Below are 60,948 nucleotides of genomic sequence, written 5' to 3' on the forward strand. Positions count from 1 at the left end.
TACCACATCACATACGTACTCCAGAGTTTGAATATTTGCGCGCTTGATTTCCGCATTTAACCATGCGGCATAATATCTACGTTCGTGAAGGTCATTATTTTAGCAGAGGGAGCCAATGAGAAGAGCCGGGCAGTATGTTGAAAGATTTACAGCTTGTATCGATGTTAAAAAAGCTTTTAGAAGTGGGTTCGTTGATTTTCTCGTAAAATTTACTTGATGCAAATTTTACGGTATATTCGGCGGAAAGCCCGCATTTTTCGACAAAATCTACCTTCAAATCAATTTTTAAGCCTCTATCAGACCCCAAAAGAGACTGAAAATGACCGATGGGCCTGTTACAAACTTTTGCTGGAGGAAAAATAAGGGTTGTATTATAAAGAAAATAGCTCGGAATCACGATGAGCGCATCAACAAAGTCTGAAATACACTCCTATAACTTCACAATATGCGTGAGATATTCACGCCTTTTTGAGCTTCCCGCTTCAAAAACGATACTACAGAACAGGTGAACATTTCGTCAGAGGAGTCGTCCCTTCCAACCTCTGTGCAGTAGAATACTGCACAATATTCAACATCCCTGGTAAAAATTGGCGATAAGAGCTGCGTCTCAAAATACCATGGGAATTCTTATAGCCGGCTAAAGAAGGCTACAGAAAATCATTAAGCTGGCTGTAGAATGCGGAGCAAATCATACGGCCGGGCTATACGAAGCGATAAAAAATTATGCAGCCGGGCTATAGTTCCTATCGCCGGGCTTTACCCTTAATCACCTGGCTGTTGCTTTTTCGCCATGGGCCATGAAAGGCTATAAGAAATTGTGTAGAAATTCTTGTGCTTTGGAAATCATTAAGTTTGATACGGAACCACCTTAATATTTACAAAACACACGTTATATTTTCCTTTGATACATATTTTTTTTTTCATCAATTAAAATGAGAATAATCCATATAGGATGTGCAAACATTTCAAAATCATGAGTTGAATAACGCTGACTCCGCCAGATTAAGTATTAGAGCCTAACACAAAGCGGAGCGGCGACGCACTGGCGCCTACAAACCTAACAGGGATACTTCACGCATTGCGCAACGCGTGAAGTATCCCAGTTAGGTTTGTAGGCGCGTTTCGCGCTGGCTGCCCGCCTGCCGCGCCGCAGCGTGCCACGGCGCTTGAAGCAACTATTTCACACCAGAGGTATTGCACAGTATCATACGAAACTGAAGGCGCTCTAATATATTAGTAATGGCAGGCATCCATCAAAAGTACGGAGCTTTCCTCGCAAATTAAATCAAGATACTGCGGCCCAAAAAGAGAGCGGTTGTCCAAAAACCCACTAAGTCCTAGCATCCGTAATTAGTAACGTTTAGCATACACTTTATCGCCAGGCTGTTGCTAAATCGCCATCGGCTACAAAAGGCTATAAGAAATTGTGTTGCCGGCTATAGAAACTATTGGAAATCTTACAGCCGGCTGTAGGTCTAGGGTATTTTGGAACACAGATTCTACTGCCAATTTTTACCAGGGATGGCCGACGCCAATCCGCCAAAACTGGCCAAAACTTATGTGCCGGGACAAAATCCTAACCATTTGTTAACAACCTGGCGTGTTTACATTCACGTTTTCCGCCTCGCGTTGATAAATATCCGTCTTGACAGCGTCGGTTATGTTGAGTGTTGCAAAACATTTTAGTACGCAAGGGTTGAATGGAACGACTCCTCGGACGATGATTTTTACCTGTGCTGAGGTATCGTCTTTGAGGCGAGAAGCTGAAACAAGCAGAAAAATCCAACATGAATATGTTGGAAAAGCGTGCCGAATAACTAAAATGTTGGACACATACCTAATATTTTCACGTCTTTGTTATTTGCATCAATTGGTACTTTTTGCTAAATTTGGGAGAAAATATTGATTCATGAACGTTGAATGTAAATTGATTTTAAAGATTCCGTCCAATTATCTTGATTTTAAGCTGATATGCGGCATTTCGCACGACCGTCATTTGGGCGAACTGCCGTGCATCGAAATCGCGTTGAGTTAATCTCTTTGGATTTCGAACTGTAACTTCTCTCCTATTCGGCCGATTTTTACAAATGAGGTCTCTTTTTATTTGTACTTTAACGGAAAGTAAGGAAAAACTCGCTAAATAGACGGAAAACAATTTTTGTGAAAATTTGGTGGATCCTGGCGTCACGGTGAATGATTAATCGGGCGTGGAAGATAATAGGTTCGACGAGGCGACCCTCTCCTCGCCGTCTTTTATTGCCTTGCTCGAAACCTGACACCCAAAGTTATATCGGGAGATAACTGCAGTGGTTTGAGTGGATTCCTGCAGGGGCCACGGTTAGTACATGGTATAAAGAGTCACGAGGCTCATCACAGATTGCACTTGCAGTGCAAGACGCTCATTGGCTAAACAGTTTTGGCGGGAAAGAAGGTTCTAGAGTTGAGTCCTCCGAGCGTAAGAAAGCTTCTATGAGGTTTTTGTCAAATGAAATAATACGGTTTTGACAGGAAAATGTTCTCAAGGGTTCCCAATTAGCAGTTCATTCGGTTTTTTGGTAAGAGACCATCAGGGCTTGACAGTATAATGGTTCAAAGACAAGAAAACGGGTCCGAGGAAAAAAATATTTGGACGGCCCGTTGAATAGCATTGGTTGATCGGTGTGCTGTACTATGGTACCTCCGAGTGATTTCAAAAAGCGAGCCCTACTGGCACGCGTAAAAAAACTCAAATTCCTTACGCAAATTGTGAAATTAGGAAGAGTGTGTTTCAGAGTTTGCCGATGCGCTCATCGTAATTTTGACCCATTTTCTATAAGAAACTACTCTTATTCTTGGTCTAGCAAAAGTTTGCAACAGGCCCATTCGAACGTCACTCTCGCAGTTACAATCGCACGGGTGTTAAAATTGCGACTATGAATGAACTCGCCACGATTGATGATACTCGAGGAGATTGTGGTCGGGTCGGGTTCGGGTTCTCAGATCAAGACTGCCTACTAAGAGAAAACACCGTAAGAGCCTTTACGCGTTTCCAAATTTCCTTTGTTGAGATACTGATTTTTCGGGACTCTTCTGAATATTTTTCTTCCTATTTTACAGCAAATTTTATTCGCAATTTGATCTAGAGTACCTGAAAATTTTAGGGGAAAACATTCATAACGAGCGTCAAAAATACACGTTTTATCGGAAGAGACTCGTCAGCATTTGAATGTCCTTACGGCGTTATTCCTTAGTAGTACGGCGGGAGAGCCTTCAAATTGAAGAGCGTTGCAGACGACCCGCTCAAAGGCTCAGCGGTCTTTCATCTTGTCAACAGCTTAACGATCGTTCGGTCAACAAACCATTATTTCCTCCCCGGTTGTATTTGCACGGATCTCCACTTGGACCGCGACTGCGTCTCCATGAAAGTGTGGAAATGCTCTCCTCGAAAGTTGACGCGTTCAGTTAGTCGTCGGTGGAGATTCAGGCTGGATTTTGTTTTCGGATTTTTTGCTCCCGGAAGAGTCGTGGTCTTCGATACGAAGGTAAGTGGGAAGATACTGCTGCAAATGGACGTATTTATGCTAAACGGAATTGACGACCTTTCCGGGGGAAGGGCAGCAAAAAATGGCGTTTGAGAAAAATGCATTTGAAGTTTCCATCATTATTCTATGGCCACTGACTGTGCCTTGCGTTCGAAATCGGGAGTCCAAGCTGCGAAGTAAGTTGTCATTAGTGACCGGAAAGTAATGATGGAAACTTAAGATTCATTTTTCTCATAAGCGATTTTTTGCTACGTCCCCTTTTTCCGGAAAGTTCTTCAATTATGAAATGAATGGACCACTAGATAAGGTAAAAATTTCACGAAAGTCGTGAGTTCCTATCTTCATAATGTAAAATTTACTGATGGTAAGGCATACTTTTTTCACGTTCTACTCGATAAGTTTTCGTTTCCCCCCCCCCCCCTCAGAATTTTTCTGGCTATATATAGACGTGGGCATTTTTGAAAGTTCACGAACTTGAAATTTTCTTGAGTTCCTAAAAAAAAAAAGTTCAGCAGAAGAGCCCTTCGAGCTGATTTTCTTGTTCCTTGGAGAGTAATTACAGAAAAACCTCACGTCTGTGGTTAAAAAAAAGGATCAGAAAAAAACTATACTAAACTCCCAATAATTTACCGATCGGTGAAACAAACAAAAAAATAGAGAAATAAATAAATAAGATTATTCTACTTTTTATAAATTTAAAACTGATAAGAATTGGTAAATTCCTTAATTAAAGATCATAAAAAAGTGGGAAAACTTAGCTATGGTAACTTATGGGGATAATTATTACGTCCTCAGGTAGCGTCATTTCATTTAAACTTCCACCAAATTTCGATTGAGTTGCGTCCCATTCAACCCGAGGGCGATTACTGAATTAATGAGATTCTAGGTGCAGCTGAGGACTGTCACAGGGAAAATCTCTTCCTCGAATTTTCGACCACACACTCAAAAGCGGCGACGGAACAATGGAAAACGCAACGCATTGAACCAGTCGTGATTGCAACCGCATAGTTCGATCTCTAGAGCATGCAAAGGGCCAGCTGAGGGTATTAGCGGGAATCTATCCGGAATCTAAACCTCAAGAACGGAACCAATGGAATCAGATACCTCGTGTCAAAGTGAGTACAATAGTCTCACACTAATGTTCTCAGAATGTTTGATAAAGAGATGGTCCTTTTCTCCGCAAGGGGAATATACCGTGATTTAGCATCGCACGTAAAACGAGTGTTTCAAAAGCTCAGTCTTTCTGCTAAAATAAGATTTTTGTATCGTTGTACTTTCTCCAAATTCACTCATCTCCCGAGCTATAGCCTCAGGTTGAAATATAAAAGGGTGAATGACATCTTATCAAAAATAACAAAAATTTACCGGAGCTCACTAGCACAAAATTACTTTAATTGAAATAGGTAAGTATACCTGAAAGAGAGTCCCACTAAAAATTTTGTAATTTACACAAATCAAGTGTAGTCCCAATGAATTTAAAAGAAAAAATTATGGTCTCCTTATTTCACGAGAGGATTTATTTCATTTTGCAAACAAATATTTAAATCAAATAATTCTTTTTTTTTCTATTTAGGTATGTTTAAAAAAGAGGACTAGGACATAGCCAAAGAACTCAGTTTTCACTGTGAGATAAAATTCTATCCAAAGACAATATTTTTGTTAGCTGCAATCTGTACAACTCTGACTTCACCGGGTTTATGGATGCTCATGAAGCGCCTTCAAAACTACCTGATACAAAAACTAACACATAACCCGAGTTGCTTAAAACCTTTCGCTGACGAGGTTATAACCTTATAAAATTTTAAAGGTTGGCAAGGGACTCTTGGAGCGGTAGATTTGACTGTACAAGATGTCTCGCTTCAACATTTTTAAACGTAGTGTAACAAATAATGCGATGTATTGCACGCCGGTTCGTGCTCACCAGAACCCGTGATGTATCATCTCAACTCACGGGGGCCTGCACGGCGAACCTTGGAGGGCGCGCAGGACCCTATAGGGGTTGGGCTGCGTAGCGGCCAGGGGGACACTCCCTAGGATACCATAATGGAAACAAAGAGATGAAGAAGCAGCCCGAAACAGAAACGACAATCGAAAACACAGGAAAATGCGGAAACAAGGCTATAATACGAAGTACGCAGGCAGGACGTTTCGGTACCATACGGCACCATTATCAACTGCTAAAATAGAATTAAAGATAAAAAGAAATTCAGATAAAAATCCGACAAACGGCGTCACATGGTGAAATTGCTCATCGAAAGCTCATTCCAATACCAATTTCATCATGTAACGCCGTTTGTTGGATTTTTATTTTAATTTCATTTCATTTTTAATTCTATTTTAGCAGTTGATAATGGTGCTGTAAGGTACCGAAACGTCCTGCCTGTGTATTTTGTATTTTAGCCTTGTTTCCGCATTTTTCTGTGTTTTCGATTAACACCATGAGGCCTTGTCTTCACGAGCCGTTTCACGAGATTTGTCCCAGGGGAAAATCCCACTTACGAAGTTGGGAAAAATATTGAGTTAATCAATATTTTTCCCAGTACCAAGTATGGTACTTGTACCCCTAGGATCCACTGAGAGAAGAAGAAGAAGTGAAAACGAATCGTGCGATATTTTGTTGATTACTCCATCGTTCATGTTTATTTAGTTAAAATAATGTGTCTAATTGTCAATTGAGTGCAATGGACCAATAGACAAGGTACGAATTTAAGCATTCTAATACATGTTTCTTGACCAAAATTTCACGTAGAACACGATTCGCGCAACGAAAATTACCGAAATCAACTCCTAACAAAGATATTAACGTTTATATTTCACATTGGTTACGAGGAGTTTGAACTGCCCGCTCACAAGAAACTCAAAGCTCTACGTGAGTCAAATCGTGCACTACAACGGTTTCAGCAAGCTTCGCAATCAAGCGATGTTCATTTCCCACCATGTGCTGTTCAAACTATAAACAACTTGCAATAGCTGAGCCAAAGCGTTAAGATTAAGGTTGCCAGATTTTTATATCGCAGAGACTGTCATGATAACGTTTAGCGCGCGATGTGAGTCACGTAGAGCATTGAGTTTTCATGAGCGGGTGGTTTGAATTCACGCATCAAGAATCATTGAATATCTTCATAACGAGTTGATTTCGGTAATTTTCGTTGCGCGCATCGTGTTCTACGTGAAATTTTGGTTATGAAACGTGTATCAGAATGCTAAAATTCGTGCCTTGTCTACTGGTCCATTATTATTTTAATCCCGGTTAAATACTCGACTTTAACTAATTTATCTTCCCGCGCAAACTAGTCGCAGGATTGTATGAGCCCCGTCCCGTGGAGACGGTAACTGGGGAAAAATCCCAGAAGTTTCATTCCTGCGATTCGAACTTGGGACAAATCCCATGAAAACGTCCCGTGGAGACAAGGCCTAATGTTTAAAGATAATCCTTGTCTGAAAATCCTTGTCTGAAGGGTCCATTTTTGGACAGCAATATGCCTAGCTATTCTATCCATGTATCCCTCTCTATTCGCATAGGCGGTTCTACGGGGGTGCCAGTGGGTGCCGGGCACCCCCAAGCAAAAATTAAGTACGATTATCGGAACCGTGAAATTACTGCTTTTAAAGATTCTGTATTCGCTCACATGGAGAAAAAATCCCAGCAATTAATTGAAAATGTTTTAAACAGAATGAATATTGATAGCCGTGTTTTACAAAGATTCTACTGTTTTTTATGGTAAGATTGTAGTTTTGATGGAAAGTTTTGCTAAAAATTTTCCACATTGAATTTATGGTATTTAAGTAGAAAGGAAGGAGAGAAAAAGAGAAAGGAGGGTAGGAAAGAGATAACACTTGAGGGCCGAAACTTAGGCCTCCCCTGAGAAATGTCGAAGAATTTTCCATTTCTGGGCACCCCTAAGCATGAAGGTCTAGAACCGCCTATGTCTATTCGTCTACATGCCCGGATGCTCTTTGCTTGCAGTGGACGCGGTGAACGGGACCGAATCGCCGGAGTCGGACACGACGGCCGTGATCGCGGCGACGAAGCTGACGGTGCCGATCGTGTTCGGGCTCATCTTCCTGGTGGGGCTCCTCGGGAACGGGACGCTCGTGCTCATCTTCGCGCGGCACCCGTTCATGCGCAACGTGCCCAACATCTACATCGTGAACCTGGCCCTGGGCGACCTCCTCGTCATCGTCTGCGCGGTCCCCTTCACGACGACCATCTACACCTTCGACGAGTGGCCCTACGGCCCCGCCATCTGCCGCCTCACCGAGACCACCAAGGACATCTCCATCGGCGTGTCCGTCTTCACGCTGACCGCCCTCTCCGCCGAGAGGTACTACATCATCGTCGACCCCATCAAGAGACACCTGTCCTCCAGGACCTGGACCATCGTTATGGTGCTCGTCATATGGCTCATCTCCATCATTTTCAGGTTAGGATCTGAAGCCGAGTATCGGGCATGCAAAATGGAATTTCAATTGCACCGCGTTAAGCAGAAAAGAACCCAGCCAGCTATTTTTTTCTTCTTTTTTTCTACTTCAAGTAGCCAAGGGCTCATCCTCCGTTTTAGTCCCGTCCCCCCTCCGTCCCTACAACCAGTCCAAGGCAACCATTGTTGGAGACCATCAAACTCGGGTCGCCTAGCCGGAATCGAACCCGGGACCTCCCGATCTAGAGCTAGTGCTACGACCACTACACCATAGGGGACCGACACCAATATTGCCAAATTTAATTGGGCAAGTGAATTTTTACATGAAAACAGTTGTGCGGATTTTTGTGCAAATTTCTTAAAATTTTCGAAGGAATCCGAACGAATGTTCTCTTGTATACAATTAAATTGTCCAGTTAAGCTTGACAATAATTGATGTTGATTGGACATTTTGTCAACGATATTTTGTCCTTGCACCTGTTTTTTCTAGTAGTTTACGTCCACGCAAACTAAATCGAGTGATGATGACAAAAAGGGAGCGGTATTCAAATACTTACGAAGTCCTAGTATCTGTATTCAAGAACGTTTAGCATGATTTTTGATTTTATTAGAGGAAAAAGTGACTTGATCCAAACAGAAATATGCTCAAATTTACCGCCGAGAAGATTTGCTTATGAATCAAAGAAAATAATGCTTGTTTAAAGAAGAAAAGATGCTTACATGAAAAGAGAAGTCACATACATCAAGCAGAAACCGGCTTTCATTCAGCTTTTTTTTTTTTTTTTTTTTTTTTTTTTTTTTTTTTTTTTTTTTAATTCAAAATAAAATCTTCTTGACGAAAAAAATTCAACAATTTTTCTGCTTAAATCGCGTCACTTTTTTCTCTAATAGATTGATTGAATTGATAAACCAAAGCGATGTAATATTGAATTTCTTTTAAGAGTGGAGTGAGTGTCGCTAAGTGTGTTTAGAGTGTCGGCTTCATAATAGTTACGATGAATTTTAATGAAGTTGTTTGTTTAAAAAAAAGTTGTTGCACATTTTGTGATTGTGTAAAATGTGTAATTTTGCTCTGATAATGACCACCAGGTTTAAGATATGTTGAATGGCCTTCAACTCTGCATGATACTGTGCAACACCTCTGTTGTGAAATAGTTCCTTGAGGCCACGCCGCAGTGCGGCGGGCGGGCGGTCAGCTCGGAACACGCTTTGGCGCCTACAAACCTAAGCGGATACTTCCAGCAATGCGCAATGCGTGAAGTATCCCCTTAGGTTTGTAGGCGCCAGTGCGCGTTTCCGCTGGCAGCACACCGAACCGCTCCGCTCTGTTACGCTATAATATTTAAAATCGCAAAGTCAGCGTTTTTCAACTCATGATTTTGAAATGTTTACACACTCTGCATGGATCATTCTCATTTAAATTATAATGGAAAATATAATGTGTGTTATGTAAAAATTAAGGTGGTTCCGTGTCAAATTTGAACCGCGTTTAACAGAAAGGAACCAAGCCACAGAAGCTGTTGCCACCTTTAATTGGGCAATTAAATTTTTTACGAGAAAACGTTCGTGCGGATCCCTTTGAAAATGTGAGGAAATTTGCTTCGTACTGTGGAGAAAATTCACTGAAATTTGCGCGAAAATCCGCACATCTATTTTCATGTAAATAATTAAATTAGCCAATTAAATTTGGCAATAGCTGATGTGGCTTGGTTCCTTTCTGTTTAACGCGGTCTATTTAATGATTTCCAATGCACTTTAATTTTTTTCTTTTATATTGTGTGCTCTTAGTGTTCTGCAGCGTGGTGTACGCGCAACCAAACGCTGAAAATTGGACGTACTTGACTCTAAAATATCTATGTACAAAAGGGTTAAAACCGTAGGTTGCGTGCTTCTTGATTTTGTTTTCCTATTTTATTCATTTTTGTATTATTTAAAAGGTATACATAACGTTTATTTTATATCAAACATTTTAAGCATAGAAATGAAACCAAATATTCACCAATGACAATTTAAAAGAATGAATCAAAAGAAGAAAGTAACGTTTCATTTAAAAAATGAGTCACTTTAACAACACCTTCTCTCTCTCTCTCAATTTTCTCATTTCGATACTGTCAATATAATTGTACATGCGGACTAATTATAACGCTTAGACCGCTTGGAAGTCATTGTTGCTTTATTTTCCGCGTGGACGTAAACTACTGAGCAAATTAGATGCGCGGACAAAAAATCGTTGACGAAATGTTCTGAAACCCTTCGCTTGGTTCCTTTCTGCTAAATACGGTCCAATTGAACTTCATTTTGCAATTCGGATAACTGCAGTTCCTGGCTCATCCGTAAAAACACGTACGTGCATAGGGAAACTAATGGCACTTGCGTTGTTTCTAAACGGAGTCAGAAACTGTAGGTAGTTCCTGATTGTAATGTGTAGTCCAGTTTTAGCGGATTGTCATGACATCTACTCTATTCCAGGAAACTTCATTTTGGATGGAGTTCCGTTTATTTTCAAGAGGCTGCGTGTGCAACCTGCAAAAAATATCTCAGAATTTAACAAGAAATTTCGAAATTTGACTCCGGATGATTTTTTCTCCAAAATTTTCGAGTTAAGATTTGACCGTTTCTGAGCTGTTCACAAAACCTGCATAAAGTCTTGTTTACTATCGAATTTAATTTTATTATGTTTCATGAGAAGAAAAAATATAAAGGATGCCCATGGTCGACGGTAACACCTCACAGTTTGCTTCTTTACGTTTCTCTCAAAACGCCTCTACTTGAGGATACGGTCTTTTAGATTTCTAAAAAAATAACTTACGCTCGATTAAATTCGCTAAATCATAACTTCTACCTCTCGTAAATGTTCCTTACAAAAAACTCTATGAGGGTTTTCTGAGACGAAACATTTTTAACAGGTTTTTAAGAGTTGTCTTTTAAAAAAGTACAAGTTTTTTAAAAGTTTTTTTTTTCGATTGCCGTTGCTATTAAGAAGTGTGTATCCGATTTTAGACCCCACGCTTCATTTCCACCAAGGTGGTCACGATTCGGGCATCTTGGAATCCGTCGATGACGTAGGAAGGTACAGACGCTGTTTGTCATCGATTTTCTTGAAAATTGTGTACTTTGTTGGGGAAAAAAAAATTACGAAGTGTTTGAAATTATATTCCTCGTCGAACAAAGCAATAAAAGGATGCATTGGTCTGTTTTTCAGGCTTTAAATTTCAACTTTTGCGAAGATATGACGCCAAATTGTAAAGGTGAAAAGCTAAGAATTTCCTTCATTCTCGCGTGATACCACATCACATACCTACTACACCTTTGGAATAGTTGCGCGTCTTGTCTGACTTACACACATGCCGATGCGAGCGTAGTGCCTACATCCATAAACGTCAGTAATTTGAGATAGGCGTAAAGCTAAGATTTTCCTTCATATCTGCATGATACCACATCACATATCTTCCCCGATGTCTGAATAATTGCGCGTTCATTTGCGCATTTAACTATGCGGGCATAATGTCTACGTTCGTAAAGGTCGGTATTTTAGGACAGGTGAAATGCTAATATTTTCCCTTCAGCTTCGCGTGATACCACATCACATGCCTACCTCGGAGACAGAATAGTTCAGCGCTTGGTTTATGCATTCAAAGATGCGAGCATGATGCCAGCATTTATACACATCAGTAATTTGAAACATACCTATACTTGCGTCAAGGGGGAAACAAATCCTCAAAAATAGAGTACATATTTTCTTCGGAAAATGCACTAAAAACGCGGCCACCACCTTTTTCTTCCTTTACACTGAAAAAAAAACTCCGGCCGTGGAAGCCATGCTTAAGGGATATATAAACATACCGTCCACGTTCCGGGCCAAGAGGCCGAAAGTTCTGGGTGTTGCACCCGGAGCAGTCCGAACTACAGCTCCAGCACCCGGAACTTTCGGCCTCCGAGCCCAGAACGGACAGAATGTTTATATAGCCCGTAACGGACGGTATGTCTATACAACCCATAACGGTCGGCATGTCTAAATGGACCGCGTTAAACAGAAAGGAGCCAAGCCACATCAGCTATTGCCAAATTTAATTGGGCAATACAGTTTTTAACGAGAGAACGTTTGTGCGGATTTCTTTGAAATGTTTAAGGAATTTGCTTCAAACTATGGAGAATCTTCACTGCAATTTGCACGAAAATCCGCAGAGCCATTTTCATGTAAACAATTAAATTGCCCAATTAAATTTGACAATAGCTGATGCGGCTTGGTTCCTTTCTGTTTAACGCGGTCCAAATAGCCCATGACTTTTTTTCAGTGTATACCCTGACGCACTCACGCATGTCCTGTGGTTTCAGCATCCCCTCGGCGGTGTTCTCGCGGGTCCACGCTCTGCCGGACGCCAACAACGAGAGCGTGGCGTTCTGCGATCCGTTCCCGGCGGTGGGCGGGGTGAGCTACGGGAAGCCGCTGGTCGTCTTCAAGTGCCTCGTCTTCTACGCTCTCCCGCTCAGCGTCATCGCGGCCTACTACGTCAAGATCGCCCGCCACCTCGTCAACAGCGCCAGGAACATCCCCGGCGAGATCCAGGGACAGCACGCCCAGATCCAGGCACGCAAAAAGGTGAGCCAGCACCAATCACTCCAGTCCTCCGGGCTGATCGTTGACATAAATGGAGTATGGAGCGATCCTATTGATTGAAGTGGGTGGTTCCTGTAGACTAGAGGAGAAAATGATGGACTAACTATCGGGTCTCTCCCCAAGTAGCATTTTTCAACGGAAAAATCGCGATTTTATCGCCAATAAAGTCGCGATTATCCTCGATTTTATCGGCGATAAAATCGCTAGGATCATCAACATTTGAGCGATTATCCTCGATCTTTTTGCGATTTTATTGCGATTTTATCGGCCCGAAAAAATTGCGATTTTATCGCGATAAGATCGAAGATGATCGCTCAGATGTTGATGATCCTAGCGATTGATAAAATCGCCAAAAAAAAGGGGTTAAAGTTGTCAGCCGATTGCCGTTAGGTTCAGCCGTCAGGTCCTTTGACGAAGACGAGCGTAAAATCCCCGGAGCCTCCGCGGGGATTCGAACCCCAATCGCTACGGTGGAAGGCCAGCACATTGTCACTATGCTATGACCGATATATGACTTGCGTGTGCGAATTGAAGCCTCTTATACATGGATCGGCGCTTCGCAACCTCACAACTTATGTCTTTGCGTTGACTGACACCGATTTTTCATTGGATTTTTTTTTTTTTAATTTTCCCTCCTCTGTATTTTATTTCATACCTTGAAATACGGTTGGTAAAATAAGGTTCTATTGGTAATCTCATCATTCTGTCTCTGTAAAATTACCAATAATAGTGAGATGGCAAAGTTACCGATGGACCTTGGGAAAAACGCCAATAGTTTTTATCGACTGTGGTAGAATTACCGAGATAAAATGGTAAAGTTACCGGGGATTGATTACCAATAAAAGTGGTATTCTTACCTGAAAAAATCAGTAAAAATACCGGTTTTCAGGTAAGCTTACCAGTCTGTCTTTGTAACATTATACTAATAATTGATAAAAAAAAATGAGATGGTTAAGTTACCAACGGATCTCGGTAAAAACGGCGGCGGCGGAATAGAAACATCTTTCATATGCGTCATTCATGCGTTAATGAAAAATTGCAATTTATTGCAATTTTATCTCTATAAAATCGCGTTCGATAATATCGCGATTTTGTTGCAATTTATCGCGATTTTTCTCCCGATAATATTGCAATAAATCGCGACGTCGATAAAATCGCGATACATTCTCCAATTAAATCGCAATTTATCGCGATCACTGCTACTTGGGTCGTGGGTTGCCGTTAGTTAGTCTGTTGCCTACCTTTTTTGTCCATTGGAACCACCCGCTTCCACCAATAGGATCCCTCTACATCCTTTTTGTCTATATCTTTGTCTGTAAATTTCAATAATCGGCCCGCAGTCCTGCGGGCTGGTTGTTGAAATTGATAGACAACGCAATAGACAAAGAGGACAAAGTGGATAAGGAGGGGTCCTATTTGTGGCAGCGGGTGATTGCAATGGACATAAAAGCTAAGTAAAAGACTAACTATAACAGCAACCCACGAGAAACCCTAAAGTTAGTTCATCATTTCCTCCCTTGGTTCATTGGAACCACTCATTTCAACCAATAGGATCCCTCCACACTCCATATGTCTTCTTTGTATATCGCTTTGTCTATCAATTTCAAAATTCAGTTCGCTGTCCGTCCAGTATCCTAGTGGCAGAAGCTCGTGAAAAACTCGTAAAAAAAATTTTGGAACTTGTGAAATAAAGATGCACAACGCCTGAATATTAAACACGTGGAAAATGGATTTTAGATGACGGATTAGGAATCAATATTTGTATTTTGAAAAACTTGTGAAAAACCAATAAAAAATTGTTTTCAGCAGCAGCTCTATTTAACATGAGTTTTCTCAAGTTTTTTTCGTGAAAAATTCCAAGAATGACTCCAAATATGTCAACTAGAATCGTTTTTTTTTTTTAGTATAGTGCTTACGTGTTGCGCATCTTCATTTCACAAATTCTTTTAATTATTTTATTTGATTATTTTTTACCAGTTTTTCACAAGCCTTTACTACAAGGGTAGTGCTTTCGTTGTGAAATTATGGAGGTATTTAAAAAATAAAATGGGAGCAGAGATGTTGAGATACCATACATATGCTTAATTATTTCTTATCCCATTGAAGTTTTTCATCAATGAGAACACATGAACTGGGCGCCTTAATAGTTTCATGCAATGTCTGGATGCAACTATTCGTGCTTAATGAATGTGCGTGTTGCATAATCACAGGTTTGAAGGCGTTTTGTCCTTCATAAAACAGGGACACTAGGCGCGTGTTCCGCGATTTATTGTTCTCTGAACGAGAGTAACAGCTAGAATGATAAGATCGCTGTTAAAAGATTGAGCAAAACATTCCTCACAAAAAAGTTCAGTTCGAGGGGGAAAAACGGGAAAACACGACAAATTCGTGCTCTGAACACTGCAGACTTCTACTACGAATTACGAACTTTAAATCGTCGTACCTAACTCCGATTTGATGCAATTTTTTCGTTTGTTGGGTTCGAAATGTTTAGAGATCACTCCTCCGCGCTTTCGTAGGTGTTAATAACTCAATGCTGAATTTCTGTGAATCCGACTGAAGTCTTTTTCCCACGGAAACTCACAAATGTTTACCATTTCCCGCCTAACACTTTAAATTGCCTCTATATTGACAGTAGGTCAGAATTTCTCGCACTTCCAGAGATAAGTTTAATCTTATTCTACAGATCTAACAGTTCTACAGTTTAATCTAATTCTTCAGACCTTCCGGTCAAAGTATCTCAGGCGCCATGCGACGTTCCAAAATTTCCGCTGCCATTTTATTTTTTTACAGAGAAACTGATCGACGAAGCTGTTGAATATTTCACTGAATTTTCTTTGTACTGGCGATAAAATTCAGTGAAATTTTTGAACAGATACATACATAAAGTCACTTTTAAAGCGCCGCCTTGCGCTCTGCGACGCCCAATCGCCATTGCCCCCTATCCTCCCAGAGATCATCAGGCAATTGGCACCTTCTGATCTCCTTCTCCACCCCTTGTCGCCAACCTTTCACAGGACGTCCACGCCGTCGCCTTCCGGGAGGAACCCAATCGATTCAATCAATAATTTCTCAGTAAAAAAATAAGATGGCGGCGGAAATTTTGAATCGTCGCTTGGCGCTTGCGATACTTCGGCCGGAAGGTGACGAGTTATTCTCTCAGTAATCCACTCTCAATGTGACAGTGTGAATAGTTGAGGCCCTAAATAATCTCGCAAAATTTTTGTGTTGCAGGTGGCAAAGATCGTGCTGATTTTCGTGATAATTTTCAGCCTGTGCTTCTTACCATACCACATCTACATGCTGTGGTACTACCTTCACCCGACATCAAATTGCGACTACAATCTCTTTTGGCATGTGCTCAAGATTGTCGGCTTCAGCTTCAGTTTCATCAACTCTTGCATCAACCCCATTGCCCTCTATTTCATCAGCGACACCTTTCGGAGCCTTTTCGACCGCTACCTCTTTTGCCGCCGAAAAACCTTCGATGGCCGGCACGCCAAATCAAGCATCACCAGCAGACGCACTAAGACTGAGTTGGGATAAGAATCGACATCTACTAATGCTACGTACTAAGGAAAAACCCCGTATGAACATTCAAGAGTTACCAAATTTCTTCGATAGAATGTTTATTTTTGATGAACGTTATAAATATTGTTCCTTGAAATTTAGGTGAGATTGCGAACAAAATTTAATGTGAAACGGGAAGAAAAATATTCATAAGCGTACCAAGAAATCCGTATTTTTTTAAAGGAAATTTGGCAACGCCTGGAGGCTCATATGGCGTTTCTCCTTAGCATGGCAAAATCCCTTGCCGACTAGTAAAGGATGTTATGACTTAACTTCAAAAAAACATGAAACAAATTTCAAAATTTAAAAGTTAGACACCCGCCTCCCTCCCTGAGATTTCCGTACATAAAATTCATGACAAAATCAACGCTTTCTGACTGGAACGTTCTGAGGAAGTAGAAATTGTAAAAAGGAAAAGGGGTAAGGAGGCTTTGCAAATTGCTATCATGCCTTCAATTTTTGGAATAGACCAAATAACATCCTCCATGCAGCAGATGTAATTTCGAGAATTTGTGTCGTCTGCTAATCTTGCCTCGCAGGAAATTTCAATGAGCTTTAACTGCCAATTTTGAAGTTGGCTTTGTTGTTTCTACCCACCATTGATAGAATTTATCCGGCTGCCGGCTAACAAAGGAGCCATACTTAATTTACAAAAACTCAAAATTGAATTCTTGATATCAGAGCAGAAAGAAGAGTGTACGACGAAAATTTTGGAAGCTAAGATGAGCTTACATGTGTCAAATCAAACCTGAGTTACGGCAGTTTGAAGTTCCCAGAACAAAAAATGTAAATTCAAGAAATATCCATTCAAAAATTTTAACTTACAGTTTTAGGATGAAAAATCAACTGATTATAATGAAATTTTACACCTTTCAGACGCAAAAAAATGGCTCAACTCTTCGGTGACTGATTGTTTAAAACGTTGAGTTCTCCCTCAAAACCTCAAAATCTGCTGTCTTCACTCCACAAAAATTGCTCTGCTGAAAATGTTCGATTCCCGAGTCCTTTTCCCTGTGGACTGTCAGACATATCAGAAAAAAATCATAATTCACGCAAACTGGGCATCTAAAAGATACCTGTCTTGGGGTGATTGACAGGTAAAGAAAGATAGAATACAAGGAAATCGATGATAATAAAATACAAAAAAATTAATATCACGATATCTCTGTATTTTTTACACCTTTCTCTAATATAGCTTCATACCTAGCAGCAGCTTTTATCTGTTTGTGTCTTTCTTGAACATTTACGAAAGTTTGTAGCAGTTTCTTAAAGTCTAAGTTAGATTTTTTTATTGATTCTTTCTTCTTGAAGACCTCCGACCTGAAAAAACAAAAGACGTTGAATGAGAAAACTATTCTATAAAAAAGAAGTTTCATGGCTGACATTTTATTGTAAATAAACAAGCACACAAAGTATGGTAGTAAACCAACGTTGGAAAAATGCATTTGGACTTTATAAGTGTTTTGGATTTTGATTGATTTTTAGAAAGCTTTCACTTTATCGACCGACTAATAATAATGTAACTGATTTTCTAAATTTGATTCTCTTTCAACTTTACAAGTTCTTTAGATAGTGATAACTACAATTAGAAATCCCTCAGGACTAGATTTAGGGGTAGATATCCTGTCGATGAGGCATTTATTCAAACTAATTTGAGGGGGTACGGTACAGTAACCTTGGAAGAAAAATCGAGGCCAGATGGAATCAAATGGAAATGTGTCTTAAGTTCTATCCCAAATGTGCACACAGGAACACATATGCCTCTGAACTACTATAATGGTTAGCTATAATTTTCTTTCAATCAGTCAAAACATATGAAGAACTTAAGCGACTGAAGAGCTTACTCATTGGCCTGGAAGAACTGGAGCTGCGGAATGCACTGAAGGCGATTTTTCAAAGTATGGAATGCGTTAGATTGAGGTAGTAACATTAATAATCCATACAGAGCTTGAACCAAATAGCGATTGTGAGGAACTTCAAGTAATTCAATTCTAAGATCTGAAAAACAACAATCATTAAAATGTCTGATCAGAACTAGTATTTTCTAGAACTACTGCCGCCTCATTTTTTTCAAGAATACAAGTAGGCGCTTTTCTATTAAACTATACCCATTTGCATCACAATAAAGCTTTGACAAAATTTAACATAATTTAATTTAGTTCTTTGTATTCATTTAATTCAGGGTTTAAAATGTCCAGACTTTAAAAGGAAGAAACTGAGGTTAAAAGCGACGAAGATGTTTTTGTGAAAAATTAAGATATTTGGATCCTCCATTTACTTATTAAAGGTTCATCAATTTAAGAGCCTTGCCTGATCCGAACAAAAAACAATTTGAAAGAACAAACAACGATGAATGAGGCAATTGCACTGATACAAAGTGTCCGTTTTTAAAAGTTACTGAACGTTGAAAAAATGAACGGAAAACTTACAAGTAAAAATTGGAGACTCAATCAGCTGTATTAGTTTATCCACGTCTACTAAAAATTCAGTCGTTATCTCGATATCACCACTGAATAAATGCTCAGGAAAATATTGACTCAATATAAGAAGAAATTAAAAATCATAACAACGAAGTTCACAGTGGAACTTGTGCCAGTGAAAATTGATGAAAGTTGTAATTTTTGGGGATAAAACTGAGGGGCACATTCATACATGAAGCCTAGCAATTTTTTGCAAATTTATTGAAATACCTTCAATATCTTGATGATAAAATCATAGGAAATATACATTCGGTTTTGAAAAAAATAATGACACTATTTGAGAATTGTAATGATTCCTGAATGGCAATATAGCAGATTCATGATTTTCAGTGCAATTCACTAAACTTGGTACAAAAGAGATGGTAAGATAATCTCTTTCCAGACATAAAAATTGAAAATAACCCATCCCCAATTTCAATTAACTTTAGGGCTGTGCGAGTACTCGAATTTCGAGTCGAGTCGAGCCGAGTATCGAGTACTCGACTCGGCTCGAAAGTTAGGTTAGGTTCGAGCGAGTACTCGAACTCGGCTCGAGTGTCAACAACACGAGTTTTTTCGAGTATTTCGAGTTTTTTTGAGCCGGAAACGCCGAAAGAGTCCAACTTCCAAACATTTCAATCATACTTAAACTATTGTTAGTTTTGCCATCATTTTACGATTGAATAACATCAGAGTCTCGTCGGCAAATTTCTACCATCCGCAGCGCCAACACGCTACCGCCCGGCGATTTCCTGCCGCGCGCGCGGTTTGTAACTACACGGAGTCATATGAGCGCATTTATGCGCGCGACAAATTTCAACCTGCGGCGGCGACCGCCGCTTGGAAAACTGAAAGTGAGCACGTGTTTTGGACCTTTTGCGCTCCAGAAAAACGGTGTCGCGGCGGCAGAAAAAAGGTGCTGCGGCTACAAAAATAGGAATCGCGCGATTCCAAAAAACGTCGCGGCGACAACTGCCGCCGGCGACACGAATTGCGTGCATAAATGGGCTCTAAAGCCTTTACTTGTGCCGCCCGAAGTTCCTTTGATGTACGCCGCGCCACGCCGCTTCTTGCCAAGTTTTGTCCTCTTTTCAAATTAAACCGCGGGAAGTTATTTTAACGCGTTACTGCCGAACATTTTGTAATTTTAGTGTAAATCCTTCCTAGTGTGTCATCGTCAATAATTATTAATATCATATTATGAGTCTTGTTTGAAATTATTTGTTGTAGAAAATAGATTAAATCACGTTTTAAAACTCGAAATTACTCGAACTCGACTCGAGCTCGACTCGGCTCGAGGGTCATTTTCAAAGCTCGAAAAAGCTCGAACTCGGCTCGACTTAGTGAAAAAATACTCGAACTCGGCTCGAATCCAAAAAACCAGGCTCGCACAGCCCTAATTAACTTACAAGAACTTAAAAAAATTCTAAAAAATTAGGATGGTTATTTTTCAACAGCTCTCAATAAAACAAAAGAGTGAACCTCTTGAAGTGAACCCTAACAGGTGTCAAAAAGGATACAATATTCGTAGAAGCTCACAGGCATGCTCATAATTTTGAGTTAGTAAACACAGGGCAAAAGTAGCTATTGGGCTATGACACCAAGTTGCATATAAGACCTCGAATAAGCGATAACTATCCTGAAACAGAACCATTAAAGATGTATCATTAAGCACAGAAAACTCAAACAAAAAATCTTAAAATCAAACAAATTATTTAAACTTCTTTCGAATTTCTTAGATCCTATTTTCCGTACAATATTTAACATACGCACGTTGGCTAAAAAACTCCACCACCCCATCTTACGACCCGTGCGTTTACCGCAATCAGTTTGTGTAAAACTTAGAAAAGTTAGGAATTTTGAGAAACAGACGGAAAAACTCTTACTTCTGTTTTGAATTCCTTGAGACTGTTCCTCAACTGAAATAATTCAGATGATGTGAGTAGAATAGTGTTAAGGGACTGCACCATAACACTTGCAAATTTTATGTTGTCTTCCTCTAGAATAATTTTTGCCAACGTACAGTAAATATCTTCAGCATTCAGTAATACACACAGCTGCCTGCAATGAGAAGCAATACAATATCAGTTCTTGTTGAGACAAATTTGACTTAAACTTACATGTATTACGCTTTCAATGGAGCTCAGAATGGAGGCATTAATGTGGAAAAATGAGAATCATATCTCAAGCATATGAATACAAGAATCATTTGGAATCGTTACTTTTACTTAAGACAAAAACCAGTAAAATAGAAAAAAAATTACCTGGTAACAAAGAGGTGTGTTTTTCATGTGCGAAGTTTTTCCAAAATGTTTTGCAAAAATCCAAGCATTATTTCTGATGGACTAACAGAGAATGGACCTAAGTTCTGAGGCACTAAAACTTGTAATATACACCATGCTTGGATAGCAAACTTACGAATATTTTAACTCAAATAGAATTACTAAAAGAGATCAAACAAACAATAAGCTATTTGAGGTTTGCAGCTCAAAAAACGTAGTTAAGAGAGAAAGTCATTTACAGATTTAATCTACCGTGTCCAATTGAAAAGCAAATTTATGCCTTTTATTAGCATCAAGATGTATTGATACACTCCCCACATATTCTTTTGGATAGAAGAGAATATGTCCATTTAAAACTCAAATTCCGATTTGTTTATCAAACTTGTCTTACAATGTCCTCGTATAAACCTTGGCCTTGTGCATTTAGGTCAATTTACATACTGATACACTTTCTTATTTTCATTTAATAATGAATTCTACTAAAAGAAAAAAACTGCGATAAAGTTTACTCAATTTTACAGTTGGACATAATTACAAAATAACTGCAGACATGATCAATTGGTATTGTAGATTCGATTTCAAAATTGTACATTACTTTTCCCCAATTTCAGCAATTTTTATTTATTTAAAAAAAAAAAGTCGGAATGAAAAATTGAACATACCTAATGATAAAGGAGCCTCTATCTTCCAGTAAATTTCTATTCAAAAATAATTTGAGTAAACTAGTGATAAACTTATTGAAATACGGATTAGCTGTGACATTTTCAGAAGATTTGATTCCTAGATTTGGAACTGCAAACAAACAGGGCATATGTTAATAAAATTGGTTTTAAAAAAAAAAAAAAATTCCTCTAGAGCTTTGAAAAAAGTATAGTTGGTGTAAAAGAGATTAAAATGACAGTCTTAGACAAGAAAGTTTCAACTAGATATAAGACCATTTGCAGAAAAAAGGTCTTTCGTCCCCAAAAATTTAAAATTAAGATGCTGGTACCACAGCACAAAGAAGGGTCTATGAACATTTTTCGATGAAAAAACGTCAAACTATAGAGTCATAGAAGTATAAATGTTGCTATTCACTATATTTATACTTTAAAATAACTATTAAATAATTATATATTAAAACAAGCAGTGAACTCCAACACAATGTGTTGATAAGGCGCGTCATTAACTCGCACATATCAACCCCTTTAGTTTTCATTTACAGAGATTTCAAAATAGGCAAACAGCACAACAAGAGAATTCACGATCCAACACTGCGAGGTCAAAGACGCACCTTGACGAGACCGTGTATTGTGAAAGTAGAAAGCTATTCGATCGAATTTAAGTTTTTTGATCTGCCTCAAGCAAAATCTTATCAGATTCTTGAAGAAAAGTGCTACGGAATAATTTAAGCGAAGAAAGGAAAAATTCTGTCGAACTCCTAGAAGATAAAGTCGATTTAAAGGTATTTTGGGGCTAAAATACCCAAATCACCGGTAGTAAAAATCCCGTTATATTATTGAAAAGAAATTGACTCGATATAAATGCAATTGCATTAAATACGTCTTGATTTTGTTATTTTAAACGTCTTTCCATGCAAAGAAGTTCAACCATGTCGTTGCTTTATTCATTCATGAATTGAAAGTAAGCAATCTACATCCCGAAAATCTACTGATTTGCCGTAAAAAATTGCAGAAACTTGATATACCAGGTCGATGCACCCACTCGTTGAATTTACCAACCAATTTTGTGAGTGCAAATGTGTAAGAATCAATATGCTATAGTCATTTTGGGTGCATTTATTTTTCATGAAACAATAATAATTTCAATCCCGAAAAACCATCAATTTTCCGTATAAAATCGAAAAAATCAAAATATGTCAACTCCCCGACGTGAAAATTAGATTCTACGTATGTAAAATGTAAATACTTATGTATCGATATGCTGAACAGAACTATGTGTGGACAGTCAGAAGCCCGCGGCAACATTAATTCAACAGAAAAACTGTAAAAATTAGATAGGATTTTAGCCGCTTTGCCCGCCTCTCCTCGCTACTTACAACAAACCGTTCTTATACTCATCTCAAAATTTTTCTCAGAGCTTTGGGTTATTATCAGCTTCCATTTAAACTCCGGTTCGATGGCCGAATCGGCTGCCAAAAAAGCAAGCCACTGTTGAAGGGTTCTATGAGAAATTCGTGATATTATCGGCTCTCAGGAAATCACCCCATGGCTAAAATTGGTGGTATAAATGTTTAAGTGCTTAAAATAATCGTATTCAAGAAACTAAGGAATTAAACTATGGAGTCAATTTCTTTTTAATAATATAACGAATTTACTACCGGTGATTTAGCTATTATAGCCCCAGAATACTTTTAAAGCGCCTTTGCGTTCCAGAATCTCGACGGAATTTTTTTTTTTTTTTTTTTTTGCTTAAACGATTCAAGAGACATTGTAGTTAAGAATATAAAGATTTTTCGATTTGGACGTATAAAAAATGTTTAACTCGTTCAGGCACACCGTGTATTGTATGGAGTACTGCTGTTATTCGACCGTTGTCTTCAGGTCAAAATTCTTACAAAGAAGCCCCTTGCAAGAGGGAAATTTTTTGTAATTTCTCCCAGTTTTTTCAGCGTTAGGTATATAAATGAATTGTTTGTCAAATTCTGAGGTCAATTATATTTAATTGTAATTTATACTTTCTTTTTTTCCCCTTCATTTTATTTTTCGTATCGAGGAGTCGAGGTTTTGTTGATTTCTTCGGATTTCGATTACTGTAACTTCTCTTCTATTCGGCCGATTTTTATGAATGAGGTCTCTTTTTATTTGTGTTTTAACGGAGAGTAAGGAAAAAATTGCTAAATACATGCGAAACAATTTTTTTTGAAAATTGGATGAATCCTAGCGTGACGGTGAAATGGTTAATGAAGCGTGAGTAATTGGGGTAGGGTATCGGCCGCGTTGGGACCCAAGGGCCCATTGTTCTTCGTGACGCCGACGCAGTGATCAGGAGCGTGGGGACGAGAGGGCTTAGTGGACTCCTGTATGAGCCACGTTTAGCAAATGGTCTAATGAGTCTCGAGGCTCATCACAGATTGCACTTACCACTATCCTGGTGGCCCCGGCTATCAGAGCAAGGAGTACCAACTTTTGAAAAGGATAACAGTGGTGTGGAGATATGTCAAAGCAACGTTGTGAACAAAACGGAGTGAGTGAAATTCTCATTCAAGGAGTGCCGAACTGGTCAGCCATCCTCGAATCAGTTCGCTTGCTTCCGCTTATATATGCATATTTTAAATCAGCGCGCCCCATTCTAAGGCTTTTTTTAAAAAAACCAAGAAACGTAGACTCTTGGTATTCACTGCACATAAACTAGCGAGCCCCAGAATGAGAAACAAATTTTAATCATAATTATTGACGGATAAGTAAACTTTTTACACGCTTTGGAAAATCTCAGAAGTTCGCGGTAGTCACTTTTCGGTAAGGAACTAAGGGACTCGGTTATTGTATCGAGCAGGGTTCGAAACGATCGCAAAGGCGGTATACTACGTATACGCGCCAATAACAAAGTTTCAAGAAAAAGCTAATTCAAATTTTAGTATGCCATGTTCAGAGTACAAAATTGCCAGTTACAATGAAATGTGAACCCATCAGGTATGGTATATGAGGGACTCTTAAAAAAACAAGAAAAGATTTGATCAATGAATAAAATAAATTATTTTTTAAACTCACTTCTTTCCTTTCCAATTTGTTACTTTAAGACACATTTCAGACTACTGTGGAGTTCAAAGCGCATCTTAATATAACAAATTTGAAAGGAAATAAGCGAGTTTGAAAGTTTATTTATTTTATTTTCGCTGACTCATCTCTTAATTAGTTAAAAAATTATCAAAACTCGTTCTTGTTTCTTTTGGAAGCTAAAAATGAACAGAAACTTATACTGCTGTGCTTCCCGACGTATGCCTTAAGGCAGATTCCGGCATCGCGAACCTACAACCGAGTTGAATTACGTAATTATTATTTTCACCTCAACCGAGTCAATCTTTGTAAGTTATAGTCTTCATAATTATTGTCTCTTTAAATCTTATTTCACCACTTTCATTGTAAGTGTAAATGTATTATGCTCTGTATCTTGCGATAATAAACAAACAAACAAAAAAAAAACAAAAAATACTGCTGTGCTAAGGAAGAACGCCGTATGAACCTTCAGGCGTTGCCAAATTTCCTTTGGTAAAACACGGATTTCCTGGTAAATTTGTGAATTTTTTCCTTCCAATTTGTCAGATAATTTTGTTTGCAGTTTCACCTGAGGGTCCTGAAAATTTCATGGAAATATATTCATAACTTTTCTTAAAAATAAACATTTTACCGGAGGGAATTTGGCAACTCTCGAATGTTCATACAGAGTTCTTCCTTCGCACGGCAGTATAACTAACCTGTTTTAGAATTCACTTCATTTCCTACAGTATCACCCTCTTGGTGAGGAGGGGTTGAAACGATTTGAGTTAGTACTTCTAGATCATGCTGCACTACTTCTTCGGACGAATCGCTGAGAACTTTCAGCAGAATAGGGAAGAGCTCATCAATATGAGGATACATCTACACAGAAAACAGATCAAATACTTAGATAGTAAAAAGAAAGAGCTAAAAATTTTTGAGCTTACTAAAAAAATCGTATTCTGCATAAAATGTTGAAGAGAAAACATGTGACGTTTTTCTCCAATTCAGGCCTGGTCTAGTAGCCCAATTAAAGTTGTGGATTTTCGATCAAGATAAAGTTTAAGACTTTCTCACAAATACTTAACCTTTTTGCTGTTCTTTTCTTTCGGCAAAAAAGTTTGCCGATATAAAATAACATAGGATCTTACCTTCTGTGGTGTCTTTGTATACAGATGAAATATCCAACGTAACACTGCAACTTTTGTGGCTACTGGAGTGTGTTGCAAATTTTTAGACAAGACTTCAACGATGGATGGTAAATTTAAATCGTTCTCGCCGGCCTAGATTAAAAAATTTAGAACAAAATAGATAAAATACATCTTTGATAAGAGTCTATACTGAATCTGTGATTTTAAGAGACAAATATAATCTGAAATATTTCAACCTTCTTTCAAGTTCCACAAAAGTAGTAATCCACTGAAGGGAACATTGTTTGGATTCATTCAAACTGACTGAAAAGCTTCACCTGAAAGCTTACGAGAAATTATCTTAAGAATATAAAATTACTTCCTCATGGAATTCATGGAATCTTCATTAATTTCGAATTTTGATGGATGCTGCAGTAGCATTTTCTGCCATGTTACGGAAGAGAACACTAAGTGCATTTCTGTACAAGCCGCGGTTAACACATGCTCTTAAGTGTCTTGAGGCTCAATATAGAGTGCACTTACAGCTCTTTTCCATAACACAGCGGTTTTGGTGATATAAATAGAGGGGAAAGGGAGATGAACATTACTTATCTGTTTCTCATGACTTCGCAAAGTAATTAATTAAATCTTCTAATCAATTAATTCTAGGGTCCTCAGCAATAAAATCAGAAGGTTTCAACTTTGTCTTGAGCACAACATCTTCATTAAAAAAAAACAAATTGACAACTTGTCTTAGAAAAAAAAAAAAAAAAAAGGAAAGTAGCAAACTTCAACACAAAGCTTTGATACAGCCTGTCATTTAGAGAAAGTTAGTGATTTAGCCGACGTGCGCTCAAAATTCACTCTAAAACTGAGGCTTTAGTTCTAGATTAAATTTTGAGCGCACGTTGGCAAAATCACCGACTCTCGAAACGATTCATACTTCGATCTGCACTTTTGTTTATACGGTCCGTCGTTGACTCATGTATCAAGTCGATTATTTTTCATTTACAGAGATTATCATGTAGAGAAAGTAGCACATCGACAGTGAAACTCTTTGACCACCTGTTTTCTCTCCTCAGAGAGCACAAAAGTCACGGAAGCTACTAGGAATTGACATTCAGTAGTTTTCCATTCAAAAAATAAAGTTTGACAGGAAGTCTGCAATGTCGCAAATCGAGATATGCAGTTTGGAAGATTCACTGTCAACATGAGGTGACTGCAATGCCACAATCTACGTTTGTTGATGGCAAATTTTGGTTTGATTTATTCTTCAAGACCAAAAGACTGACAAGATCGAATTGATTCTGGTGCGCTGATTTTTTGACGAGGTCAATTCTTTTCCTTCTGAACCGTACTGAAAGAATTAGATCCTTTCCCTAATTTGCGTATTTTAATCTGCTAATACAGCTCATAATGTGTCAGAAAAAAAGTATAATTTACAGCAAATGTTCCTTTCTTTCTCAGGAGAGATCCCATCTCATCCAATTATTTGGGTTGTCAGGATCGGATTGGATCATCGTATGACTACTTTGGAACTAATCGATTGGCTACTTTGAAAATTTCTAATTGGTAGAAAAAATCAAGATCATTAGGTCGATTAGGCCTCCCGATAGGGTGTATGACTGCACACTTTTGGCAACCCTGAGGCTTCCCAGCTCTCGAAGGGACAGAGCAGAAGTAAGCGTAACCTCTGACACCCCTGTAGGTTTGCCCGTTTTTTGTTTTGTCAGGTAGGACAGGCTTGGAAAAATACACAGCCAGCCTAAAACTCAATTTTCCATACGCATCCAAGGGACTTGCCACATTGTATCAGGCGGAATCAAAACTATCACTAATGCGGTATACTGTGTATCCATTTCAATAGTATCCCTGCCTGGCTTGAGAAACCTGGTTATCGAATGATGTTTGTTGAAAATGCCACGAGTCTTCCTTTTTCAGCACTTATGAAACTGATACAAATTTCATCTCATTTCTTGTGGTGACTTACAAAATCTTATTAGACTGTTTCCCCTCAAAATTATCCAGCAACTACTGGAAAAGTTTTTACCAGCACGCTGCATCCTTTCCTAAGACATGTGTCTTGTGGAAGATAGAAAATATCTTGTGGTAAAAATACAATGTAGAAGTTAAAAAAGTGGGGACCTGATCCCCAATTTTCTAGTTATTGATTTGTTTTCAATCATGGTGTCTACTTTTCTTGGCAAAGCTCATTACCTGATTTTTCCTTGATTTTCCCTGATTTTCAGGAGCTCATTTGCTGATGAGAAACCAAAGTTTTCTCCCACTTTCCCGGGATTTTCTTGAGGAAAAGATTATGATGAGTCGGATGAGAGGAGATTTGGAGAAATTTCTCGAAGCCCGATTGAAGATGCAAGTTCGGGTCATCGATGCGAGTTTCCAACTGCGCATTCGCGATAATTGCCGAAGGCCGATGGACGTAGCCGAATAGTGCTTGGTCAGATTAGACCGTCAAATCTGAAAACGAAATGATCCCTGGGAGGTTGGAGAAGAGATTCCCAGTTTCTAGAACGGATTCCCTGATTTTCCCGGTAAATTTTCATTCCCTGATGAATCCCGGTTTTTAAAAAACTAGACACTATGCTTTCAATTTTTCAGTGTGTTTTTGAAAATCCACTGTAGATAGCTAATTTGCTTCGAAAATTGAATTAAATCAAATCTTTATGTTTCAAAAAAATAATTACCATTTACACGAAACTACATACATGATAAACTGGGCAAAATTCCTAGAGAGATATTATCAAGAAGCGCAACAGTGGAGCAACACTTTTTAACCGAAGGATTCTCGCCACAGGGTAACAGAGCAGTCATCTGCTGCTCTACCACCAGCGGTAGATGAACCAATTACCAATATGGATAATGACCTTGAGCAAATTTTGGAAGTCATCAAAAATGAAAAACGCTCACATAACTGATGCTAAAAGGATCCAATCGATTCTCAAAAACAACCTGGTAACGTATCTTACGCAGACAGAGAGACTGCCGGCAAAGATGAATTAAAAACATTTGACTTACCTCATCTCCTCCTTGCGGTAGTTTGCTTTCCATCGTAATTAGTTTCATAAGACTGAAATTCACTGCTATAGCTGCCTCTTTGATATCTGAATAGCTGTTCAGGAACATACCACATGTATCGGTTGCCAAAGTGCAAAACCATGTATTTCTCTTCGATGTTTCAGACTTCCTGTCTTAATTTATTTTTTCTTCGGAAAATTAGTAGACGTAATTTTTGGAGAACTTTCTTGATTATTCTTCTCTGTTAGCAGAATATTCTGTGTGCACTTCAAGCGATGAAACTGGCTTGTTTCTCTTCGAAAAAATAAAATAATAGCAGAAATTTTGACACTGCAATGGAAATAAGTGGTTTTGAACTTTGACCATTGATAAGTATCATGCATTCACTGATTGAACATGTAAGTGAAGAAGAGCTCATTTTTCTGAATATTTTTTCCAACTGAATTAGAGCATGTTATAAATAAAGTGCAAAACACCTTACATCAAAACATTGGAAGAAAAATATACAGAAGTTTCCCTGAAACTTTATATTTCATCAAAGAACATTTGGCAATGCCTGAAGGCTCAAAAGGAATTTTTTTGGCACGAAACAGTAGGTAGCTCCTGTAATGTCTAAATTTCTAGGAGTAATAATGACTTGCGTTTAGCCTTATTTTTGCTTTTCAATCGTTTAAATCTTGTACATGAGCAAAGTTGAATGATGAGGTTTAAACTCTTCAAAATTCACTAGTTCAATGAAACATCGAATTCCAACATTAAGAGATGATCTCTTCATGTACCTGCTCGAGAAAATAAAATTTTATTTTGGTGAGATAAAAGGATACGTTTCTGAGAATCTTCTTCATAGGCTACACATGGCAAAATTGCGGTGAGTATGCCGGATACGTATGGAAGCATTGAATCGCCAGATAACTGAACGAACTCCTTGATCCACGTGACAGCTGTATACTGCAAAATAAATGAACAAATTTGAATGTAGTACATTAAAAATTTTGGATTATTTTAAGCATCAAACAGACACCAAGGAGAACATCATCAAATGAATCAAAGATCTTTTATGAATTATTTTTCGGGCACTCTTATTAAACTCTAGTGGATGACAGAGAAGGGGGATAAATGCAGCAATATCATCTTGACTTTGGAAATCACTTATTTTGATTTAGGACTTCAAAAGCAATCAGCAAGGCAGCTTTTTTTTGGTGATTGAGGATTGTGTCTAAGATTATTGAAGAATATTAATTAATTATAATATAATTATATATATTAATTATAATAATTGTAGAATATGCGACTGATTCTTCTTGCTGCGGGAAACAGTTTTACAAACTTTAATCTTGCATAAAAATCCAGAAAAAATAAGCAGAAAAAGAGTGGGTTCAGTAAAATTTCAAGGGGGTTCTTACTTGCAACAGGCTGTCTGGTGACTGAGCGTGGACAATTAAAACATTGATCATGTCTGGAAAATTGGCTTTATCAGGATTCAATTTTATGTTGCGTAGAAACTCACCAAGTAAAGTTTCACACCTATTAAGAAGAAAGAAATTAGGTATTGGAAAGAGATACAACTTCTTTAATTGATCAATAATTAACTTGTGCTATTATAATTGGAAAAATGAAAATTGATCACGTTTGATGAAAATGGACATAGTCGGAGATCTGACTTGACCAGTACTATGTGTAAAATGCGTCTAAAAATAAAGAGCACTGACAGAACAATGTGTTTTAAAATTGAAGCAACAATTAAAGCTGCTGCATCTTTGTTCCTCACAAATTTTATTCTCTGATAACAGGAACTTTCACAGCTTTGAAGAATATTTGAAAGTAGCTGCAAAAAATTAGACTTCTGCCCAAATAGCTCCTAAAATATTGAAGTGAGGTTGGAAAACTAGAGATTTTTCATCAATAAATGAATTGCCTAAATGCTAAGTTTTTAAGATGGGGCACAAATGCAAATCAAAAATATTCCAGAATTGAGATTCTGAGGAAATTGAGAGTCATAGAAATTCTTTTAACATTAATGTAAAGCAAGTAGAGACAATTACCATACATTTTATTAATTTCCACAGTGGGATCGGCGAGTATATTGAAAAGACCATCTAATATCTCTGGAAGGTACGGAATGAGATCAATATCTGGGACGGAATTCAAGACTGATATCCATGATATGATGAACTGGCGTGCAAAATTATTGGGAACATAGATCCTCTCCCTCAGTAACGGCATGAAGGCATCAATGTTGAATGTTGAACACTCGGTCACAATATCCTGGGGAGAGAAAATGCTGTCAGCCTCAACAAATCATAAAACATTTTGAACACTTTCATGAAAAGCTTCTAAGTGACAAAAAACAAAGAACGCACTGCAATAGGAGGATTGGTGGCTTGAAGCTATAGAAAATTTTGTGGAGAATTGCAAGGAGAGGAGAACCTAATTTCATTGCTCTATTTAACAAAGATTTTATCTCTAAACATGGCGGTTTACTGATTTAAGAGGATGCATTTGTAGAGGAGGTATCAAGGCAAAAAAAAAATTCTGGATTAACATCCAAGGATGTTAAAAATCTGTGCAACGACTCTGGTATGCTGATGTGAACACATCCGTTATTAATTCAATGTCACCAGACTTCAACAGCTGGAAAGTTCGTTTCAACATTCCAGAGTTTTGACACAGATTTTTGACTTCCTGGGATATTAATTCAACAACTTCTTTCTTCTAGATAGTTCTCAGACCCTGACTACAAAGCAGGAGGCTCAATTATGTGTTTGGCACAAGGATCAACACGTTCTCTTGGTCAGTGTGCGTACTTTAAAAATACCGCACATAGTAGAGCCAACAAAAAATAAAACGTAAAAATTGTGCATAAAAATAAAATTCGTCTCATCAGATTTTGGTGCAAAAAACATAACATCACTTCATTGGAAAAATAAGGATCGTACCTTTAATAATCGATCTAACAGTTCGGAGCCATTCTTTACATGTTGATCAGGATCAGCTGCTAGCTTGCTTAGAGCACTGAATATTTCTGCAAAGTGTGGAAGAATAGAGCTCCTAGCTATTTTTACAACGTTGTACAAAGATTCGCACGCATAAAAGCGAACACGGGAGTCTGCTTCACAGAAATTTGCTAAAATTGGATGTATTAAGTCTTCAATGTAGTTTCCCGTCTCCTACAAGAGAAAAAATGTATTACATACAAATTAATTATTATTTTTACAATAAAATATGAATCATTAAAATTCACTGAAATACAGTCTATTAAAATAAGATTTGATAATCTAGATTTCATGTATCTCCTTTTCTTTATTGCATGATTGAAGTTACGTTCTTGGCATGTTTATCCTGTTCTCAATAAATGATTTGATTTATTTTAAATAAAATAAATTTATGCATCTTTAATATTTTCGGAAGAGAATTCAAAGAAAAACACATTCCCGATCTTGCGATCTGTGACAAACATCAGGCAAAGCTTGGGATGTGAGGCAAAATCATAACCTCATATTGGAGACCTTGAAAATTGAAAGGTTCATATAAGTCATCAGTGAGGCAAATCACTTTTTCTGTTCAGTAAAAACACCAAATTGCGAGAGACACTCTGAAAGTTTATTGGTTTTTAATACCAAAAACAAAAAAAAGGGCTTTTGACACGATCAATTCAGGAATCCATTGACCTCTCTGTAAATCAGCCATTGTGCAAATTAAGTTGCAAATATATTTAATATTTGGAACTCACAGGATGTTGCGAATTTGTTCAGAGATTTTTGAATAATATGCTTTTAATTTTGAGAAATTAGAATTCTTTTCAACTGAGATTTAGGCCTCTCTGGAGGGTCTATCTCAAAATTTTCTAATTCGAAATTTATAGTAAATTAATCATTATTTGATTAACTACTCTGTGAATAATATAAAATAATAAGTGGTCCACGTTCTGCAGGGAAATCAAGGAAAAAAAATTCAAAACATTTTAATTAGACTAGGAGAATTAAACTCTAATGAGTATCAGTGGTAAACTGACGGGGAAGAATGATTTCGCTGCAGAATAATGTAGACCCAACACTATCCTTTGTGACTAACAGGTGGGGCCACATTTTTTAGTGTTTTATTCTTGGTTTCCTGTGAGCAATTAACGAACCTGCAACATTCCAGACTGTTTCTAAGCTTGAACTCATGCTGCCATTTAAACAGACACATGCTGCTGCTCATGGAGATCACTCTTTTTGAAAGTGGATAAATTCATGATTTGAAACAAAAATTGTTTTATTTCTTTTTGAGCTTTCGTCTTTGAGATCACCAGCTGAGTAAATAGAGAACCAACAGACAGGGCAAACTGATATTTCTGATGCTGACTTGAGAGTGAGTTAGTTCCCAATTCCATAAAAATACAGGACAAGTGAGGAAAGTAAGAAAGCTGTTCTAAAAAAAAACAGAGTAAACCTGTTCTTGTTAAAATTATTGAAGATATTAGAATATGGTTTGCAGGAGCTTATAGTTTATTCCATTAGCTATTTAACGAGCTCTTTTTGAGCTCTTCAGGTAAGGAATGTGCATTTCTCAGACAATTTTTCAGTGATGAGTGATAAAATTCTCCACGATTTTAAAGTCATTTATCACTATCCATCAACATGTAGGGAAATATCAGGTATGGCGAGCTTTTAACCACAAAAACTTCAACAGTATTTTGATAATTTCATTGAAAAAGTCGCACCATCCAACAAAAGGGTCACATCTGAGACTTAATTTAGGATGTTGTTGTCTTCACAAATTGGAGTTGGAAAGTGAAAGTGACTTGAAAATTTTGGAGAATATATTATCTACCTATCACTGAAAAATCGCTGAAGAAATGCAAATTTTTGGCCGAATAGGCTGATTGAAGGCTCAATAGAAGTTCAATAAAATAAGCTACAAGTTACTGAAACTAGCATTCTAATATTTGTAATACTTTTTTTAGAGCAGGCCAACTCTCGGTTCTTTGGGACAGCCTTATATCAAACAAACGTTGAGATTTGAGATTGAATTTTTAAAAAAAAGGAAAAAAGGTGAAACAATTAAGGGAAGGAGAGAAGACCTTACCTTGCCTAAACCAACTGCCATTGCAGCCAATCCAATTAGACCACCTTTTCGTGAGTGTGGATTTTTTGAGACGGCAAAATCTTGACCAAGAATCTTCAATAATCTTTTGATTTGGGCGGTGTTATTGTGAGATGCAAACTCCTTCACCATCCTATTTAATAACAGGATAATTTTAAGTTTGAGCCTTCAGCTATATAAAAACTCTCTATGCTTTTGCCAAGAAAATTACTTAAAGAGGGAGATTAATAGGTAAGAGATAATTTTAGTAGGGGTACAGAAAATGCTCAACCGAGCAAGTCCCCACTCATGGGTGGCATGAGGAAATCTTGGAGGAAATGTTTCGATAAAAGAAGGGTTCCTTTCTTGAGTAAAAAATAAGAAAAAAACCCAAAAAGGCAATGATATCTTGAATCTTTATGCTCCGTTTTGATCTTTTTGTAGAGTGAGGAATTTTTCAATAAGGCTGAGCTTCTAAGGCTAAAATGACAACTAAGTTTTGCTCCAAATAACTTTCAATTGTTATCATAATTTAAATTTTGATTGGTACTTTATTACATCCACATACTGGAACACACTGTAATACATCCACATGATTTTATGATTTTGTACTGACAGCACAATTTGTATCAAAATAAGATTATTTTGAGTCCCTAATAGCGATGATCTTTTAAAAGCGTTTTTCAAAAACTCTTGTAAAAACTGTTAAAATGTTCATTTAAGGAGACCCTTTTTAGTTACTTAAGTAAGTAAAATTTAACTTTTTGTGAAAATTACTTTAAAGAGGTTTTTAAAAAAGTGACTAGGTATGTTTTCATGAGTTTTTCGACATTTTGCAAACATATTAGGTGATGGAAAAGTACAGTCTTAAGAGTCATTTTTAAAATTTTCACTTAAAGTCAATTTTTAAAAGTTTAAAGTCACTCTTTTTGGCAAAGGTTTACTAAAATTTTACCCCTCAAAAATTTTACCTTAGAAAATACCTGAAAAAGGTTTCCTAAAATGCACATTTGAACAGTTTTTTTTAAAGGGTTGTCTTCTCAACAGTTGTTGCTACTATGAGTGTTCTACAGAATAACAGAAATTGAAATGTGACACTTCAATTATGTTGCAGTTGTCAAGCTAGGTAAAAATATAATTAATTTACGGTGAGAGCATATGAAACACTGTCAGCCAAAATTCTTATCATTTACAAAGACACCTTCTTTCATTTCTCGTAGCACTTAGTGAGTGCAATGATCATCCTTTCACTGCAGGAGAACTTGAGGGGTAAAATGAGTTCAACCAACATTTAATGACAGGTGAACCTATTAATTCACAACTTACTTTTCGATTTCTAGAGCTGCTGCTTTCCGTTTCTCGTACATCTTATCGTTCAGTGCTCGGACACAAGCTTGACTAAGAGGGGCAAAATCTCTCTCCATGTTGACCTGGTTGTATCAATGTACTTCACAGAAATTTGAAATCGCTTCAACGGGGTGTTCACCGGAAAGTTGGACAGATCTTAGCATTTACACAAGCTGCAGACAGAAAAAGAAATGAAAGGACATCTTAACTTATTGCATGATAGAATAAGAGCCTGAGGCTGAAGAGAAAATGTTCAGAAGAAGAGAAAAAATGTAAGATGTTTTATTGGTAGGTACGTGAAATAAGACAGGGGTTTTTGGTTGCTAGTAGTGCAAAAGTGAATTGAATAACAGTCCAGTGGGAACTATCGTTGCTCTAGTTGATCATGAAAGGATCTTGAATGTTGAGCAACAGGAAGTTGAGGACCTAGTAGGAGTACAGAACTCACGGATTGCACGATAAAAACAATCTCAACATGAAAGAGATACTATAAGGAAACATTCAAATATTTCAACGTATACTTTGTCAGATCTCAGCTACAAACTTAAGAGACTGTGAGAAGGTAATGACAGCATGCAAATTATCCTCTGAGCAGGAATAAATATTGAGTTCATTCAGGAGGTAGAGCAGTATTCCAGACTAGCCAGAACATTCTTTGAGGGATGTTGATAATCATGCAGCTACTTAAGTAGGCATGGGATGCATGGTCATGTTCTGTCCTGAATGAATGAGTGTAAACACTTGTAAATATTATACGAAGCACAGAATACGCGAGACAGACAGGAGGATTGATGGACCATTTCAAATAGAGACGCAGAGGCACTCAAAGCAGTGGTTGAAGCTCTTGAGCCATACAATTCCTTGGACCAGAGAGTATCTGGAATAGAATTAAGTGGGTTAAGAGACAAAAACAGGGCGGGGAAAAAATCTGTAGGGAGCCGAATAGTTGGACGGGAATGAGCTTTTCTTACCAATTGCCTTCAGAGACAGAGACTCCATTCTGAGTGTCTGCTCACATGTGCATTCTGTTAAAAGTGTTTCAATTTCACACTAGAAGGGGTGAAAATCTTCAGAAAGGGAACTCAAAAGAAACCACTATGGAATGATGATAATATAACCTAAAATTTTAATGTAAGCAGGAGATACTTGAATTATGAAAGGATATTTTTCGGTCTGGGAGATGATGACTAGAGAGCATATGCAGTAAAAAGTGGGAGTAAAAACCTGTCGTGATTTAAAAGCTGATCAGAAGACATTGTCAGTTGTCACTTTACAAACTGATCAGGAACTGATTCGGTAGTCGGTACTGATACTGATAAGCAGTTATGCAAAAAGTCAATGTTGTCAGATGGGGCAGCGTATGTAACCAGCGCGCGCCTCTCATATACGCCACTAGGGTGCACTAAAGAGCGCCTCATGCAGTGTTGCCATATCGCCTCCATTTCAAGGCACTAATCGTCACCAAGAATCGTCACGACGGTCGACGAGTCCGACCACTTACGATCGGGGAGGAGAGAGGGAGGAAGTTGGGGATTGGAAGATGGGAGGGAGGGGGGAAGGGTACTTTCTACATTATTCTCTTTATTAATTTTGGCAAGCGCGTATTCTGTTTGATTTAAATTTTTTATTTTTAAACATTTAACATTCTATACCTACATTCAAATAGGACCAGGAGCCCCCGGGAGAGCCATACTAGAGATCCTGCTGATCAATGGGAATAATTAAAAAAGATATCAACACATCAAACTTCATAAAAATTGGTAGAAGACCCTCTTACAATAAGCGGAACGAGTAACTATGATCCTTTTCCCCAGTTCTATTTCCAAAGAGGGCCCACCGACCTCTTAAGGGCGACTCCACGATTCCTATCATGAGGAGAGAGATCCGGAGTTATAAATGAGATTTAAAAAAAATTCAACACACCTAACTTCACGAAAATTGGCGTGAAACTTTCTCAAGATACGCGAGACGAGAAATTATGGTCCTTTTTTCCCCGAACCTATTTCCATAAAGGGCCCAGCGAGCTCCAAAAGGGCGACTCGACAATACATTAAATGAGCCAAGAGATCCGGAGTTATAAGTGCGATTTATAAAACATTCAACGCACCCAAATTCATGAAACTTTGCGTGAAACACTCTCAAGATATGTGAAACGAGAAATGCTGGTCCTTTTTCCCGGACCTATATCCAAAACGGGCCCACTGGCCATTAAAAGGGCAACTCGATGATACAGTATATGAGCCAAGAGATCCAGAGAATGCTTCAATGGGATTTTGAAAAAATTCAACGCACCAAACTTCATGAAAATTGGTGAGAAACATTCTCAAGATATGTGAAAAGAGAAATTATGGTCCTTTTTCCCGGACTTTTTTCCAAAAAACGCCCAGCGAGCTCCAAAAGGGCGACTCGCAATACATTATATGAGCCAAGAGATCTGGAGTTAAATAAGATTTTAAAAAAATTCTATGCACAAAACTTCATGAAAATGGGCGTGAAACACTCTCAAGATATGTGAAACGAGAAATAATGGTTCTTATTCCCGGACCTACTTCAAAAAAGGGCTCACCGACCATTAAAAGGGCGACTCGACGATTCGTATCAGGAGGAGAGAGATCCAGAGTTAAATGCGATTTAAAAAAAATTCAACACACCAAATATGAAAATAGTCTTGAAACACTCTCAAATATGTGAAAGGAGAAATGCTGGTCTTTTTCCTCGGATCTATTTCCAAAAAGGGCCCAGCGACCTCTAAAGGGCGACTCGGCAATACTATAAATGAGCTAAGAGATCCGGAGTTATAAATGCGATTGAAATTTCTAAATGAGCAGTTTTCTATCGGGGTTTAACCTTTTTCCTTGTGGTATCTCACCAATATAAGGAAAGATGAGGGTGGGTCTCTCGCTAACATGAGGGACTCAAGAAGATGAGCATTTTTGAACATCCTTCGTCGGACCTGGGATCAGTGTTCGAAACTCACCTTTGAGTTTCAGGGGCCATGTGGCGCAACAAGCTCGATTTTTGAGGCCATTGAAGATTTTTCAGGGGTCAGATTGAATCAAGGAGAACGAAAACGCACCAACTCGGTAATTCGAAAATGCTCAATTTCCATTAAAGACAGTTAACTTACATGAAGGTCATTGAAGTTAGCGCATCTGTTCCAGCTTGGACCTTTAAAGTGTCCATAAGTACTTGTCCCTCGGCAGCAAAAATCTTTTTCTTAAACTAATTTTGAATGTTTGAAAGTTTGTTGTTGTTTGTTTGAAATGTCATGAAAGTTTTGTGCGTTTTTGTGCGTGTCTTGATTAGTTTCATGTTTCCAAGTTGGTGTGTTTTTGTTCTCACTGATTCTATTGGCTTTTTGCCTAAACATCACGGCGTATTTAGTGAAAAGTTAGACGCCACGCAAGACGTTTTAATAACAGAACTAGTACAACTGTAACTTGGGGGGATTTTCGAAAAATCACTCAACAGAAAAATTAGGATTTTTTCTTGCGAGGGGAGGGGGGGGTAGTTTTTTAGGGGCCACGTTGGCGCAGAGCCTTCATTTTTTAGGCGCCATGACCGATTTCTTTGGTGCCTGTGGGTTTCGAACACTGCCTGGGATCCTCCCAGGAATAATAGAGGTAATACCCCCGGCTCGCCCGGCGATCACATATGATACCCGGTTCGCCCGGTGTAATAGTTACCCCATCAACAGTTAAAGCCTCCCTGGTCCGCCCGTAGTAACGACCAAACAAGAAAGCAGGATTAATGGTAATATCCTCAACTCGCCAGGAAATCAGGTATGATTCCCGGCTTGTGACGGTTATCTCGTCCTACCATGGCCGACGACACCAAGACCGATTTTAAGTCCCTGACATGAGCCTGTGTTACAGAACATGCTCTTGACATAATGTTGACTAGCGAGTCTCGATGACTACCAGCGCACGCTACCGACCTTCCTGCTGACATCCTAGATTTCGTTTGAAATTTGCATCTACGAAGGGCCATTTGTAAAAATAGTAAAAACTTTTTCCGGAGTGTGAGAAAAGGACTAGAGAAAGAGAGTGAGAGGAGAGAGCAGGGAGAGGTAAAAAAGGCAGATAGAGAGAAACAGTCAGTAGATAGAGAAAAAAATTAGCGAGAGAGAGATGAATTTTAGATGGTGAAAATAATATCTCCGCAGAAAATAATTTTACCGGAGGATGAAATACCATCCAGCAATGAGAAAAAACATTGAAGGTGGAGGTTAGGGCGAGTTAGTCAATAACAACGGCCTTTTCGGGTAAGCGTCGTTGGTTATTTTTCCTTGATTTCTTTATGCTTTATTCAATTATAGTAACATTATATGTTTAAAATGTTCTATTAGAGTGTCGGGCGTGATACAGAGCACTATATCGTACATATTTCAACTGGGTTTTATTCTTAGATTCGGAATAAACTGGGTCCTGTAAAATGGAGTTGTAACAGTTTTTTTGTGATCAATGAGTGAAAAATGCAAAGGAGAAATGTCATTGATGCGGAGTATTAGTTCTAACCTTGAACATCAGTTATTTAGTGCATGTTCACAATGAAAATGTGTTCGATTCTGGTCCTCTAATTTCTCAGTTTTAGTGCGAGAAAATGTTGTTTTTCCACTCTGATCCCAACGCTCTCCAGCTTTGGACTGCAGGATTGCATTGCGTTACTGTGTAAGTAAAAAATCTCTTTTCATTCCTCAGACTTTTTCTTTATTTTCTAAACTGCAAGAAACAAAATTACAAGATACACTCCTGTTCAAAAAGTCAAAGTCCAACATGGAAACAACTCATTAAATCTGACAATGACCTTTCAAATTTATTCTGAAAGTCATGTGTGACTTTAGCCATTCAAAAAAGCTAACTTGGAAAAAAAGAATAAGTCATAATATGCTACAGCATAAGTTCTTTCTTTTAATGCACAAACTAGCTATGTCTTCAATTCCATTTAATTCACTATATAGCAATAATTCGTCACCTTCCAGGCAAAGTATCACAAGCGCCATGCGACGTTTAAAAATTTCCGCCGCCATTTTATTTCTTTACTGAGAAATTGTTGGTTGAATCTGTTTGAAAATTTCACTAAATTTTATCGGCAGCACAAAGAAAATTCAGTGAAATTTTCGGACAGCTTCGTTGAACAATTTCTCTGTAAAAAAATAAAATGGTGGCTGAAATTTTTAAACGTCGCATGGCGCTTGTGATACTTTGCCTGGAAGGTGACGAATTGATCTGCTGGGACAGACCTCATTTTCAAAGTCAGTGAGGGCATGTACAATTTCTTTTGAAATTTTCAATGATGAAACATTCACTCTGGTACCGCAGTGATCTCTCAAATATCCCTCTGTATATAATGCCTGCCTAATTTCCTGAATGTGGAAGTCATGGATGCCTGAATTTTGCATTTAAGGCTCAAAATTAAGGGTACCAATGAAGATCTGAGCTTAGCAGTAATCAGTTTGTCTACACTATTTGACTAAATTCGATGTAAATCTTTGTTAAGAAGACCCAAATTTACAAAATGTCAACTGTTGACTCCCATATTTGACTGCTAAATTCATCCTGTGAGGCAGGCATATTAGTGTAAGTATCAATCAATCAATTAATTATTAAAACTTTACTGTTTACATTAATCTGATAAATCATAAATTCCTTTCAGCATGGGAATTTAGAGGTTGCATGGATTGTGACTGCAGGTTCTCCGGTCAATAGTAGTGAGCGTGCGCTGCAAGGGAGGGGTGAATCGGTGGCGGGAAGCAGCGGACATGTTCGACTGAGGCACTGTTATGTCCACTTGATTTCAGGTACTTGTTTAAAGTTGCCAATATCTAAGAGTTCAGCACCTGGAACCTGTGAATTTGGTCCACCATCCGTTTGAGGTTCTGAAACAAGAAATTAACAACACTCAGAAAACCTAGCTCAGGAAACAGATGGATACTTTGGATAATTAAGGATTTTAGGTGTACTCACTCCAGATCAATTAATCTTTCTTAGACAAGATTTGTCTTTTATTTGGGCAAATCCTGATTCTTTCATTGTTTCCACTGCATGCAGTTGTGTAATGGAATGTCTGCTCAGCAAGGTTGCTGGATTGTGAGAAAAGATATGAACGTTTGACATTAGTTAAATGTAGAAATACACTGGAATTTCAGCACTGTCTGGCAACAATGCTGTTCAGACCATGAATCTCGGCAGAGGAGTCCCAATGGGTCACTCATCAATGTATCTGCAACAGGACAGATATTTTTCTGTTTTATCTTAGTTTTCTCAGCAATTTCCATCGGAATGGAAGCTCAAACTACGCATCTTTGAACTCGATTTTGTTGGTTGTTTTCGTTCCAAAAAATCCAAGAAAATTCCTGTGAGCTGAACAGGGTGTCTACAGCCTCAGCAGGAAAAAATTCTCTGACTTTTGCAGGTTTTCCCTTGCTAAAATTTTCTGACTTTCCATGTCGACTTTTTTCACACATGGAACTGAAAATGAACAATTTTTGGCATTGGCTAATTTCACTACTTACAAATGACTACTTACAAATAACTCCGGGCATTGAGCTCCTAACCAAACTGATGAGCTTCTTTTCGATTGTGTGGACACCAGTGATATTTTTTCAGATTTCAACATTCAAGATTTTACAAATTCCTGATTTCTACCATAAAATTTCATGACTTTTTCCAGATTTCCCTGACCTGATGGAATTTCCTGACAATTCCTGGTTTTCAAGAGCTGAAGACACCCTATGAAGTCAACTTGTTACTTCCCATACGTGCAAGGATTAGTGATTACTCAATAATCTCTTAGAAAAAACTAGAGAATAATTTATGGGGGGGGGGGGAGGGGGGATAAAATAAACATGGGTTACTGAATAGGCAAACATTGAAAAGAAATGAAAGATCTGTTCATTTATACACTCGAGTATTTTTGGTATTCAGCCACTGCTCACTGCTTCAAAACTGGTTTGGGGGGGGGGGGGGGGGGGACGACAAAAAAAAAAATTTAAAAATGATTAAATGGACTTACAATGCCTTTGATGTTTTGGTCTTTCCCGTCAACCTTCTGGACTCTTAAAATATGATAACAGAAGTCGAGGGCTTCGAATCTGCATTGCTGTCCTGGAAGAACAATCATCGAGCAGCCAGCCCAGTTAAGACCTTCAACGAAAAGTTCCCTGCAGGACAACACACGAATCATAATAAAAGAGAAAATAAACCATCCAGAGATTTAAGCACATTAATATCTTTGTAAATATTGTCTACTTGAATTAAACACTCTTTGGAAAGGGGTCTCATCCTGCAAGAGCGATGAGTGAAGTAGAACACCCATTTTTTGAGGGAGGTCCCTGAAGACTTTCTCGCATCTACTTGCACTAGATTATTTGGAGTTATTAATGCAGAAAAATACTAGAGCATACAACTTGATGAGATTAAAAGGACCAAAGAATGTAAAATATTGCAACCCATCCATTTTTCGACACATTTAAGCAGTGCAACACAGCAGCAACGCCTCTCTGATTCGAGTTTTGAAAAAAACAGAACCGTTCAACATTTTCTATGAATTTTTTACACATCATAATCAGTACTGCACCATAATTTAAAGAAAATCAATGTTATACTTTTCTTCAAAAGAAATGAAAAGGGCCCAAGTTAAGTAGAGATGCAGTGAGTAACATTAAGGGGGGGGGAGATTTGGGAGTAGTTTGGAATTTAGCTGGACATCCCCCTGTTATAAATTCAATATCAAGAGAGAGTACTCACTGGACAGTGAATTCCGTCTCTCCGACAGGAATGATATGAACGAACTGCAGAGCGGACCACAGCCTATGAAATTCCGTGCGCTCATCGATATTCATGACTCCGTTGGTGGGCGGTACTCCCACCCAGGTGGGATCATCTAGGAGCCCACGAAGGCGAGACAAGACGTTTTTGAATAACGACAAACCGCAGCACAATCTCTCGCGGGTCAAAAGGTCTCCTTCTTTGGCAATCATAGTTTGCTAGAAGAAGATAAAAAGCAGAGATTATTGATCGAAACCAAAAGAAAAGAAAAACCAGCACAGAGAAACGAAAAGAAAGAGATCTTGACATTACACAGAACCACGCTCGAAAAGCAATCTGATGAGACTGAATTGCTCCTACATGGGTGTCCCAAAAGTACTGCACGTTTTTTTTTTCAGGCGCACGGTAGTAGATATCAAAATGCAGTTTGTGTACAGTTAATGTTCTAGTAAATACCAATAGAACAAGACCAATCCGAGCTCTCTAAGTCAAAAAATGACTAAGTCACAGTGTTTTAAAAATGACATGTCAAACTGACCCCTCCAGGATTTTTAGCATTTTTTTTTTCTGGAAAAAAAAAACAAAGAATTAAAGATTCAAGTGGTTTTATTAAATTAATTCAACAGAATCTTACCAAGATTACTAGCATTTACTCTTCTTTACTGTTCACTGGACGACTGGACACTACTTTCCTTTTCAAAGTACTTTCCTTCACTTTCCACACAGTACTGCAAACGTTATTCCCACTTCTGCAAACATGTTTTTTCGAAATCTTCTTTCCTGAGGTTGTTCAAGAAAGTTTCAACAGCTCTATTTATTTCGTTGACGGAATTAAACCTCTTGCCTCTTAAGCCCTTCTTTGACATAGGGAACAACCAAAAGTCGCAGGGTGCGAGGTGCAGAAAACAGACAATCTTGTGTTTATCCATACTCTTTAGTACTGGGCTAGTAGTGCTTTAGTACTCTTGTACTGGGCCATGTGGGGGCGGGCGTTGTCATGGTACAGGAGCCATGTCTCCTTCATCTCTGGCCGCTTCTTGGCAATGTGATCACGTCGTGTCATCAGTACAGAGCTGTAGTACTCCTTAGTGATAGTCTGCCCAAGAGGGACAAAATGTTGGTACACCATCCCTTGAAAATCAAAGAATGCAATAAACTAAAAATCCTGGAGGGATCAGTTCGACATATCATTTTCAAAACACTGTAACTCAGTCATTTTTTACTTAGAGAGCTCGGATTGGTCTTGTTTTATCAGTATTTACTAGAACGTTAACTCTACACAAACCGCATTTTAATATCTGCTACCGTTCGCCCGAAGAAAAAAAACGTGCAGTACTTTTGGGACACCCATTATATTGAGGATCTCATTTGATAAATACAATTGGTATTATCACATTAATTGGACAGATTAAAACTGGAACTAGCCTAAATGCATTTGAATAGGCTCGTGCGAAAACCGCTAATGTTCATTTTTTTCAATTTTGAGATTTTTGGGTTAAAATACTCTCGGAGGTCAGACACACTCATTAATGAGGTGAAAATGTTAGTTCCTTAGGTTTGAAGCCCTTTTCAGGGGGGGGGGGGGGGGGCGTGGTCCGAATCATGCGAAAACCGCTAATGTCCATCTTTCGTTATATGCCTCATTATACTGTAGAACAAACCAAAATAAAAAAAATGTCTCCTGGACGAAATTAGGTGATCCTTATGCGTTTTAAGGCGCTGAATCCGAATATGACCTCCGATTTTTCCATCACCCTCCAATTTTCCGGAAAAGCCGATTTTACTCAGAAAAATGACCATTTTGGGGCATTTTCGGTGTTTTTCCTAATGCTATCCCCTGCATAAAGGAGGTAAAATTTTTCGTAGCTACAAGATTCAATTATACCGATGTCTTTTTAACTGATGGGTCCGGAAATTACCTTAATTTTTCCCACCCACCTCTCAGTTTTCCGGGAAAGCAACTTTATCCAGGGAAAAGGAGCAAATCCGACGCATGTTTGTCGTGCATGCAATGTATTTTTATAAATTTTCCTGGACCCGTGGTAGCATGTTACTCATGTATTTTGAGCTGCTAAATCCGAATATGACCTCGGTTTCTTTCTATCACACTTCAGATTTCCGGTAAAGCCGAGTTTTCCAAGCCTAAAATTGTGTATTGTAAAAGCTTTGCCGGATCGAAGTGTATTCAAAATTCATTGTATGAATGTCTCCGACATGTGATACATCGGTTCCTTTGTATTTTGATCTGTTGATTTCAAATATGTTCTCAGATTTTTCCGATCGCCCATAATTTTTCCGGAAAAGTCGCTTTTCCTAGGAAAAAGCTCTTTTCAGATGTTTTTGCGAGGATTTTTCTGCTCTAGGAAGTTTCAGAAATTTTCCGATATCCTCTTTAGGTCTCTCTAGCTGTATTAAGAGGCACTGAACTTGAATTTGACCTTCACTCATCTTTGACAACCGTCTTCTAGAAGGTCCGATTTTTCCAGGACAAAAGCTTTTCCGGACTGTTCCGGACAGGGAAATTCAAAAAATTTCCCGCATGTGTGATATATCGATTCTCATGTAATTTAAGCTGAAAAACCCGAATATGACCTTAGAAATTCGTTATCACCTACCGGAGAATTTCTGAAACTCCTTAGAGCAGAAAAATCATCGCAAAAATATCTGAAAACAGCGTTTTCCTAGGAAAAGCGACTTTTCCGGAAAAATGATGGGTGATCGGAAAAATCTGAGATCATATTTGAAATCAACAGATCAAAATACAAAGGAACCGATGTATCACATGTCGGAGACATTCATACAATGAATTTTGAATACACTTCGATCCGGCAAAGCTTTAACAATACACAATTTTAGGCTTGGAAAACTCGGCTTTACCGGAAATCTGAAGTGTGATAGAAAGAAACCAAGGTCATATTCGGATTTAGCAGCTCAAAATACATGAGTAACATGCTACCACGGGTCCAGGAAAATTTATAAAAATACATTGCATGCACGACAAACATGCGTCAGATTTGCTCATTTTCCCAGGATAAAGTTGCTTTCCCCGAAAACTGAGAGGTGGGCGGGAAAAATTAAGGTAATTTCCGGACCCATCAGTTAAAAAGACATCAGTATAATTGAATCTCGTAGCTACGAAAAATTTTACCTACATTATGCAGGGGATAGCAGTCGGAAAAACACCAAAAATGCCCCAAAATGGTCATTTTCCCAAGTAAAATCGGCTATTTCGGGAAATTTGAGGGTAATGGGAAAAAACGGAGGTCATAATCAGATTCAGCGCATCAAAATACGTAAGGATAACATTCGTAACCCGAAAGGCATACTGAAAAATATGAGTTTTCGATAATTTAGAACCGACCATGCACGAATCATGTCGAAAACCGCTAAGGTCCAGTTTATTGCTGGTCGTTTCATGATGAAACTTGCTTTAAGTGCCGCAATTGTCAAGAATTTTAGTTTTACAACTTTATTTGAATGATAATCTACCGTTTAAATATCTATAGAATGAATTTTGAAAGTATCAAACGGTTCCAAACCTCGGAGATTTTCACGGATCATGCGAAAACCGCTGATGTCCAGAGTCTTTTCTTTTTAATTATTCCATCCCAGACAGAGGAGGAGCTGGAAACTGTTAGGGATCCTTTTCTACAATCCTCTCCTGTAATAATTAACTTCTGAACATTTTTTAATTCCGCATTTTAAAGGCTCCTACAGTTTTTTGCAGTTCTCTCAAAATTAGAGAAAATGGACATTAGCGGTTTTCGCATGAGCCGATTCATTTGATGTTGTCCAATTTTTGCACAGAACAACAGGAATCATTATATCAGTTACTTTCGTTGTATCTAAAGGTAAGCCATGGTATAATTTTTTCTGTCTGATAGGATGCCAACTTATAAATTATTCACCCTGGCAGATCCAAGTTTTTCTACATGCGCGACCACATAAAGAGAATCAAATTTGGCTTCTAGCTTCCGCAATTTAACTTCTGGTTTCTCACTTCTGAAACATAAAGCAAATTATTAGAGAATTGCCATTAAAAAATCTCTTTTTCAGACACAAGAGCGAAATACGATGATGAGCCTTTACAAAGGCTAGGAGATTAAGTACTGTGCAGCATGTTTACTCTATGATATTAGCAAGGATAACAAACTACACAATGAGACGTCTAGAAATTAACTCCTGAACAAGATTGAAGTGTTTACAATTAACATTGGTTAAACGGCAAATATACAAATGATGTCATTTGTATTATCAGACTTCCATTTTATTTAATTTAAAATATTTGTTCATATCTTATTCAGGACTTGATTTTGGAACTTTGTATCGTGTCAATCGTTATCTGCAAAAGATATTAAACAGAAAAAATGCCGCATTTTTTCTGAGTTAAGACTTTGTCTTTCTTTTGAGAACAGAGATCACAAAAAATGTTCAGCACGCTATCTCATGAAATTGAAAAAAATATAATTCTTTGCTAAAAGAAAAAATGTCAAGATTCCCCAGTAAAATCCACTTGCTTTTCAGAGTTGGACAAAATTCTCTAACTTTTCTATTCAAGACCCCTTTAAAAATTGGACATTTTTTGGAGGGGATATTGGACTATCCGTTGAAAGTTTCATATTTTGTATACTTTTTGGACACTTCAAGCTTCAGATGGAGAGAATCTTTACCTTTACAAAGTAGCCTTGGCAAGATGTTCTGGAATGCGGTAGCATGGACTAGATCGCACGTTTCGCACGAGTGCCTGCTCCATGAGCAGACAAAGTAGGATTGTGTTGCCGAACTCATGGAAGTTGTGAAACAATTCCGTCCTGGCATCTGGGTATTGCACGATATCGTTGAATTGAGCAATTAACCTAGGACCCCTGAAAAATAGAAGAGAGATCATTAATTACTTTTCACTCATAACATGACAATGATTAAGCGACCATAGCTCATGATAGCTTATTAAAACAAAAATCAAGGACCTTTCAAGGAATTTAAATGAGTAAAATTATGGAATATTAGGGATTTTTCAAGGATAAACAAACAATATTTTAAACACTTAAAAGAATGCCGTAGTTAAGAAAAATTACTTTTCTTGCCTCTTCATTCTCTGCTCTGCTACATATTCGTAAGAAAGTAAATAAGTGACACTCAGATAACGCTATTCGACACTACAATGACTAAATAAACAAAGAGAAACTGATCTTTCAAACAATTGCAAACAAAAAAATCTTCAGATTCATTTCCTGGTGAACATTCATATTAGGCTCAAGAATTTACTTTCCAAACTGGCAAGTGCATCCATCATTTAGTGAGTGAAATTTGAGGAGAAAAAACGTGACATAGGTCCTTTACATCAGATCTTCTCCTGCCGAACAAAACAAAAATGTTACATCTACTTTCAGATTTTCCTATCTTTTTCCTTCTATTAAGTTCAATTTGGAGGAAACTGATCCTCACCATGTGTCATTTCTTTGATTTGTATTTTCAATGATGAGCCAAAGCCGTACTGAAAATCTGAAGAATATGTATGCATTTGCGTTTGTTTAATAATAATTTTCTTCAGAAATAAAGTGAAAATCTAGAGTTGAGTTACAGCATCTTTCCTTTTGATGGCAGATTTACTGGTTCACTCTCTACTTTTGTCTCTATACTGCCGCACTAAGGAAGAACGCCGTATGAACCTTCAGGCATTGCTGTATTTCCTTCAATAAAACTCGAATTTCCTTGTAAACTTGTGATTATTTTCCTTCCAGTTAATCAGATAATTTTGCTCGCAATTCCACCGAAAGGTCCTGAAAATTTCAAGGGAAAATATTTATAAAGTTCATAAAAAATGAACAATTTATCAAGGGAAATTTGACAACTCTCAAATGTTCATACGGCTTTTTTTCTCAGCATGGTAGGATAAGGAACACAACAAATTCGAAAAAAGAAGAAGAATCTATCGCCAGATTAAAAAATAGGATGATAACTTGAAAAAACCTGGAGATCCATAGTCATATCGTGGAAGCTTGCATGTTTTGGGCATTGCTTCCATCAAAGTCTTAGTGAACTGAAGGAGGTTTCCTTGGATGAGTAATTTGACGATTTGGAGGAGCTCTTCCATCACTACTGCAATGCCTTGGTAACCTAATAATCTACACATATGGCGCATGTGGCAAGGGCCGACAAAACCTACAACAGAGGCAGATGAGAGTTGAGTGCAAGGATGATAATGACATTGAAACATAAATTAAAGCTTACAAACAGGGAATTTATACAGTAAGATAAAGACATACGAACCGAAAGAGTCGAAAACAAACGAAACTAACGGAAAAAACCGAGGTAACAAACTGTGAGCTAATTAAATGAGAAAACAGAGAAGAATCGGAAAATTAAAAAACTCAAACTCACAAAATAAAATTAAAAAGCCGACGCGTTTCGGGACACCTCGGTCCCTTCTTCAAGGCTAAATTCCGCAGTCGGAATTTAGCCTTGAAGAAGGGACCGAGGTGTCCCGAAACGCGTCGGCTTTTTAATTTTATTTTGTGAGTTTGAGTTTTTTAATTTTCCGATTCTTCTCTGTTTTCTCAAGATAAAGACATTTTGGTCTTCATTTAATACATTTCAACAGTGTAAGTCTGCAACCACGTATCTTGGTTTGCGTAGCCGCAGACTTCCTGACATACTTAATTTTTTAAATGAAGAACTACTCAATGGCAATTCTTAAAAACTGCCGAGATTTTTCTTCTCAGTGCCAAGAAAATTCTCTGAAAATTTCAAGAATGTTGTCCATTTGTTCTCCTTCAAAAGAATAAAATAGAAGGGGAGATTTTCAAACACCACAAACGAGATACATTGTTGCGGACTTGTTCCGTCGATTTATAATACATGCTAGATTGTGTTTCCCTGTGGATTCTTCAAACCTAACTACGTCGCTTTTTTCTCAGTTTCAGAGAAAGAAGTCAGAACTACAGAAGAAAAATCTCTGTGCGAACAGAGGTTAAGTTAGGGACCTTCTTTTCCGCGAGCAAATTTTTCTTAACATTTGAAAAATACACGGAGGTAGAAAATATGGATATTTCAGCATAGGTTTGACCCTGAAATCTACAAAATTGAAAGATATTAGTCCTGAATTCCCGAGACAAAAAATTAATTTTGTAGCTCACTTTAAATGGTGATGTATGTTTCCTATATTTACCTGAATACGTCGCTCCATGGTCATTTCAAGGTAAAATTCACGATACCATAGTTGAGATAAATCACAGCATTGTTGTAAGGACTCTGAAATAAAACAAAAAGTTGATCCGTAGAGAGGAATTGCATTAATGCTGGTATTGTAGTGGATCCATTCACTTAGTAGGATCTGTTGTGCGCTAAGAAAGGATAGGATTAAAATGAAAAAGACTGTAAGTGGGTCACTTGGTTACAATTATTCAGTGTCTTGCTTTGACAACTGCTCAACTCAGAAAAAACTGAAGTTTCCGCTGAATGCAGAGAAGTGATCAAGAAGGTCAACTACACCTTTTTTTTTACTTCATAATTTTATTCTGAAAAATAAGACAAAAATTTTGAATACTTGGAAAATGACCAATTCCAAGGTTTACTAAAATTCATTTTGCACATTGAGGGAACGAAAAGTATCAAATTTTTGGCAATCAAACTCTTTTGAGGAACTGTGGAACGTTTATGAGAAACCTTTATCATCAGTGAAAAATTGTCTGCTGAATTCCATTTAATCCATTTTCTGGATTTTATGTCTTCTTTATTATGGAGTTTGGTATGCTCAAAATGGCCTGAATAAACTTTAAAAGAAACGTTCTCATCACTAAAACCGAGCAAATGATTCCAATAGTACAAGGTTTTGGGGAATTGGTCTATTTGCATCTGATACTGGCCATCAATATCTTTCCTTAAAGTCCTTTCCCCACCTGACTATAAAATTTTTAATATTTTCATTAAATGGCAACAAAAAAATTAAGTCAATAATTAACTGGAAATGTTTATGGAGCTTTCCAACCGCTCTGAAGAAACAGTTGACAGTTTACGATTAAGAAAACAGGAAGTTTGCGGCTCACTATTAACAATCAGGCACCAATCAATAATACAATGTCGTAAAAAAAAGCCTCAGTGGTTTCATTGTAATTTCTCCATACCCTCTAACTTTTTCGTGTGTTTCGACAAGAAGCTATTTCCATTTGGACCGCGTTTAACAGAAAGGAACCAAGCCACATCAGCTATTGCCAAATTTAACTGGGCAAGTCAATTTTTTACGAGAGAACGTTTGTGCGGATTCCTTTGAAAATTTTAAGGAATTTGCTTCATATTATGGAGAAAATTCACTGAAATTTGCACCAAAATCCGCCCAACCGTTTTCATGTAAAAAATTAATTCGCCCAATTAAATTTGGCAATAGCTGATATGGCTTGGTTCCTTTCTGTTTAACGCAGTCCATTTATTGTGCAACATGGATAGAACAGTCACACACCGAACATCTTGAAACAGTAATAAACACCATTTACACAGAATCATTCAAGAGTCTAAAATTTAACAAATGTTTAACGATAATTTTAAGAGATTTCTTACTTAGATGGATTTTCGAGTCACTCATTGAAGTATTCTAGTTATATTTCACAGAGTTAATTGAGTACAGGCTAAAATTAAATGAACTTCAAATTTTTTTCATCCTATTCAAGTGGTGCATAATTTAGTTACATACCGACATTCCTTTGAGGCACTTTGATACCTAAGTCAGAATCAGGATCTTTCTTTCCTTTCAGCGCCGGATCCGCTGATGGCTCAACCCCTCACTGCCAATCGGCACATGTTTCTCGAACAGAAACCAAAATACTGCAATGTAAAAATGAAAAGAACATACATTAAGCAAGGTCAACCTCATAATAAGCCCTGATCGCAGTCAAATTTAATAACTGAAATTCTGTCTAAATGCATTAAAATTGAATTGCAAGAATTCTTATGAAAGAAGAGAGGAGGCGATTACTTTCTTATGAATGATTCATTCTAAAATAAAAATTTTCATTTGTGCTTAAAAAAATTGAATTGTTTAGCTTAAAACTGCCAAAATTCCACAAGAAAATAAATGCAAAAAAAAAAACTGACTAAAGCCAAGACCTTCTAATGATTGGAAGATTTGGTGCATGTAACAAAATCTATTATATAGAGACTTAGATCACAAAAATCACTTTTTTCTTCTTTTTTTTTCTCTTTTTTCTCTTTTTTTTTTTGTTGCCAAGTCTCTTGGAATTGAAAATAATTAGATGTTATGGCCTGCGGAAAGAATTTCAAAGTTCTGCAACGGAATGCTTTGCCATTTCCACCTTGCACCTATCTTTTCAAAACTTGTCACCCTAAAAAATGATGCTTTAAAGAAAAGATTTGAAGAGATTTAAAGGAAAGAGAGGAATAGATAATGTACCTTCTGATTAAGTCTCTCTTGTTTTTTATAGCTTTTCTGAGAGGCTCTCTGAGAATTACTTGCACCAAGTCCTGGAGTTGGGCATAAATATTGCGTCTGATGGCTTCGGTAAAAAAGGTTTCCATACGAGACATTAAAACTTGCAGGCCTTTGATCACTGCAATAACCTTGATTAGCACAAATTTTTCCTCTTCCGTGTAGTTGTAGCGTGTTGCCTGAGCAAAGGAAAGTAAAGGTTAAAAGCAACAAAGAGAAATTTACAAAGATTGAAGGAAATGCTTGAATAAAAATAGAATCTGAAGAGCTGACTGCATTAAGAAAAATATTGAAATGAAGAGACAAAAGGACAAATTGAGAATTTTGAAAAATACACATTATACGGAGTGCCGATGAATACGAAAATTTCCTTACATCCTAGTATCTTCCAAAAAGATTTTTGACTTTCTCAAAATTCTGAGCTCCGTGACTCAGTTCAAATATCCTTGATTTTCAATGTAAAGAAATCCTACAGAATCAAAGGCAACTCTTGCAAGCTGGCAACACTCTTTTGCCTCCATCTAAATATATTTTAACAATTTTTCATCTTGACTGATACTATAAAATAAAAAATCTCCACGAGTATCTCACCCTTCCTTCGAAAGGATTTTTGTACAAATTGATTCAATAACATAAAAAGATAAAACAACAATCAATTTTGGTTGAGGCAGCCTTGCCTAGAATCAGCATTTTTTGCTGATTTAATCAGAGGAAACCTCATACTGCTAACTTATCAAAATTGCTCCTGTAATAAATTGATGATCCACATGGCTTCACTTTCCTTCGCTCTAAAGGCTGAAAACCTGGCAATAAACATCCAAAGTTCAGCACAAAGGCGCAGGCCTTCACTCAATCTTCTCAGTGAGGGGGAAAGTTAAATGAATAACTTAAAAAAATGCTATGACCTAGAGAGGACATTCCAAGAATGGTGACGAACTTACTCTTTCATATTCTTCAGCTTCTTGTAGGCATTCTTTATTTTAATGATGATCCGTCGGGTGCAACAACTTCCACGAGTAAAGCTCAGTGACAACACTACTCCATTCGGACACAGCAATTGTAAACCACGCAAGGCTAAATCGGCTATTTCCTTGTTTTCCTTATCCGTTCTCATTTCTTTGAATGTTGTGTTAACCTTACTGATCGTAGTAGGGCTCGACAAAGGCCCATTTTTCAGCGTCGAAATGCTTCGAGCCCTTTAGATAGTTGAATGGCGCTATTCGCATGTCACCAAACAGAGGGACAACTTCTAGATTTCTGAAAAAGGAGAGAGAGAAAGACATCAGACATGAAAAATTGATTTTGACGACAATTTAAAAAAAAAAACAAGATTGGAATATTAAAGATTGCTACAAAATATTCACCATGAATGGAGTTCATGAAGGATAGAAAAACCAAAATTCAAGTGGGTATGATAAAAGTTTGATTTCCAGGTTTTGCGGTTTACCCAATTTTGTTCCCATACCTGCCAGATCCCTGTGAGGACATGGGGGACATCCTTAAATTTGATGGATTTTAATCGATCAGATTTTGGTACAGTACTATGGCAGGATGTCACCTTGAATTATCGAATTTTTATTTTATTTTATTTCGTTTTTACAATCATCACAGGATTCATCCTTTCGTAATTATTACATAAAAGAGAAATAGAAACTTTGGAAAAACCAGATAATAGAACCAAAGATCCAAAATTGATTAATGCGATACAGGGTTAAGCTATTATGCCGAAAGGACTGGGAGTTGGAGGGAGAAATACGGAAAATACTAGAGCAACAAACAACTTGGAATCATTGACTGCTTTGTCGAAAAGTGTACGAAGTCAATGAAGAAAATGAGACACTGTGATAAAATTTGACAAAATGATACCTTGAAAATTCTGTCGATTTTGCTGAGATTTAGTTTCTTCTTTGGGTCAAGTTTGTTGATATTGCAGAGCTCGTTGTCCATCAATAACATACCAGAGCCCATGACCTACAAACCAGGACAAAACGATGTTTTTACTGACAGTATTTTTATGTAATTGTGACCAAATCTGTGAGAAGGGACCTTTTTTCCGCCGAGAAAATTTCCCATAAATTTATGCTAATTCAAGGAGGAAGAAAATCTGGACATTTTGACGCAAGTTTGACCCTAAAATCTTCAGAATAGAAGGAGATGTTAGTCCTGAAGTTCCATAAAAAAATTCTTGGGTTGTGGAAAAGTGAGGTTTAAACGTTAGAAATAAGTTAAGGAAAATTTTCTCCCAGAAGACAAGGTTCTTTAGCACAGATCTGATCACAAATGAAGACTTGGATGATTTGCTGACTTAATTTCTTTTTGCGAAGTTCCAAGCCTGGATTCACCTTAATTTAAGTTCACAAATCGCCTAAACTTCAGTTACATTTCTTGAATTTAAAACTTTAGTTTAAATCTAAGAGAATGACAATTTAAAATTTAAGTGGCAGAGAGAATTTTTAAAAAACCATTTTCTGAGAGTAGTGTTAAAATCTCAATTTTGAGATTTTCAGTCTTAACTGGCTTATGACTGGAACAACAGTTCACTTCTTTTCCAAATTTTTTCCGAAACACAGTAATTTTCCTGTGATAAGAGCTGGAATCCGCAATTTTTGATTCTCATTTCGGAAAGACAGCGATTTCGTTTGTGAAAATGTTTCTTAAGTTCTTAAAATTAACTGCTGACAGCTCTCTTATTAGTAGAGAAGAATTCAAGCACTTTCAAGGCCTTGAAAGAAATGTCAAAACCCATCACTATCGAAGGTCGAACAAATTGCAAAGATGGGATGACATGATACTCACTTTAATCAGCATGTGCTTTTCGGTGGATGTCAGGTACATTTTTGTTTCGAACATGTCAACACACAGATTGACAACATTGGACAGAAGCTCTTCGTAACCAATTACTTTTTCCAAATTCTCTTTCACTGTGTTTCGAATTTAGTTCTGTGTAGCAAGAAATATGGATAAATTCTGCGACTCCTGCAGGGTGTGTGAATCTGCCATAACTTTCAAGAACTGGGCGGCACTGAAAAAAGAGGCAATGGTGTAGAGACTTGTCACGATACTTTTGAGCTACAACGGAAGTTTGATATGAATCAGAACGAAGGGAACTGTTCGACGTCAAGGACAAGGGACTTAACTCTCCACAATGCGACACAGGGTTGCCACAGAGTTTAGAAAAGGAATTTTCCTGACACATTTGGGTAAAATTCCTTGACAATTGAAGATATGCCAGATGGCTGAAAGACATAGAACTAGGGAAAGAAAAGAAGAGACAAATGTCAAATCCAAAAATTGCACCATTCAACAGATATTTACATGCTAGCCGATGGGCCAACTGATGATTTGATGCATTCAGACTGATGTGACTTTTGGCTCTTCTTTTCTTTTCACAGTTCTAATAAACTCGAATCAAAAAGTAAAGGACTTAAATATTTTTTCACACTAGAGTTCATATTTTTCAGTTCATCTAGCACCGCAAACATACTGATAAATTTTCTTAGGGTGAGCAAGTAGGCTTCCGACACAAAATCCTTCAATAGCTTTTCGCTGTGAAAGAAATAATTGGAGTTAGAGATTAGTGATCTCACTAAATCGATTTATTCCTTGACAGTGAAAGTTATGTGATTAAAATGTGCACCAAACTTAGAAAACTCTTTCACCTACGTTTTTCATGATCAGTATGCGCTGTAGTGACTACCCTCCTGGCCACCATCAACGTTGACAATCAACTGATGATAGTGACCACAGAAGCTACTGAAATGCGGACTGAGCATAAAACATGATTTTGTTAGTAGAAAGTAGGTAAGACTTTTCTAGATTTCATGTACAATTTGATAAAAGTAAATAAATTGAGGAATAACACCGCTCAACATAGGTTCTGTCCTACCAACCAAACCAACTTTTTTCGTTTCCTAGGTGCGAAACAAGTCCGAAAATGCCCATATAAACTTCAGGAAAATTTCCGCCAATTTGAATTTCTCAAAATTGAGAAAACCCACAATTAGGTTTTTGCAAATATCTCCTCAACGGTTCATCCCACGGGGGAAAAAAAAGGAAACCAGCAAAAAGAACATAAAATTTCCTACCGAAATCACCCTCCCCTGTTTTTTCTAGCTTACTTTCTTGGTCATAAAATTAACGTTTTCTTCAAAAATTAGCTTAAAAAAGCCGTATTTTTGCTGATTTTAGGAGAAACTTTGCTTCAAATTTCCAGCCACGATTGTCTGAGAAAAAAACTGTTATGCTCATGGAAAAGAGCGTAAAATTTCCTTCTAGAAAACAGATAGGTATCAATAGTTCCTAAACTTGATTTACTTCTGTGAAACAGCAGTTTATTAGCTCCGCCTTTAAATTGTGATTTTGTCGACAATCTCCTTTAAAATCAAGAAAAAAGAAGAAAAAACCTACAAACGTGGCCTAAACTGTGTAACAAGGTTGTAAAATAGAGCTGGGCCCACACTATGCGCCGGGGGGGGGGGGGGGGGGGGAGCCAAAAAGTTCAAACATTTTCTATCAGAGCCAAAAATGTTGAGCTAATGAGGATCAGTACAAAACTGATGGGGGAGAATGTTCAGCTCAGGCAGTTTGCACTGGAATATTAAGGTGAGGTCACGTCGAGAGATCTATAATTTTGGGTCTTTTTACACTTCATCAGTAGATTACACTCGTCAGTGAGATAAAAAGCCCAAAAGTTCAAAAATTTTCAATCAGAATCATGACGTTTGAGCTCTAATGAGTGCTAATATGAAACTTACCATCTTGCATTACAAAACTTGTACCTCGAACTTGTGCTTTGATGCTGTCTTGGATTTTGCAAGATTTTCAGTTGGATTCACTGACTAGTATGATCTACTGACGAAGTATAAGAAGACCCAAAATTATGGATCTCTCAACGTGACCTCAACTTAATAGTCCAATGCAAACTGCCTGAGCTGAACACTCTTCCCATCAGTTTTGTACTGATCCTCATTAGAGCCCAAAATTGTTGGCTCTGATTGAAAATGTTTGAACTTTTTGGCTCCCCCCCCTCCCCGCACACAGCATGGGCCCAGCAATGTTTTCCAACCTTGTTACACAGTTTGGGCCACGTTTTAAGGTTCTTTCTTCTTTTTTTCTTGATTTTAAAGGAAATTTTATGTTCTTTATACTGGTTTCCTTTTTTTTCTTCGTGGGATGAAACGTTGAGGAGATATTGGCAAAAATCTAATCATCGGTTTTCTCAAAATTCAAATTGGCGGCGTCCTGAGCACCAGACAATTTTCCTGAAGTTTATATGGGCATTTTCGGACTTGTTTGGCACCTAGGAAACGAAAAAAATTGGTTTGGTTCGAAGAACAAACCAAAATCGGAAATTTCTTGAGCTGTGTAATCAAAGTGAAGTATGAAGAGAATGGAGTGAAATTCAAATTCATTATTAGGATTTGATAAGTACTTCCGAGTTTTAAGAAAATCAAAGAATAGTAAGGACACTCTTCAGTTGAAGTGTTTCAGAATCTTCACCAATTTTTCATCCATTTTGATCAAGCAAATGTATGTAATTCGCTGAAACTCCTGATTATTCTTCAAAATGATTTTACAATTGAATCAGTGAGTTCGAAAACACACCAACTCGGAAAAAAAAAATTGTGCAGGAAACACCTAAAACTGCGCAGCGGGCGAAGAAGTTAGTTTAAGAAAAACCTTTTTGGTGCCAAAGGGTAAGTACTTAGAGACTTTGTAAAGCACCAAGTTGAAATCAATACACCATTTTTAACGACAGAGAATAAAGCATTTAAAAATTTCCAATTGCAATTTCAAAATTTCCTTTTGCGTGCAGATGCTTCTATCCATAAGTGTTACTAAACCGTAAAAAAGTGAAAATCGAAAAAAACCCGAGTTGGTGTGTTTTCGAACTCACTGATTCAATTCTCTAAATGAAAATTTTCAGAAAATTCACTCGGTAGTTTCCTCTCTGAAAGCATGAAACTTTCCTCAGGGCAATAGTTCAAAAAAGTAATTATAATTTGGCAAGCGAGAATTTATCATTGTATTATCAATTGAGATCTAAACCTACGGCATATATCCTAGAAAAATGTAATTTTCGGATGAATATTGGCAAAAATAAGATGGAAGTTCAATAGACGAAAAAACTGAATGAATATCAAAAAGACTAAGACCTTTGACAAGTCCACAGCCAAGACCGCTTTCTTGCTAAATGCGCCAGGTAATTTCAGGCACGGTGACCGGTATTTTGCATGTACTATAACAATTTTTATTGTTTCAATTGTACCAATTCATACTAAATAAATAAAAGATCACATAGTTGTGCAATATAGGCACCATCACCAGTTTTTGCATGGAACTAAAAAGCAGAGGGAAGTAATTTAAGATAATTAAGTAAATATTTTTATTAAAATTTTTAATGTTAAAGACAAAGATAAGTAATTTAATCATTTTATCAGTGTAATTGATATACTTTTGTTTAGTTATTTGTCTTTTTATTATATAACTAAATACTACAGGTGTCAGGTGGGTAACCTAAACTATGTTCTAGCATTGTGGCAATTAGTGGAAATTGTGGTTTGAAGCATTCAAATATCCCTTTTTTCTTGCATGTTTTTCTGGCCTTCTTAGACACATTGGTAGAGAACGTGATGCAAGTTTTCACCTAAAATACACCACTTCAATTACCTACCGAATGTCGAAAACTAACAAAATTAGAATGCTCACCTAAAAATACATGAAATTAAGCAGCTTGTTCACTTCAGGAGCTAATACTTCAACAGTCTTTTCATAGATTTCCACCCAGTTTGGCTGCTCATTGGACTTCGGTTGCAGGATGGCTAGAGAGCAACATCACCACGTGCACAGTATAACCGCATGTTCCGAGCCATCTTTCAACAGTTCCTTCTGGAGCATTACAAATAGATATTTTACAGGATTGGTAGATTGACAACTTTAAATTCACAACATGGCAAAGCTCTGAATTTTTAAAACGACCAAAACCTGTGTCGATTAAATTTCAATTAAAAAAGCTATTGACTGTTTTCAGTGCATATACTATAAGGATTCAAAAATGGATACATTTACATTTAAAGGTCGATCTGCAATGGGTTCCTTGGATAGTTTGAAATCTTCAAAATTGAAATCAAGGTTCAATTGACCTTCCATCAACGAAATACATAATTAATGATTTTATTCTAAAATAGAAGCCTCTACCAATTTTCAAAATGTCTGCTTTAAGTTGAAAACACTTGCATGGAACTAACTTTTTGGATATGATAGTTTCTGAGCCTGCTGTAGCCCTGTAATGATTTAGGTAAGAGTAAAATAGTCAAATCATTTTTTCTGAGCCCCAATTTAAGCATGTTAACGGTAGTTATTGATGTTATTCATTCCCTACTAAAAACTTATGATTTTCTCTCATTATTCTCAAAATTATCTTGGAAAAGCAAGATTTTTCTAAAAATCATAGATATCATTAATCACCCATTGAATTAAACAGATTAACGGTGCTCAAGCAGCAGGAATGTGAAGCTTCCCAAACTGGCATGAACGGTAGCTTCTTCAATGTACCACCCATTGACGCCAGTGACGGACCCATTCCAGTCTTCGAAGTTGGTAACGAAGTTAGCTTGATAAATGACAGGGCATGGCTGAGCTTAGATACACAGTTGTTCATCAAGTAACCTAAGCTCATCTAAGGTGTTGACTTTGGATAAGGCATCAGTTAATGTTAGCTTATCTGCTGCCATTTTAGAGAAGTTGACTCATTTATGCAGAAAACCATCAAAGACATAATGGTCATAGAGAAATGAATGGTTTTAAAAACATACCCACTCTAATCAATTAAAAACGGAGAGTACACTGTAAACCAAGGATAAAGATTCTTGAGTGTTGCACGATTCAATACCAGAGGGGGTTGACAGTGGAGAGTAGATGAAATTGGTCAAATAACTTTCAGCCTTAAGAGGTAGGACAAACTTGTGTAAAACTATCAGAAGTAATACTGCTAACTTGAGGTAGAGGTGTCATCAGCTAAGTTGGCACTTGAATACATAACATACACAAGCAACTACAGTTTAGTCGTCCTACAGTAATCAAGGATTGACTAAGCTCACGATCAGGCTGCCGTCAATCCCCTATAGTGACGCTATTAGTGGCACGTCACAAAAAAGCGATGAATACATCGATTTATTCGCATTAAGTAGTAGCATTAAAGAGGTTACGCCAATGTTATTGTATGGATCCAAATCGATATAATGGAGAATCCCTATAATGATGTCACAACTAATATCGTCTATTGCTTGCAAGTGGAATGTAAACAAGTGCCAACTTAGCTGACGACACCTCTAGATAGCAGAGTAAACAAGTAATTGCGAAAAATTTAGACTTGAAACAATGGAAATATAACATAGGAGTGGAAGAATGGGCTAGTCCTGCTGGTCTCAGAATCGTGTTATGATACTTCATTCTTGCAGATCAACTAAAAATGATAAGATCTGGCCAAACAGCAAATTTCTACGTTGAATATTAACCAACGTATCTCCCCTATAAAAACTGGACTTATGATGTTATCCACCATGGTAGGACGTATCATGTTACGCACTACCACAGTG

The 60,948-nt window shown here is 37.6% G+C and overlaps 2 protein-coding genes and 1 pseudogene across 4 annotated transcripts; 1 reads left to right on the forward strand and 2 right to left on the reverse strand.

Moving 5' to 3' along the window:
* The first annotated feature begins 3,446 nt into the window (after positions 1–3,446).
* Positions 3,447–17,274, forward strand: LOC109031456 (neuropeptide CCHamide-1 receptor). Its single transcript, XM_019042963.2, has 6 exons — positions 3,447–3,521; positions 4,408–4,636; positions 7,489–7,945; positions 12,278–12,542; positions 15,795–16,096; positions 17,007–17,274. The coding sequence occupies exons 2-6, from the start codon at positions 4,612–4,614 to the stop codon at positions 17,038–17,040; spliced, it is 1,083 nt and encodes a 360-aa protein (XP_018898508.2). The 5' UTR covers positions 3,447–3,521; positions 4,408–4,611; the 3' UTR covers positions 17,041–17,274.
* Positions 17,275–17,278: 4 nt separating this feature from the next.
* On the reverse strand, positions 17,279–39,680 carry LOC109031558 (protein VAC14 homolog). 3 transcript variants are annotated; one of them, XM_072302423.1, is made up of 16 exons: positions 39,661–39,680; positions 35,123–35,316; positions 33,800–33,950; positions 31,669–31,899; positions 30,780–30,997; positions 30,136–30,256; positions 29,557–29,680; positions 28,733–28,818; positions 25,718–25,849; positions 25,286–25,448; positions 21,534–21,663; positions 20,476–20,650; positions 20,110–20,228; positions 18,560–18,639; positions 17,975–18,128; positions 17,279–17,450 (listed from the first exon to the last, which is right to left on the reverse strand). In XM_072302423.1, exons 2-16 carry the CDS (start codon positions 35,218–35,220, stop codon positions 17,285–17,287), a joined length of 2,148 nt encoding a protein of 715 aa, XP_072158524.1. In that variant the 5' UTR covers positions 35,221–35,316; positions 39,661–39,680; the 3' UTR covers positions 17,279–17,284. The 3 variants fall into 3 exon arrangements, with proteins under 3 accessions (XP_072158524.1, XP_018898684.1, XP_018898683.1); XM_019043139.2 differs by lacking the exon at positions 39,661–39,680 and adding an exon at positions 36,368–36,519; XM_019043138.2 differs by lacking the exon at positions 39,661–39,680 and adding an exon at positions 36,115–36,460.
* Positions 39,681–39,823: 143 nt separating this feature from the next.
* Positions 39,824–60,084, reverse strand: LOC109034634 (cytoplasmic FMR1-interacting protein-like; annotated as a pseudogene).
* Between the last annotated feature and the right edge of the window lie 864 nt (positions 60,085–60,948).

Source organism: Bemisia tabaci, chromosome 7 (genome assembly GCF_918797505.1).
Source record: "Bemisia tabaci chromosome 7, PGI_BMITA_v3".
NCBI classification, from domain to species: Eukaryota; Metazoa; Arthropoda; class Insecta; order Hemiptera; family Aleyrodidae; genus Bemisia; species Bemisia tabaci.

Coding starts and splice junctions, on each gene's coding strand:
- LOC109031558 (XM_072302423.1), bottom strand. CDS start 35,220: ATGGAGAGAGATTTTGCCCCTCTTAGTCAAGCTTGTGTCCGAGCACTG. Junction 25,449..25,717: donor ATACAAAGACACCACAGAAG/GTAAGATCCTAT, acceptor TTTTCTGTGTAG/ATGTATCCTCATATTGATGA. Junction 20,229..20,475: donor TCAAGGAATTCAAAACAGAA/GTAAGAGTTTTT, acceptor GTTCTGTTTCAG/GATAGTTATCGCTTATTCGA.
- LOC109031456 (XM_019042963.2), top strand. CDS start 4,612: ATGGAATCAGATACCTCGTGTCAAA. Junction 4,637..7,488: donor ATCAGATACCTCGTGTCAAA/GTGAGTACAATA, acceptor CTTTGCTTGCAG/TGGACGCGGTGAACGGGACC. Junction 16,097..17,006: donor AGCAGACGCACTAAGACTGA/GTTGGGATAAGA, acceptor TACACCTTTCAG/ACGCAAAAAAATGGCTCAAC.